The 72,089-nt window shown below is 37.1% G+C and overlaps 2 protein-coding genes and 1 non-coding gene across 6 annotated transcripts; 2 read left to right on the forward strand and 1 right to left on the reverse strand.

Annotated features, from left to right (window-relative positions):
* The first annotated feature begins 11,866 nt into the window (after positions 1 to 11,866).
* On the forward strand, positions 11,867 to 39,670 carry LOC104585718 (G-type lectin S-receptor-like serine/threonine-protein kinase RKS1). 4 transcript variants are annotated; one of them, XM_088894462.1, is made up of 7 exons: positions 11,885 to 13,325; positions 18,561 to 18,689; positions 37,210 to 37,421; positions 38,037 to 38,247; positions 38,329 to 38,566; positions 38,879 to 39,029; positions 39,121 to 39,670. In XM_088894462.1, the coding sequence occupies exons 1-7, from the start codon at positions 12,059 to 12,061 to the stop codon at positions 39,424 to 39,426; spliced, it is 2,514 nt and encodes an 837-aa protein (XP_088750588.1). In that variant the 5' UTR covers positions 11,885 to 12,058; the 3' UTR covers positions 39,427 to 39,670. The 4 variants fall into 4 exon arrangements, with proteins under 4 accessions (XP_088750589.1, XP_019056104.2, XP_088750590.1 ...); XM_019200559.2 differs by lacking the exon at positions 18,561 to 18,689 and having other exon boundaries at positions 11,883 to 13,325; XM_088894464.1 differs by lacking the exon at positions 38,879 to 39,029 and having other exon boundaries at positions 11,883 to 13,325; positions 39,121 to 39,260.
* Positions 39,671 to 55,782: 16,112 nt separating this feature from the next.
* Positions 55,783 to 56,607, forward strand: LOC104585719 (calcium-binding protein KRP1). Its single transcript, XM_010242688.3, has one exon. It carries the CDS (start codon positions 55,869 to 55,871, stop codon positions 56,394 to 56,396), a length of 528 nt encoding a protein of 175 aa, XP_010240990.1. The 5' UTR covers positions 55,783 to 55,868; the 3' UTR covers positions 56,397 to 56,607.
* A 697-nt stretch (positions 56,608 to 57,304) lies between these two features.
* TRNAL-UAG (transfer RNA leucine (anticodon UAG)) lies at positions 57,305 to 57,384 on the reverse strand. Its single transcript has one exon. It is a non-coding gene; the product is annotated as a tRNA-Leu (tRNA).
* Positions 57,385 to 72,089: the final 14,705 nt, after the last annotated feature.

The following is a 72,089-nucleotide window of genomic DNA, read 5'->3' on the forward strand; positions in this document are numbered from 1 at the left end:
AAAATGATGATGTGCAATCTAGTTGCTCCCTCGTGTATTGTGACTAGGCTCGAACAAGAGTCCAATCTGGGAAGGCCAAGCTGCACTGCCGAGCTATTGTCTAAGTGTCTGAGCTAAAGGCAAGCTACAAGGAAGAGAAGGGTGAGAGTGCCGAGGTAGGTTTTACTTAGGAGAACACTGCGATGCTTAAGTCAGAAAGGGGGTTGTAGGAATTCTCTTGAGAGTGTGAGAAAGCTATGTATATCAGAGCACATACATTCTGGGGTGGATTTGGAGTCTTTTTATAGTTATCTGGGGTTTAGGTGCCTTGGGCAACGTCTCTGAGTCTTTGGCGGAGCTGTTTCCCCAATATAAGGTTTGTTAGTATGTCAGTTTCTAGATTTGCGCAACTGTTACAGGTTGTTTGCGGGTCTTGTGGTCGCGATAGTGGTGCCTTCAAGGGCATGCGTGAAACGGTTTGGGCGAGCTCGCATTGTCGGTGGCTCAAGCTCGCCCCAGCTTAGCCACCTACCAAATGTTGGATGACACGTGTTGACTCGTCGAGCTGGCCTACTGACTTGGCATTGAGCTGTCGATAGCATCCATGTGTCATTGTTTGTGTGGAAGGACCAAAATGCCACTCATCAAAAAATAATATTTGAAACTTATTAATTAATAAAATAGTATTAATAATTGATGAGGGGTAACTTGGTTCTCCAAATCACTTCGCGACACATGGCCTTCAAGTGACACCTCGACATTGACTAGACGAACCAGTTTGGCAAGTTAGCCTCAAGCACCTCGTCCATGCCGACCTCCACCTCGGTTGGGCTGAACTAATAGGTTTCCTAACTCGTAGAACCTACCCCACAAACTGGCTGAGTTGTAGGAATCTATGGCGACCTGCGAGCGAGGTCATTGACTTGCCTCGAAGAGATGTTACCAGCCCGAGATCTTTGAGTAATTAATGCTTCGACTGTTGGACCGGCCTACCGCACCGCATGCCCCATAGTTACTCGGACAGATCGTAACCCCGCATAGAACACGTAACCGACACAATAACTCACCGAACCAAGTGGAAATGGCTCTGCAAGAAGAGGAGACCCATTGTAAGGAGACTCAGACCACTAACGCCTATATAAGGCACTCATTTCTACTTGTGAGGGTATGTGTGATTACACATTCTCAAGCTCTTTTTATTCTCTAAAGCTCTCAAAACAATCTCTGACTTAAGCATTAGAGTGCCCACCTTGGGTAAAGAAAACCTGGGCACTCTAACTCTTCCTTTTAAAGAACAAAACTAGCTCAGCCATCTCAAACTCAGCTTGACAAGGTACTATCCACATCAAGGTCTGAGTCATCTAACACGCAAGAGGAGCCAAATCGCGTGACATTAATTGATGTTGTCTGTGGGAAACTTGAGACAAAAAGCTAAGTACTCTTTTTTTTTTCGAAACTAAACACTAATGGCTTCACCAAGCAACCAGCCCACAAACAACAATAAGTACCTACTATAACCATCAAACAAATAGATGTCCCTCTAAACCCGACCATCGCGCCAGATAACGTGAACGTGCCTCCTCCTACGATTGAACTCATAGCTACTCCCGCTGGAGTTGATGCATGCCAGTTCTACAACCTCGTGCAGTGTATACGAGGTATGAGTCACCAACTCAGATTCTAGGAAAGCAAGTTTGCCTCCATGGTGGGGGGCCAACAACAACAACAGTAGCAACACCATCAGCCTCGACACCAGTAGAACCAACAGGTACAACCATCTTGGCAGGTACCATGACAGAACGCCGGACTGAATCAAAATAGCAACCAAAACCCATCCCCAATGTTGTGTGATTTATGCACAGTTAATTCAAGCAAGTGTATTTTAGTCAAATGTGCGTATAATGATGAGAAAAGTGTTGATCCCACAGAGACTAGATCACAATACCAAATCAATTTTAAACTAACCTAAGTTGAACTCGTGAATCAATTGAATGAATAGAAACTAAAAGAATTAATGCAAATCCAAGAACTTAATAAAAATTGAGTTGATGGACGAATGCAGCTAGGGTTTAGATTTCATTGAATCAAGGTTACATAACTACCTATTTAATCCAACACAAGACCGAAATTACCCTAAAGTATATTAAAGTTACTTGCATGTGATGGTGGATTTTCCTAAATTAATTACTAAGCTTTTTCGAGTCATATTAATCCTTTATTAATACAATTCTACCATCAAATTTCTAAATGGTTGTCAAAAGGAAAAATAAGCATTAATTTCTTTCGAAACCTCTAATCGTAGAAGGGGATTTGACTCACTAAGCTTCCTTGATTCCCACACATGAAATAATCATCTTTTGATATCATAGTCTATCATGCGATTTTTATTGCCTAAGGATCTAATTCATAACAATCCTTTGGTCAGTCATGCATGAATCATCAAATCATTAAAAGATTGGCCAATTCTTTTAAATCATTAAGCATAGCAATAAAAATTCCTCGTGCAAATAATAAAGGTCTTGAATTGAATTAAACAAATAACTATATAATCTTAAGATCAAAATCTATCTAAATCCTAGCTAAGAGAATTTAGCTAGATATCATTAAATTCAACATATTCAAGAAAATTAAAGGGAAAACACAGCAAGAACACATCAAAGAATGAATAGAATAACAAGAAAATTTTAGCCTTTGGAGGTCGAAGACAAGTGCAGCAACTAAGCCTTCCTCCCTCTCCTTCTCTGGTGTTCTGAAATTGCTTCCTTTTTACTTTTGATGTGTTGGGACTGCTTCCTCTTCTCTTCTCCACTGAATTCTCTCTAAGGATGTACCATTTTGCCTTGAGTTTATGGTCCTTTTTATAGTGCATCCTCCCCTCAATTGCTTCTCAATGCAGACTCCTAATTCAAAACAAATTAGGTCTCTTAGTCTTTATCTCAGTTGAATTCCTATCTCTTCTGCATTGCCAACTGCTAGACCCGAAACTTGAAGCTTGAATTGCATTTGCTTGGTGGTGGAATTAGGTTGAGTGATAAACAAAAGAGTTGTAACCCTATATCTTAGCTTTAATTATCCATTTGAATCACCTCAACCCAAGTTGTAGGCAGAAGTTATGCCCAAAATATGGGAACTATATCAAAATAGGAAATATCCCAATTTTTGTGTATACATATCAAATCCGATTTCAATGGATTCTCTCCTTCATGGCCACACCATGGAGAATCATTGTTGCATACTCCTTCCTCTATGATTATCTTGATCAATTAAATCGAACTCCTCCTTAAAATTGTACAATTAAGCTCCAAATCATCTTGCAAGACAATTTCATCATAATTAGTGCAATACCATGCTAATTTCAAAAACATTATTACCCAAAATCATCAAGTTAGAGGCGTGAAAATATACACAAATATAGGCTTATCAAATACCCCCAAACTTAGCTTTTGATCGTCCTCGATCAAAATATGAATAAAATCATACTTAAGCTCAAAGATTGTAAAAGGTATATAACTTAGCTTATCTTGATCATCGTCGATCAAAATAATGTTTTCCTAGATTTGATCGGAAATAAAGTTGAATGTTACGTGGACGATATGGTTGTTACGACTCAATTTTCAAATGATTTGAATGTTGACCTGGACCTCGTTTTTAATGTTTTGAGAAGATACAACCTAAAACTTAACCCGAGCAAGTGTGTATTTGGTGTGACATTGAATAAATTCCACAGATACATTGTTAGTCGACGTGGCATCAAAGCAAACCCAGAAAAAATCCAAGCAATAATAGATATGTGACCCCCTAGCTCAATTAAAGAAGTCCAAAAGTTAATTGACTGAATAGTCGCCCTGAACCGATTTATGTCTAAGTCAGCTAGGAAGTGTTTACCTTTTTTCAAAGCAATAAAAAATAACCAAGGATTTGATTGGACCAAAGAGTGTCAGCTCATCTTTGATGAGCTAAAAAGATACCTAAGTTCACCTCCCTTGTTGACCAGACCTGAGACCAGGGACGAGCTTAAGCTTTATCTCTTCGCGAGTGATGAGGAAGTTAGCTCAGTCCTAGTTAGAGAAGTAGGGAAAGTACAACATCCAGTTTATTGTGTGAGTAAAGTCCTGCATGCTACCGAGATGAGGTACCCGGACATAGAAAAATTGGCTTTGCCCTAGTGTTAGCAGCCTGAAAGCTAAGACCCTACTTCCAGGCTCACACTATCGTAGTCCTGACCTACCGACCTTTGAGGCAAATCCTTCAAAAGCCCGAGGTTTCGGGGAGACTTACGAAGTGGACAATTAAGCTTAGTGAATATGATATTCATTACGAGCCACATCTAGTAATCAAGGCACAAGTCCTATTCGACTTCATCACTGAGTGTACCTTCAACTCGTTGACCCCTGAAGAGGCCAAGTTGGCAACCACATTGGAGGCCTCAACTAGCACAGCACCTGCCCCAGCCCGGAGAGCCCGGCCTGGGATGAGGAGCCCTGGATACTCCATGTGGACGGCTTATCCAACTAGATTGGAAGTGGAGCTGGGTTAATATTTTATGGGCCTAGCAAGGTAAAACTAGAATACATGCTCCAGTCTTATTCCGAGCTTCAAACAATGAGGCCGAGTATGGGGCACTTATAGCCGGTTGTCACTAGCAAAGGAAGTCGGGGCCAAACATCTCATGGCTTGCAGTGACTCACAACTTGTAGTAAACCAAGTTAATGGACAGTATGAGGCATGAGTACCCGCCATGTCGGCCTACCTGGCCAAGTTTAGGGAACTCCTGCCCACCTTCCACTCTAGGTACCTCCAACAAATTCGGAGATCGAAAAATACCGAGGTCGATGCTCTCTCGAGGTTGGTCAGTGCAATCGACTCAACGAAGAGGACAGTCTTCATAAAGACTTACACCATCCATCCATAGAAAGGGTAGTGGAAGTGGTCATCCAAGTGATGAAAGTAGAGTCGAGCTAGATAGACCCGTTCGTAAACTACTTACACCAAGGTGTATTGCCAAAAGAGCACAATGCAGCTCAGAGAACAGAGTAATAGGCAGCTCGCTACATGATCATGGACGAGCAGATATATAGAAGATCTTTTACAGAACCCTACCTGCACTGCCTGCACCGAGCTAAAGGTGCCCGGATACTACGTAAAATTCATGAAGGACTTTGCAGAGGACACTTAGGGGGCAGAACCCTTGCTCAAAAGGCTTTATGACTAGGGTATTATTGGCCCACAATGAAGGCAAGCGCAACCGATCTGGTAAAGAAGTGTGATAAGTGCTAGTGACATGCAAACATCCTGCACCAACCAGCGGCCAACCTAAAATACTTAACCAGCCTGTGGCCGTTTTCATAGTGGGGGTTCGACATACTAGGCCCCTTTCCACCAGCAACCAGACAAAGGAGATTTTTAGTGGTGGTAGTCAACTACTTCACGAAATGGGTAGAGGCTGAGCCATTAGTGACAATCACAGCTCAGAACGTGCAAAATTTCTTTTGGAAGAGCATCATGTGTAGACTTGGGCTTCCTAAGGTCCTGATCTCAAACAACAACAAACAGTTCGAAGACATTAAGTTTTAGAACTGGTGCATAGAAATGGATATAAGGCAGAACTTCACCTTGGTCGCTCATCCCCAAGCTAATGGTTAGCCCGAGGTAACTGATAGGGCAATCCTCCATGGCCTTAAAGCTCGGCTCTCCCATACTATAAGTTTATGGGTGGATGAGCTGCCCAGTGTGTTATAGGCCTACCGGACAACCATTAAATTGGAAATAGGAAAAACGCCCTTCAATTTGACATACGGGACTGAGGTTGCAATACCGATAGAAATTGAAGTGCCGACTTTACGGTATGAGACATTTGACGAAAAAGCTAACGAGGAAGACCTGTGGACCAACCTTGACTTATTAGAAGAAGTTAGAGACCTGGCCTATATTCGGACCACAGCATACCAACGAGTGGCAAAGTACTATGACATCCAAGTCAAGAAACACTAATTCAGAGTTGGCAACTTAGTACTTAGAAAAGTTATGGTACCTGAGCCCAGTGTGGGAAAGCTAGGCCCAAACTGGGAAGGCCCTTACAGAGTCTCCGATCGAAAAATGCTGGAGGGGAAGGTAGTACTCTGTGCATGGAACATAGACAACCTGAGAAGGTACTACTTTTGAGAAGAAGTGTTCTGAGCTACATCCGCGAACTTGTAGAATTTTACCAAGGCATCTGAGCTGACCCCCCAACAACTTAGCCAAAAGAAGATAGAAGATAAGTTCTGAGCAACAACTACGAATCTACAAAAATTTGCTAAGGCATTCCAAAAGAAAGTTTTCGCACTAAGTCATCTGACCAACTTAGCGACAATTTGACCAAGCTAAAAAATAGATAAACAGAAAACGAGTCCCACCCAAAAGAAAAGCACCAGATGTAAAAAACTAAGTTTCATTGAACAAAAAAATGCCAATGGCCAAAGTTCATGTATATGTAAAAAAAAAAACTCTCTCAACGATTGACAAGTTCAAATATTCACGGCACGTAGGCCAAAGGGATCAACCAACAGGAGCATGCAGGCTCCCAAAAACACCAGAAAAAGAGAAACCTCCAGACAGGTCGAGATACTCCCCGTTGTCGCACTGCAGTTCATTGCCGTCCTCCTCGCCCCCTCCTTCACCATCTGCCTCTTCACCCTCCTCGGTAGTCAAGGGCTCCCTATCGACTTGCACGGCGAGTTCATCAGGCACGTCGTTCATAGAGAGGGTGCCAAAGTCGAAGTTGGGGTGCGACATCTTTAAATAGCAGCGGCAGAGCTTAAAGCCCTTCTTCATCGAAGGGATAGAATTATACACCTTTTCCTTTCCATACTTAGGAGACTCTCGGCAATGAGTGACAGCTACCACCTCAACTCGGCAGATATCTTCGGTATATTTCGCCCATCTTTCCTCCAGTTGGCTCTCTTGGGGTAGCAATGGTGTCTCGAGCCTCGGCCAGCTCACGTTGCATTCTCTCACTCAACCCGATGAAACACTGGAGATCCTCCTCTGCACTGAGCCAGATATCACACATCGAAGACTATAACGCGTCAATATTTGACCTGCAGCTCGCCTCTCTCCCTCTGGCTCGCATGAACCTGATCCAATAAGACTTGCCTGATGGTGTTCGCCTACCAAGAAGAAGAAAGGCATGATTAGAGTAGAAATCACAAAGCTAAAAGGACAAAAACTTTGGAAGGAGACAAACCTGAACAATACAGTGAGTCACCGAGCTCCAGCGTCAACAGGGTTCAAGTTGTGAAAATACCGCACATCCTTGGGGAGCAACATACCCCTCGCCATTCGAAGAGCTACGTAAGGATCGGTGACATGATCGAGCATAGAAACGTCAACATGAGGAACGAAGCGGGGAATATTCGAGGTGTATGGGCCGGCCTCATGTTTCCTCTTGGATGACCTAAGGTTGAGAGATGGCAGGACCCGTAGAGTACTAATCGGTATTCATTGGGTCATGACCTCCCTTAAGGTTGACGATAGGAAGAGCATGTGATTGTGACCTTACCTCGGCATTGGTTGAGGTGCCCTCTATGGATGAGTGGCGATCAGCCCTCCGCTTCTTCCTCGAAGTCTTCTTCTTGGAAGCCGCCAACATCAATTCCATGCTCGCCGTATCTAAAAAAGGAGAAAGAAAGGTTAGCCGAGTTAAAAATCAGTAGAACCAAAAGAAAAAAACTCGGAGACCGATCTACCTATGTGACTCAAGCCGGCCTATATAAGCATGGGCTTAGCCAAAACGGTTTTTACTTTGACTTTCTGGCGGACAAAATCTTGCACTGCTGCATGCAGCTCTTCACTAAACCCTTCATTGAAAGTCCAACAATCACTATGCGAAATAGTGCTCATGCCCCAGCCACCACTCTTAGAGAGGAAGAAATACTTGCTCTTCTAGTCTTTTAATTTATTGGGAAACTCATCTAACACCTTATAGCCGCCACGAAAGGGGAGATAGAAACAAAAAGGGACATTGTGGACTTTCTTCATGGTACACAAACCAGAGAAGATATCCAAATTTAAAGGGAAATTATGGTGGTAACATAAACAGATCAGCCCTACCAAGGTCTGAACTGCATTAGGGTGAAGCTAACCTAAAGAGACACCGTAATACCTCAACACCAAGAGAATGAATGGATGTAGGGGAAACCAAGGGCCGACGACCAACGCCTCCTCAAAAAATACAAACAACATCCTGGCCGAGGTCCCAGGGATAGTTATTAGGGCCGGGGTGAAAACAATCATACTCGGCAGGGATCTGGTAAATGCTATATAGTTCCACAATGCGCTCCCCAAAAAGCGTAGTTGGGCAAAAAACAGACGTTGCTCACCTCTCGTCCCTATCAGAGATCCGGAGTAGAACTCCCCTCGAGATTCCTCCCCTGAGGAACTCGCCTCTTCGTCTGACCTATGGTCGAGCAACCTACTCCCTGAAGGATTAAAAGACATCGGCAAAGGCAAACCACTCATCGGAAAAAGAACAAAGAAGACCAGCACCGATGACTAACAGTACCTCAACAGGCAAACTGGGAACAACACTTCGATTACAACCTCCTCAGATTGGACACCACCCCAGAAAATTCCAAAAACAATGTAAGTGGGGACCTCAGTGGGAACCCCATATTTATAATCCACTAAACAAAAGAATAAGTGGTAGAGGTGCATTGGCAGCAAATTGATGGTTGGAACAAAAGGGCGCCACACGTAGGCAATTTCGAATTCAAAATTTTGCGTGCCTGCTATGGGCAGCTCTTTTTGAAGTTTGAAACTGGAGTGCCTACCTTGAGCACCTCTTTTTCGAGTTTGAAATTTGAAAACTGCCATGGTCCCGCCCAATCTCAGGTCAGATCAAGAAAGCAAGTTGGGCGACCTACGAACCAGTCAAACCAATTACTTTACTAAGAGATCAAGAAAGGTGCTTGAGGGGTAACTTGGTCATCTGAATAACTTCACAACATGTGGCCTTCAAGTGACACTCGGCACTGACTAAACGAACCAGTTCAACAAGTTAGCCTCAAGCATCTCATCCAAGACAAACTCCACCTCGGCCGGGCTGAACTGATAGGTTTCCTAACTCGTAGTGACCTACCCCCGAGATCTTCAGGACATTAATGCATTGACTGTTGGACTGGCTTATCACACCACACGCCCCAGAGTTACTCGAACAGATCGTAACCTCCGCATAGAACACGTAACTGACATAGTAACTCACTGAACCAAGCAGAAACTGCTCCGCGAGAAGAGGAGACCCGTTGTAAGGGGACTCAGACCACTGACGCCTATATAAGGCACTCATTTCTACTTGTGAGGGTACGCGCGATTACAAGCTCTCAAGCTCCTTTTATTCTCTAAAGCTCTCAAAACAATCTCTAACATAAGCATCGGAGTGCCCACCCCAGGTAAAGACAACTCGAGCACTCTAACTCTTCCTTTTGCAGAACAAATCCAACTCGGCCCAGCACAACTCAACTTGACATGGTACTATCAACATCAGGGTCCGAGTCATCTGACACACAAGAGGAGCCAAATTGTGCGACATCAATAATAATTAATATTATTAATTATTGATAACATTAATTCATAAAAATAATTATTTATATTAATAAAAATAATATTCAAAAGAAAAAACTCTAATTCCCTGATCGTTATTGTTTGTTACCACCTAGTAGAGGTGTCAATTGGATGGATTTAGTCGAACCCAATCCAGTCCAATGTGAGTCCACTTATAAATGGACTGGACCCAATCCAGTCCAAATCCAATTCAATTAATTAAAATGTAAATGGATTAGATTGGATCCAATCCAAACCGATTGAAATATCAAAAATTATATAAAAGCACTTTTAGCATTGAAAAAGCACTTTTGTAAATGCACTTTGATAAAAATATTTTCATAAAAGTGTTTTTACAAAAGCACTTTATTGGAAGTACTTCAGAAAAGTGCTTTTGTAGAAGTACTTCCATAGACTTTTATAAAAAGTACTTTTGTAGAAGTGCTTTTGTAAAAGTATTTTTATAAAAGTACTTTTGAAAAATTTTACAAAAGTACTTTTGTAAAAGTGCTTTCGTAGAAGTACTTTCGTAGAAGTGTTTTTATAAAAGTGCTTTCATAAAAGTACTTTTATAAAAGTGCTTTCATAAAAAAGTTCTTTCATAAAAGTGATTTTCAAAAAGTGCTTTCGTAAAAGTGTTTTCGTGTAAAAGTACTTTTATGAAAGAGCTTTCATAAATGTACCTTTGTAAAAGTGCTTCCGTAAAAATATTTTTATAATTGTAATTATAGGCAACTAATTACAATTAGAATTAGGTGTCCCCCAACCAATTTAAGTCTTCTTTCTCTAATAGAATTAGATGTCCTTTTTTACATCAAATTTCAGTCTTCTTTCTCCAATCTACCAATTTATTACCATAGTTGAACTTAGAGCCGAAACCGACCCAAACCAATCCAACCCAATTCAAACCGACTAGGTCGGTTTTGCTTAATACAGGGTGAGTTTCAGTTTCAATTTTAAGTAACCCAATCAGGTCGAATCAGTTGAAAAAATCTCAGTAAACCGACCCAATCCGACCCGTAAAGAGCCCTAGTTAAAGTAGGCACAATATTATAAATAAGGTAAATGAGCATTTAAAAACTTTTTTGACACTTGTCACTTTGCCAAAATGTTTTATCAAGTGCTCGTTTAATTCGGTTGGCATATAACTGTTCCAATTAATACGATGTGATCCATACATTAACATAATGACAATAACGTATGTGATCCATATATTAACAAGTATTCATCATCAGATAATTAGTTTTCGGCATAGTTCCGTTGACACACCACGGTTCCCGAGAAATGTGTACTCCGTCCCCTGTTGTTCTTCCTTCTCTTCCAAATGTGCACTTCCGTTGACACCATAAATGGGAATCAGCCCATCACAGACGGCCAAGTCCTGGTCTCTGCCGGAGGGCACTTCGCGTTAGGATTCTTCAGCCCCGAAAATTCTACCAACGGCAACAGGTACGTGGGGATATGGTACAACAAAGTTAAACAACAGACTGTGGTATGGGTAGCCAACAGAGAAAACCCAATGAAGGATTCTACTGGAGTAGTCTTCACCATCAACCAAGACGGAAATCTTGTCGTCTTCACCATCAACCAACACTTTTATGAAATCTTTTTATAAAAGTGTTTTTACAAAAGCACTTTATTGGAAGTACTTCAGAAAAGTGCTTTTGTAGAAGTACTTCCATAGACTTTTATAAAAGTACTTTTGTAGAAGTGTTTTTGTAAAAGTATTTTTATAAAAGTACTTTTGTAAAAGTGCTTTCGTAGAAGTACTTTCGTAGAAGTGTTTTTATAAAAGTGCTTTCATAAAAGTACTTTTATAAAAGTGCTTTCATAAAAGTGATTTTCAAAAAGTGCTTTCGTAAAAGTGTTTTCGTGTAAAAGTACTTTTATGAAAGAGCTTTCATAAATGTACCTTTGTAAAAGTGCTTCCGTAAAAATATTTTTATAATTGTAATTATACGCAACTAATTACAATTAGAATTAGGTGTCCCCCAACCAATTTAAGTCTTCTTTCTCTAATAGAATTGGATGTCATTTTTTTACATCAAATTTCAGTCTTCTTTCTCCAATCTACCAATTTATTACCATAGTTGAACTTAGAGCCGAAATCAACCCAAACCAATCCAACCCAATTCAAACCGACCAAGTCGGTTTTGCTTAATACAAGGTGAGTTTCAGTTTCAATTTTAAGTAACCCAATCAGATCGAATCGGTTCAAAAAATCTCAGTAAACCGACCCAATCAGACCCGTGAAGAGCCCTAGTTAAAGTAGGCACAATATTATAAATAAGGTAAATGAACATTTAAAAACTTTTTTGACACTTGTCACTTTGCCAAAATATTTTATCAAGTGCTCATTTAAATCGGTTGGCATATAACTGTTCCAATTAATACGATGTGATCCATACATTAACATAATGACAATAACGTATGTGATCCATATATTAACAAGTATTCATCATCAGATAATTAGTTTTCGGCATAGTTCCGTTGACACACCATGGTTCCCGAGAAATGTGTACTCCGTCCCCTGTTGTTCTTCCTTCTCTTCCAAATGTGCACTTCCGTTGACACCATAAATGGGAATCAGCCCATCACGGACGGCCAAGTCCTGGTCTCTGCCGGAGGGCACTTCGCGTTAGGATTCTTCAGCCCCGAAAATTCTACCAACGGCAACAGGTACGTGGGGATATGGTACAACAAAGTTAAACAACAGACTGTGGTATGGGTAGCCAACAGAGAAAACCCAATGAAGGATTCTACTGGAGTAGTCTTCACCATCAACCGAGACGGAAATCTTGTCGTCTTCGACAAACATAGGAAGGAAGCTCTCTGGTCCACAAACATTACGACGGTGGCCACCAATGGGTTGGAAGCTAAGCTCTTAGATTCAGGAAATCTTGTTCTCAGTCGTCAAGGGATTATTGTATGGCAGAGCTTCGACTACCCTACACATACCCACCTTCCTGGTATGCGTATCGGCTTGAACAGAAAAACCGGTCTAAATTGGTCACTAACGTCTTGGAAGTCTCGAGACGACCCAGCACGTGGGGATTACTCATTCCGGATTGACCCACAGGGCTCGCCACAGTCCTTCTTGTACAAGGGTTCGGTTCGAGTCTGGAGAAGTGGTCCGTGGAATGGTGTGAGCTGGAGCGGAGTACCGGAGATGTCCCAAACGTACCTCTTCAGTTACCAATTCGTAAACACAAGCGACGAGGTTTACCTGACCTACAACATCTATAATACCTCTATTTACTCGAGATTCGTGTTGGACGAATCCGGATTGGTGCAGCGGCAGACATGGATCGACAGAGACCAGCGATGGAACATGTTCTGGTCAGCGCCAAAGGACGGGTGCGACGAATACGGACGATGCGGACCGTACGGCATCTGTATCACAAGCAATAATTTTGAGTGTACGTGCGCGTCGGGGTTCCAACCTAAGTCGCCGGCGGACTGGTACTTGCGAGATGGATCGGAAGGGTGCGTGAGGAAGAGGAAGTGGGAGTGCGGAAAGGGAGAAGGGTTCTTGAAATTGGAACGCGTGAAGCTGCCGGATACAACTCTGGCTTCTAGGGTGGACACGAGATTGAAGCCGGAAGAGTGCAGGAACGAATGCTTGAGGAACTGCTCTTGCACGGCCTACACCAGCGCAAATATTAGTGGAAGTGGGTGCATCGCTTGGTACGGGGACTTAATGGATATCAGAGAGTATGCGGAAGGGGGACAAGATCTATACCTACGTATGGATGCAATTGAGTTAGGTATTCTCAAAATTATACCAATCACTCACCTTCTTGGTTTTTATTAAGGCTATGTTTGGTTTTAAGGAAAAAATAGGGAAAGAAAAATAAAGTAGGGAAACCTTTACAGATCTTTTATGGGTTTCTTTATCTTTCTCTTCTTTTTCCCATCTTTTCCTTCAAACCAAACATAACCTAAATCGATCTCACCCTGACGTAATATATGAGGTTGGACCAATCTCCATTTGGGCCCGCCCATTTAAACACCCAGCCTTGATATGAGGGGCTCTAATCTGTTACATGGCCATGAATTTTATCATATCAAAACACTGTTGCCTCACCCATACGTGACTGTGACCCAATAACTGCCCATGGGTAAATCCCATATGTCGGCAGCATAAGTCATGTTTAACTTTTCTGTTAGTAATTCAACGCCATCACATCACTGCCATCACTTTCTCAGATTCCCTATGACTGTATTTGGTTTGATAGAAAATTAGGGAGGAAAAGAAAGCTGCGGGAAAGCATGGGTGAAGACGTGAATTTGAGTATTCTTTTATCATGATAGTTCTGAGATGTTATTAATTAGATAGGATGGGAAAAAGGTGGGATTATAGTTCTCAGTTGTTAGAATGTGGAATTCCACCATTTTGGTTTCAAACAAGTGGGAAAGAATGGAAAACAGGCCGGTCTTCTTGCTCATCAATCCGGTGCGGATCAACATCGGGAAGGATGTGTAATGCATTACGTCAACCTCCCCAATCTTTCTTATGACCGCCCTCTCTTCCTCTAAAAGTTGGGACAGCTTGGGTTGCTTCACCTTCGTCCTCGACTTCTGTAGGTCGGCCGGCAAAGGCGAGCCCCTGGGACAGTGCACAAAGACAAAATTTTCCTTCCAGTGCTTTATCGAAAATGGGGCTTCAACCAGCACCTTAATGCACTGTCAAGCTGAAAAGTAATAGTAGCCCTATTGGTGGTGCTTCAGTTGAAAGAAGTAGGTGACCATCCCCAAGGTAATCTCAAGGCCGTGGACGAAGCAATAGGACAAAAGGCCGATCAAAAACCTAAAGGAGTTCGACATCAGCTGAACATGCAATACCCGGTACCACCTGAACACTTTGACAAGGCCCTCGTGCAAAGGGAACCTCAGCCCAGCCATCAGGCTCTTCTCATACACAGATTTCGCCCGACCGAGCATCTATAGGCTTCTCACCAGTTCTCGGGCACCTAAGTTCAAACTCTTCAGGGATGTAGTACAAGGCTCAGATCCGGGCTATATCCCCAAGTGTTAGACAGCACGACGTGGTCCCGAATCGATGACCAGCGCGTGGAGGAAGGTCGACCTCCTTGGTTGATGGGCCCGCCTCAACCTACTCATCCTCAGCAACCCTCTAAAGATTGACCTCCTCAAAGTCCTCGACCTTGGCCTCCTGGGAATCAACCTCACGAACATCGAGTGCGGTAGCCTCGGTGAGCGACTCCAGCTCAAACCCAGAATAAGAAGAGGAAGCAGAAGAAGAGGAAGAAGAGTGGGAAGACGAGGAAGACATCTTTCCAAGTTTCGAAGGTTTAAGACCGCAGAACTGAAGCAAACATCGAGCAACCGAAGACTACTTCTCGTCGAGCTTTGCAAGATATTCCTTGACAAATGGCAAAGGGGAAATGCTCTTCCCCCCTTTTATAGGACTCCCAACGATCTAGATCAAGGCAAGATCAACGGCATAGATCAAACGCCGCCCTTTGACAACTCGGAAAGACGAAACAATGCCACTAACCTTCGCACGCATGTAACCTCGAAAAGGCGAAACATCGCTTCCATCACCACGACACGAGCGTCGAACTAGTCGGTTCGCCCAAAAACCAGTTCAATCCAAAGGTCCTCCACTCAAATGGCACGCTCAAACACCTTCAGACTTGAATTCCTCAACTGATAACCAAAGAACTCTTCCACGTCACACCGAAGCCGAGCAATACACTTCTCAACTTCAGAACTGTGGGAGTGGTGTTCGGGTTATGGTTGAGCTGGCCCCGGGCACCATGTGTCACCTCCGTGGTCATCCTATCTCTTCGACCACATCACCTCTGTGGCGTTGCTCATCTCTTTAGCCACGTCGGCACCACGTCATACGGATAAGTGCGACCAAGATAGGAGATCATCCTACGAATGAAGACAACTCTGCTAGGGATCAGGACTTATCCCGTAGACCTCAATGGGCAACCTCATCCCGACAACCCCATAAGTGTCATGCGACCAGGACAAGAATCTTCGGGTATAAAAAGGTACCTCCCACTCAAGGTAAGGAATCCACTTTTCGACTTCCGTACTGTTACTCTGCTCGGACCAGCACCGTTCTCTAACTACTCAGCCCGACCGCCCCTTATTCTTGACTAACTTGAGCATCGGAATACCTATCCGGAGATAACTCATTGGGCCTCTAACCACTTTCTTGGTTTCGGATCTTAGAGCACGTACGACTTCGTACTTCCACTTCGGCTCCGCCCAATTGATAGGATTATCCGACTATGAAGTCAGTTCAAAAGCAGCATCAGATATCACAAATCATAACTTTGGAAAATAATTATCATCCAGGAAACCGAATTTTTGTCACCTATGAACAATAATTCAATAATTGAAGTTCCTGACACTTGCGTCAACTAGGTGACAAGTTCCATCAGGCTATGCCGTAACCTTCTAATGAAAGAAAATTCGTCGCTCCTTGAAGTTATATTTTCTTGATTTGAGCCAGATTGGCCTAAAAGATCACGGCCTTTGATGATACATACAAGACGATGTTTTTACAGGTTCCATTGACACCAATGGTTCCCGACCCCGAGAAATGTGTACTCTGTGCACTGTTGCTCTTCATTATCTTACAAATGAGCATTTCCATTCATACTATAACTAGGAATTTTATCACGGACGGCCAAATTTTGGTCTCTGCGGGAGAGCACTTTGCGTTAGGATTCTTCAGCCCCAGAAATTCTACCAACGGCAACAGGTACGTGGGGATATGGTACAACAAGGTTATAGAAAAGACTGTGGTCTGTGTGGCCAACAGAGAAACCCCAATTAAGGGTTCCACTGGAGTCTTCACCATCAATCCAGACGGAAATCTCGTCGTCTACGACCAACATCGAAAACAAGCTTCTTCCCCTCTCTGGTCGACAAATGTTACGACGACGGTGGCCATCAATAGGTTGGACGCGAAGCTCTTAGATTCAGGAAATCTTGTTCCCAGTCATCAAAGGATTATTGTATGGCAGAGCTTCGACTACCCTACACATACCCAGCTTCCTGGTATGCGTCTCGGCTTGAACCGAAAAACCGGTCTAAACTGGTCATTAACGTCTTGGAAGTCCCAAGACGACCCAGCACGTGGGAATTACTTATTACGGATCGACCCACAAGGCTCGGTGCAGATGCTGATATGGATCAATAATGACCAGCGGTGGAATGCGTTCTGGAAGGCGCCAAGGGACCGATGCGACGAATACGGACGGTGCGGACCATATAGTAACTGTATCACAAGATATAATTTTGAGTGTACGTGCGTGGCAGGGTTCCAACCTAATTCCCCTGCCGACTGGTACTTGAGAGACGGATCGAGGGGGTGCGAGAGAAAGAGGAGGTTGGCGTGCGGGCAGGGAGAGGGGTTCCTGAAGTTGGAACGCGTGAAGCTGCCGGATACTTTGGCTTTACGGGTGGAGACGAGTTTGACGCTGGAAGACTGCGAGAAGGAATGCTTGAGGGACTGCTCCTGCACGGCCTACGCCAGCGCAAATATTAGTGGAGGACGAGGACGGGAGAGTGGGTGCATTGCTTACCCTCTCTCTCTCTCTCTCTTCCTCTTCCTCTCTCTTGATAAATCTTTCTCTAATATGCCAAAACCCCAAAACATAGCCATGTTCTAAATAGCAGGGGTTCAAGTAAGGTACCTGATCGGGATTTCCTGTTCACTTTTCCTATTACCCGCCGTGAATTGGAACCATACAATTCTATAATGAATTGAGAGATGTATGGCTGCAATTCACGGGGCGGGTAGAAAATCTGGGGTGGATTTTAAATCTACACTGAATCGAGATTGGGCTTTTGACTCGGGCTCATTAAAATTTTGACAAAACCCCATTTTTCAGGAATCAATTCATCATCATTTAAGTGATGTCCAAACTATATGAAATTGGTTACATGAATCCCTTTTAACCCCATTTTTTAATCTTGCTTGACTACTCGGTCCTATTTAATACCATATCCATTGTACAATTTAAACCATAAATTCAGCCATATAAAAAATTGCTGACTCACCAATGTGTGACCCAATAACTGCCCATAACTGAACCTCAGCCCAGATCTTGGCCAGTTCAAATCATTCCCCCAGAAGGGGGAGCCCCACAACGTGCCACAGCACATCTTTGCCGTCTATTATCATCATTTTTTATACTATCATCGAGAGATGTTCTCAATAGATGATAGGGATATGTTGTGGGACGTTGTGGGGTGCCGGGCTGATTTGAATTTTATCTTGGCGCCCTAAGCCGGTCATATCTAAGTTTTTCTTTTATTAATATTCGAAGTCCTCATTCCAGTGCCATAACTTTTGTTACATTAAGGATATATTTCGTTTGACAGAATATAAAAGGAGAAATAGAAAGTTGAGGAAAAAGTTGATTTCCTACCCGATTTGATGAATTATACGCATCGGGCCTGATTTTTTGGGGAGGCCCATTCAAATTTTAACAAATCACATCCTGAATCCACCTAAGGGAAAGTTCAAGTTGAACTACATCTAGCCTGGGAGACTGGGAATTCAAGTTGTATCCCCAAGGGAAAGCTCCTAAGAACTTCTACAAACACAGCTTAAATAACTTAAAGAATCTTCCACATAAAAAGTAATTCAAAAGTTCGAATGGTACCTTCCACATGTTAAGTTTTTGAACCCATGGACTCTTTCCAATTTCTTTGCGAGCACATTTCATATTTAAAAGGACTAAAACTTCGAATAACTATCATTAATGGGACAAATTACAAATACAAGGTGGGTAGACTATGGAGTTGATATACTCTGAGGTTGAATATGTGACCCACTAGACAGCCTCTACCTCGTAGTTGGTTAGGATTGGCCATATCATCCCTCCAAGCAGTGGCAAGTGGCAGTACCAGATGGAGCTGTCTAGAGAATAGACCTCACACCCATCAATATGTACATATGGATCAAAATGAGATAAATGAAGACATTAATTGAAATTTTTTCCTTGTAGCTGCACAGACAAGAAGAAATTATAAAGGATTTGGCAAGGCCCGGATGTTGGTGATTGTTATACTTGTTACTGTACTGCTCTTCCTAGCTCTATGTGGATCTTATTTTCTGTGGAAGAGAAAAAGGAAAGGTAAATCTCTCTCTCTCTCTCCACATTCTTTTTACATGCTATAGTTGCTTGATCACCATATTCAAAAAGCCATCAATGTCTTCCATGTAGATTCAGTAAGTACCCACTTATATTTTTATTTATTTTTATACAATAGTAAGGAAACAAAAGAAACTTACACATGAAAATCAAACAAGCTTTACAAGGAAGCATGACGCTCAGTAAAATGACCCCAAGCATTAAAAAAACAAATGTAACAAAGGAGATGATCTTCAAGCTTCCCTTAGCGCATGAGAAGAGGAGATGTTAAGGTCTAGAGTCCCCTTCTATGATATATTTATACTAAGGGAATTTGGTTACAGTGAGATGAGCTTCGAGAGCCGCCCATGCTTCATCCTCATTTGTCAAACACACTCCAATATTCCTACAAGTCACCCATAAGGTCTGCCCCCTTTCATTCCTTAATATGGCTCCAACAATCGAGATGCCATCTGGAATTTTGGAAGCATCGAAATTAATCTTGACTAGACCATTACCCAGTCAGGTCCATCTGATTAGTTCATCTTGTTCCTCTATCAGGCATATGAGGATATTGGGTGACATGCACTTAAGTATTCTTCGAAATCTCTTTTTACTTTTTTAAGTCTTCTTCGTTTTCACAACACGGACAGTCTACATTATCAACAAGGCCTAGTTTTTTTAGCCTCAACTTTGTTAACAATTTGTTCTATGGAACTAAGAATATGAAATAGTGAACTTTGGGGGCAATTTTTAGTCTCCATATTTTGTTTAATCTCTTCTCTCACACCATCATCTAAAGTGCCTTCTAGGAGGGTGTAAGTCAATTTGATGGAATACCCACTATTTGGATTAGATTTCTAGATTATCCTATTCACCATAACTCTTGAAGGAATTGGGATTGCATGGATTTGGTCCCAATGCCAGAGGGCTTACCTTGCTTAAAATTTTTTCCTTATCCCAAGTTTTTGAATTAGTGATAAACTCATTAATTGTATTCTGATGGTTAGTTTAAGAGTACGATTCCTCATTCACTAGTGCTCTTTTGCCAAACCACTTGTTGACAAAAAATTTATGGATGTTCCATTTCCTAACTTCCACCAGATCCCTTTCTTTAGAATGTCTCGAAATTGGAGGATGCTCTTCCAAGCCCAGGAAATTCACTTCTTTGCTTTAATTTGCCAGAAATCTTTATTTTTAATGTATTTATTTTTTTAGTATTTGGACCCATAGATTTTCAGGTTGTGTAAGTATTTTCAAGCCCAATTTAGCAATACTAGCTTCATTTATCCATATGAGGTTTTTCAAACCCCATCCCCCATTTCTTTTCGAATGGCATACTGTAAGCATAGGAAAACGGCTCACTCGGGCTGAATTTGGAGTCACCACCAATCAGTTACAGAAATGGAGGTGATGGGACCTCCGATAATTATTTTCAAAACCGTTTTGTTTTAATAGTGACTCCAATAACCCAAACCACTGACTAAACCAATCTGGATAAGACTCAGATGGGAGAGGAAAGGGATTAAGTACCCCTCTACTAAGTCTAATAAGTGGGGCCCACATGGGATTCTATAACAAGCACAAATAGCAATTTTCGTTTTTCTATATTTTTTTACTTTTTATTATTTTTTCATTTTTTATTGGAATACTATTTGATATCGCATTTTTCCTTTTTTTTCTTTTTTCTTTTTCTAATTCCCCTTTGTACTTTCAACCCGAATCAGAGACCCATACCACCATCAACTCAAAAAGATGTTCTCTTCCGTACTCGCAGACCAATCCCCTTTTGGATGCAAGGGCCTGAGCAAAAGGGTGGAAGGGTGCTCCCTCACCCCATTTCTATTAGAGACCCAAGTTCGGACTCGCTGGAATGATCTGAAGAGAGGAAATTCAAATCATTGGACCGTTGGAGAATGCTCAGGCTGGTATTCTCTGTTTTTTTCTTTCTTTTTATGATTTTTTTTTTTGTTTCCCCCTATTTTCTTGTATTTGGGCTATTGCAACCAACTTTACACGACAGTCTCCATTCAGCAATAGCTGGATTCCTCTTTCAAAGTTCAAAGGGCATAAATCCAATAGGCTTCTTCAGTAAAGATGCATCTAATCAAACAATAATGATAAAAACACAAAAAGAACTAATCTGCTCCCCAGCTTAAGGACGTAGTAAAGATTTGCATTCGAATCAATTGTAAACACAACAGATATTACAAGTTATTACAAGGAAATGATTAAGAAAAACTAAACTTAATTGAACCAGAAACTCATGGGCTTCCTCATTCAAACAGGATTTAACATTCATAGAGAAAGAAATAAAAGCAAAATGAAATCGATAAACCTCTTATCAACAATATCATATAAGGAAAACAATGTTGGGGAAGTTACATTATAGTAGCAAAAATGAGTGTAAAACCAATTCCAGGACAGCAAAAACTTTTCCCCTAAGTTTGTGTGTGAAAATGGGTATGTCAATAACAATGATAACAAGTAAACAATTCAGCCAAGTAATAGAAAAATAGATAACAATCACCACACAATAGCACACTAGAATTTTTACGTGGAAAACCCCAAAATCGGGGAAAAACTATGGGACCTATGGTCCATAAAATTCTTCCACTAATTCAGAAATTAATGGATACAATAGTCTTCTCTAGTTGAAATTAGAGGCTTACAAACATCAAGGAAATAACCCTTGACTCACAAGAACAACATTAACATCACCAAATGCAAGGTGGATACAACACAAACTGAGGTTTAGATCTCACCAAGTTGTTGTAAATCGGAACTGAGAAGAAGAAGAATCAAGAATCAAGAAATTTGAATTGGAGATGGATTCTTAACTCCAACACTTAACTTCATCAAAAACAGGCTTGAAAGACACCTTCCAACTTGGTATTGAATGGAATAAGAACCAGCTTTTCTTCTCTTTTTCACAAAACTCAAAACAACCAGAAAACCCTCGGATATTCTCTATTTTCTTCTCTTTCGCGTCTTACAACCGATGGTTACAAATAGATGATGACCAAATCAAAAAAGAGGTGGAAGCCTTTTTTTGGCTTCCACTATGCGGCTCCTTTTGGGAGCAAATAAAAGTGGGTGGGCCCCTCATATGGGCTAGACCCACACCCAACAATCCTCCCCCTCCAGTTCATATGGGGGGTTTCACCAAGCCCGCAGCTTCTTTGCATAATTCAAATTTGTCTCTAGGCAAGGACTTTGTTAACCTATCTGCACCATTCTCATCAGTATGAATCTTCTCAATGTTCAACAACTTCATAAACAATACATCCCGAATCCAATGGTACATTACATCAATGTGTTTGGATCTTGAGTGGAAAGTTGGATTTTTAGAGAGATGGATAGCACTCTGACTGTCACAATGGAGAGCATATCATTCTTGCTTCATTCCCAATTCTTGTAAGAACTTCTTCAACCATATGATCTCCTTAGAAGCTTTTGTAGCTGCAATGTATTCAGCCTCTGTAGTGGACAATGCAACACACTTCTAAAGTTTGGATTGCCATGAAATTGCTCCCCTGCAAAAGTCATTAAGTATCCCAAAGTGGACTTTCGGGAATCAACATCACCAGCCATGTTTGCATCAGTGTACCCATCCAACATGACTTTACCATTCCCAAAGCATAAGCATATTTGAGAAGTACCTCTGAGATACCTGAATATCCATTTTACTGTTATCCAATGTTCTTTGTCGGGGTTAGAGAGAAACCGACTAACTATACCAACAACATGAGCAATGTCAGGCCTCGTGCACACCATAGCATATAGTAAACTACCAACTGCTGAAGTATAAGGCACTTTCTTCATTTCTTCTTTGCCTTTCTCACTTGTAGGACATTGTTTAGTGTTGACCTTGAAATAACCTACAAGTGGAGTAGTCACTGGTTTTGCATTGCTCATGTTGAACCTCTCAAGAACCTCCTCAATATATTTTTCTTGAGATAACCATAACTTCCCATTCTGTCTATCTCGAGAGATCTTCATACCAAGAATCTGTCTAGCTGGTCCCAAGTCCTTCATTGCAAAGGACTTGCTACGCTCCTTTTTCAACCTGTCAATCTTGGTAGAAGCATGGCCAACTATCAACATATATAAAACAAGAGAATAATGAAATTGCCATTAGAAAATTTCTTTATAAATACATAATGATCTGAAATGGTCCTAGTGTACCCATGATCAACCATGAAGGAGTCAAATTTGTTGTACCACTGTCTTGGTGCTTGTTTCAATCGATACAAGCTTTTCTTTAATCTACACACCAAATGTTCTTTTCCTTTTTCTTTGAATTCTTCTAGTTGCTCCATATAGATTTCTTCTTCCAAATCACCATGAAGGAATGTAGTTTTCAGATCAAACTGTTCAACTTCCAAATTTAGACTTGCAGCTAGTCCAAGCACAACTCGAATAAAGACATTTTCACCACAGGAGAGAATATTTCTTCAAACTTGATACCCTTTTTCTGACTGAAACCCTTCACAATCAGCATTGCCTTGTATTTTAGTTGTGAGCCACTCTTATCAGATTTCAATTTATAAACCCATTTGTTTCTTAGTGCCATTTTTCCCTTTGGTAATTTCACCAAATCATAGGTGTGATTCTCATGCAAGGATTTTAATTCCTCTTGCATTGCTTTCAGCCACTCATCTTTCTTGTCATGTGACATAGCCTCTTGATAAGTCTTTGAATCTCCCCCATCTATCAGCATTACATACTCTTGTGGAGGATACCTAGTGGAAGGTCTTCTCTCTCTAGTTGATCTTCTAAGCTGAACTTGTGGTGAAGGAACTGGAGGTACCTATTCATTCTATACTTCCTCTATATTTTCATTTATAGGAGTTTCATCACTAACTATATCATCATCTTCATTTGGTACAACTCTCCCATGATCACCATCAACTGTAGGTGGAAAAACCGGATCCAAGTTAATTGGAACATCAACAGAGAATTATGGCTTCTCAATTTTCTCTATATCTTCAATTGTTTGATCATCAAGAAATACAACATCTCTGCTTCTTATCACTTTCTTGTCCACTAGATCCCATAACCTGTACCCAAATTCTTCGTGCCCATAGCTTAAGAAGATGCACTGTTTAGCCTCGTCATCAAGCTTGGATCTTTCATCTCTAGGAATATGAACAAATGTTCTACAGCCAAACACTTTCAAATGACTGTATGATATGGCTTTCCCTGTCAAAACTCTTTTATGAGTATCTCCATTCAAAGGAACTGAAGGATAAGAGTTGATGAGGTCAATTGTAGTTCTCATAGCCTCACCCCAAAAGGATTTAGGTAATTTAGCATGAGAGAGCATACATCTGATTCTATCAGTAATTGTTCTGTTCATTCTCTCTACTACTCCATTGTATTGAGGAGTCTTAGGAACACTTTTCTCAAGTCTGATACCATGGATCCTACAATATTCTTCAAAATAACCCCTATATTCACCACTATTATCAGCTCGGATGTACTTCAACTTATTCCATATTTCTCTCTCAACCTTGGCATGAAAATACTTGAAAACATTCAACAGCTGATCTTTAGATTTCAAGGCAAATGTCCACACTTTTTTGGAATGGTTATCAATAAATGTCACAAAATATAATGCACCACCAAGAGATCTATCTTTCATGTAACAAACATCAATGTGAACTAAATCTAAAATATGAGGCTTTCTAAATGAAGGAAATTTATGAAATGCAACTCTACTCTGTTTGCTAGATAAGCAATGTAAACATGTTTCAAGAGGCATACATTTCATATTAGGAAGAAGATTTTCTCTGGAACGTATTTGAAGCCCTTTTTCACTCAAATGTACAAGCCTCTAGTGCCAGAGCTCAATGGATGAATCATAAACTGCATTCACCTCTCATTTGCTCAACCTTGCTTGCATCACATAAAAGGTATTGTGCTTCTTTCCCTTTGCCACAATGAGTGAACCTCGATTGAACTTCCATTTTTCATCACTGAAGGTGTTTGCATAACCTTCATCATCTAACCTGCCAGTGGAAATCAGATTTAGGCGGATATCAGGAACATGTCTAACATTCTTCAAAATTAATTTGCAACCAGTATTGCTATCTAGACAAATGTCTCCCATGCCAATAATCTTAGATGCACCAGCATTCCCTATACAAACATGTCCAAAATCACCTGTAGTGTAAGTTGTGAAAAATTCACCATGGGGAGTAACATGAAAAGAAGCGCCCGCAACTATGACCCAATCACTGTCTGGGCATGCAAAGTTGACATAATTATCATCACAAACAATAACAGCATCACCCTCGGCTGTAACAGTTGTAGTATATTTTTCTTCTTTCTTGTCTTCACATTTCCCTTTGGCTTATTCTCTTTTCCAAATCCTGCATTCATTTTTGTAATGTCCCGGTTTATTACAGTGATGACAAATGATATTTTTCTTGGACCTGGACCTTCCTCTGGATTTATCATATTTGTTACAGGGACCTCTGCTCTTATTTCTTCCCTGTCTTTCTTTCTTTTCTGTCATAAGAGCTTGAGATTCTAAGTACGTCCCTTGTTCTTTCCTCCTGGACTCTTCATTCAACAAAGCATCTTTGATCGTGTTAATGGTTACTATACCATTAGGGGCTGAATTACTGACTGAAACCACCAAGGTTTCCCAACTGTCAAGCAAGGAACTAAATAACAATAAGGCCTACACTTCATCATCCAGATTCAATTTCATAGTAGTCAATTGATTTATCAAAGCTTGAAAATCACTCAAATGTTCAAACATATTAATCCCATCTTTATATCTCAAGTGTGCAAGTTTTCTAATTAAGGCAACCTTGTTTAAACCTGTTTTCCTTTCATACATAGACTCTAATTTTTTCCATAAAACATCAGCCCTACTTTCTTGTGCAACATGGTGAAAAATACTGTGGTCGATCCACTGTCGGATTTGGCCTACAGTTTTCTTATGCATGATTCCCCATTCATCACTTGACTTGTCACTTGGCTTTGCTTCATCACCTCTTATGGGTAGGTACAAATCTTTGCAATAAAGAATGTCCTCCATTCTGGTTTCCAAATGGCATAATTTGATAAAGTCAATTTTATCATAACACCCGAGGATTCCTCCATTTGTATCAACACAAACAATTAATTTCAGCCAACCTGACTCCGATACCACTGTTGGAGAAGTTACACTATAGTAGTAGAAATTAGTGTAAAACCAATTCCAGGATAGAAAGAACTTTTCCCCTAAGTTTGTGTGTGAAAATGGGTATGCCAACAACAATGATAACCAGTAAACAATTCAGCCAAGTAACAGGAAAATAGATAATAATCATCACACAATAGTACACTCGAATTTTTACATGGAAAACCCCAAAATCGGGGATAAACCACGGGACCTATGGTCCATAAAATTCTTCCACTAATTCAGAAATTAATGGATACAATAGTCTTCTCTAGTTGCAACTAAAGACTTACAAACATCAAGGAAATAACCCTTGACTCACAAGAACAACATTAACACCACCAAATGCAAAGTGGATACAACACAAACTGAGGTTTAGATCTCACCAAGTTACTATAAATCTGAACTGAGAAAGAGAAGAATCAAAAATCAAGAAATTTGAATTAGAAAAGGATTCTTAACTCCAACACTTAACATCATCAAGAACAAGCTTGAAAGACACCTCCCAACTTGATTTTGAATAGAATAAGAACCAGATTTTCTTCTCTTTTTCACTAAACTCAAAAAAACCAGAAAACCCTCGGATATCCTCTGTTTCGCGTCTTGCAAACGATGGTTACAAATAGATGATGCCCAAATCAAAAAAGAGGTGGAAGTGGGTGGGCCCCTAATATGGGCTAGACCCACACCCAACAAATAATAAGTAGAGATGTAGAAGCGATCGATTACCTCTTGAAAAGCAAGACTATAGACATTCTTTATATTATAAAGGAGAACAAAATGAGAAAAAAAAAGGGCAACCGTAGACTATGGCAGACCTGGGCTGGATTGGCGTCAAAATGTTCTCAGAAGCTGGCTCGGCGATATCCTCACCACCAGCTCTAACGATCTCTGGGTTGGGATTTCAGCCCCAAAGTAGCTGTCGAGTCGAACAGGGGGGTTCACGATCTTCGCTTTGGAGCTTTCTCTTTAGAACGACGACAGTCAGGGAGTGCGTCCCAGAATATTGCTACAGCTCCGTGGGTGACAATAGCTGGATTAGCTCCTTGGAACGGTAGGAAATCGCCAAGGAAAGAGAGTGAGAGAGAGGGGAAGTTGCCACCGGGCTCAGATCCGCAGCTGCAGTAACGAAATGGGCAGGTTGTTGCTGGAGGTTGGACGCTTGCAACTAGTTGCAGCAGATGGATTGATCGAGAAGGGGTCGGAACGACGCAGAGAGAGAGGAGATCCACCACCGCTGCTGGAAGCTGTAGCGGCGGCGGTGATCTCGACCAATCAAAAAACAGAGGAGGGGTGGAGGAAAAAAGGAAAGAAAAAGAAGAAGGGGAAGAAGGAGAGGGGAGAGGAGGAAGAGAAAGAGACGGATGAAAGAGAGAATGAGAGGGAGAGACGGAGAAGGATTTCGATCTGCCGCTACAACGCGGCAAAGAATGAACAGAGAGGAAGTACGAAAGAAGAAGAAGAAATGGGGAGTAAGAAATCGGAGAGGAAGAGATCGATGAGGAGAGGTTGCGCGAGGAAGGGGACGGTGAACAGTCGATCCTCCGTAATTGAAAAGTTAAGTCTGTATAGACCTGGCATTTAGGTTGGGTGGGTCGGGTTCGGGTTGGGTCAAGATACTTCATGTTGATTTCGGGTTGGGTTATCAAATGCTTGATCTTAATTCTAAAAAATAACTGAAATTTAAAAAAAAAAAGAAAAAGTATATGAAAATGTCAAAATTGAAGAAATTAACCTTAAAATTTTAAATATAAAATAAAAAACTTTAACATTTAACTATTTAAAGATTAAATAATAAAAAGTAAAGCCTAAATAGAAAAAATTAAAAGAGTGGAACTTCTAGCAATGCATAAATAGTCCCAGTTAGACTTGACAATCAAGTTAGCGAGTTGACCCATGACTTAACCCAATCCAACTTAGTTTTTCTCGGGTTGGGTCAGGTTAAGTCATTCACATTCAGGTAGCTAAATATGAAACCCTAATCTTGTTTTTTCGGGTTGAGTCGGGTTGGGTTCGTGAATTGGGTCAACTTTTTGCTAGGTTTAATTCTGTATTTATTAAGGTTAATGGCATTTTCGTAATTTTGGGGGTTTCGAAGGGAATTTTTATAATTTTGAAATATTTGGGTCAAACCGGGTCTAGGGGTTAAACCGGGGATTCAGGTTCAATGGTGGGGATTTTTGGGCCAAAAAATGGAGGGTTAAGATGGATTTGACCACAGAGTGGGGTCGTGCATGTGCAGGCCAATGAGATTGACCGAAATATAATCTTTTTAGATAGAAGGGTAAATGAGGGTATTTTTTGCTGAAATTTCACAGGGTGGGGTTTTCGGACATTCTGAGTTGATTGGTAGGGTTGGATTGGCCTAACTGTGTTCAAATTGGGCAGATCTGGAAAGGGATTAATTCTGTCAATCTGGAACTTTGAAATGGAATCTTGTTGTAATGGAGGGGTAAACAAAGGTTTTGAGTGAAATTTCATAGGGTAGGGTTTTTGGACAACCAAAGGTGATTGACAAGGTAATATTGGGCCAACTAAACCTGGATCAGGTAGATTAGGAATACAGTCAATCCGGAGCCTTGAAATTGGGCAGATCTGAGTTGATTGGTAGGGTTGGATTGGCCTAACTGGGTTCAAATTGGGCAGATCTAGAAAGGGATTAATTCTGTCAATCTGGAGCTTTGAAATGGAATCTTGTTGTAATGGAGGGGTAAACAAAGGTTTTGAGTGAAATTTCATAGGGTAGGGTTTTTGGACAGCAAAAGGTGATTGACAAGGTAATATTGGGCCAACTAAACCCGGATCGGGTAGATTAGGAATACAGTCAATCCGGAGCCTTGAAATGGAATCTTGGTATGATTGAGGATAAATGGAGGTGTTTTGGGCTGAAATTTCACATGTAGGAGTTTTCTAGAATTTTGGGGTGATTGGCAAGGTTTGATTGGTTTAAATGAGTATCGATCAAGTGCATATGGGTTATGGGTGCGAAAGGTATCGAAATGAAATAATTGTTTGATGAGAGGGTAAATAGGGGATTTTTGGGTTAAATTTTTATGAGCACGTGTTATGGTGCGTCCATAGTCTAATGGTGGTGTTCGGTCGGTTCAGGGGGTCATGATTGAAAAATTTTGGGTCAATGGGATGTCGTAGAACGAAATCTTAGTTTAATAGAAGGGCAAATGGGAGAATCTGGGGTTAAGACTTTATGGGCAGATGTTTTGATGTATCTAGAGTTTAATGGTGTGGTTTGATTGGTTTAGATGTGTCAAGATCAAGGGAATCTGTATTCCAAGTGTTTAAACTAACGAGAGGCGTAGAAATGGAATCTTTGCTTGATGAAGGGGACAAACGGAGGAATCTTAAGCTGAAATTTTATGATGAGGTATTTTAATTAGGATGTTTGGGGTCTGAGGGTAATGCCCCATTTGAGGGTCAAACCATAGACTGGGGCTGATCAGGGCCATCAGTTTGGTATTAGGTAGATTTAACAGTTGATATATTTGAGGACTTTTAGGGCAAAATTTGGGTTTTTTGGGTATTTGAGTGTTGCGGAGAGATTAAAAGGGTCTGATCAAGCATTTGGGGTGAGTTGGGGGTTTAGGCGACGGACCAAGCAAAAATCAGGTGCTAACACATACTAAATCCCATTTAACAAGACTAAGACCTCTACAATCTCCTTTGTTCCATAAAAAGTTCTTTTGTTTCCTTTCAATATTTTATATTACATTCTTGGGGAATTTAAATACTCTCATTAAATATGGAAGCATCATATTAATAGAAGATAAGCAAGGTAACTCTTCCTGCAATTGACAAAGTACTTCTCTTCCATCCTGCTAATTCTTTTCTCTTTTCCATCGAGATTTTCAATATCCTTGAGATCACCCTTCTAAATCTATTATGGGTAATAGAACAGAAAAATAGGGTAGATTTTGAAAAGTTTGGGCATTGTCCAAATGCCTTCGCATATAATTCTATAATTTCCTTTATTCTAGCAGTATTGTTTAGATCCACCTTAGCAAATATAATGTAGTCATCTGCGAATTGTAGGATAGGAATATTAGGTCCATTTCTGGAAGCCTTAAAGCCCAATTGAGATTCTCTTTCCAAATTTATATTGCATAACGCTTCACTGCATATGACAAAGATATACGGAGAGAAAGGGTCTCCCTGTCTAATACCCCTTCTCCGTTTGAAGGATTTTGTTGGGATACATTAACGAGGATTTGATATGAAACAGTATGTGTATGCCAAGTATTCCAAATCTCCTTTCCTTTGTTGTTTGGTCATGGACATAATTTTTTGTTGTTGCCTCTGACTTACAACCTCATGTATGAAGTTCCCTTGTGTCTTTCTGTAATCCATCAACACAATTGACAGTTTGACACATTTGATCTTACTTGGCAAATGTTTTATTTTGTCAATAGCACCCCAATCTGCTTTCCAAAGAAATAACTGAAATTTATGTGTAATTTTTAGAGCCGAGATTTTACTCCATTTCATTTTTATTCAAACACTGAAAGCCTAGCAAAACAAAATACCTTGTCGGAAAATTTAACTGTATATTTCAATGAGTTTGACAGTTCCAGTGGATGTTAGTCACTTCCAATCTGCCTAGAAATATTTGTTTGTATATTGTTAATGGAAGACTCACTTTCAAATAAATTGTACACTCCTATTCTCATTTTTCAACCTTTGGATGCCTTACAGAGTGTATGAACCCAGGGATCCCTTACCACCATATGACGGGGTTTACATTCCTATGTGGAGAAAACATGGAGGAGTTACCCAGATACCTCTCTTAGTGACTTTTATAAAGACTCTTGATCATTTCTTTTGGTAACTAAATTGTTCTCACTGTGTATACTGGAATTGTCTGTGCATAGGTTGATCATCAGGCCAACTGAGAATTTGGGTCCAAGGCATTTAATAATGACAATTTAGGATGTTAACGTATTCTATCCACATTAGTATCCTAGAATTAAAGAGAGATAGTCCTATCGAAATTAGTATCCTATCATTATCTCCTTAATTTTAGGAGAGATAGTCCTATTGAAATTAGCAATACATATCCTTTTTGTATTCTAATTTAGGTAGCCGACCTTGTATCCCTAGCTCTATTATAAATAGGGTTGTAACCTGTTGAATTATATATTAAGAATTATTATTTTCTCCATCTGTCTTCTTTGTTTTTCGTATCATGGTATCAGAGCTGGATCGATCTTAGATCTGTTAAAGCTCTTTCTCTTGGGTGTTGTCTACTTCGAATGAAGTGCATTAGAAGACGTATCTTCTCTGTAATCTCTGAGATTGATTTGGTGATTCTCTAAGGATTGTTTCGATCAGTCTTCTTTCGGGTTGTTTTCTAGTAAAGGACGAGTACCAGGCTGGTGTTTGCTTCATAGGAAAGAGCAAAGTTCCAGCGGCTTGCATCTGGTGAAGCTTCTTGACATCGGTGGTTGTCCCTTCAGAGACCCCGATCAACCTGGTTTACATCTTGTAGTCTGCGAATTGCCAAAGAAGATTACGTTCGATGGCATCTGCGTATACCAGAACTGAAGTTGCCCCGACGAAGAAGACATAGGGATTCTACGAAGTTTTTTTTTCTTTTTAAGGTCAATATTAAGATTTTCCCGTGATTTGTGTTGCTCCAAAGATTTGTGTTTCTCCTCATGGATTCATCTGAAGCTGTTCAACATATCTCTCATCCCATCACTGTTACCTTCGATGGCTCAAATTATGATTTATGGTCCCAAGAGATGTGCAGTTTTCTCAAGGGCCGCCTTCTATGGCGATATGTGACTGGTGAGATTCCCAAACCTACTAAAATTGCTGATGAAACAAAAGAAAAATTTGCTAAACGAATAGAAAAATGGGACGGGAAAAATCATCAAATATTGACCTGGTTTCGCAATACTTGTATTGCAAACATCAAGTTCGAATTTCGCAGATATGACTCCCCTAAAGAGGTATGAGATTTCTTACAAGCTCGTTATTCTATTTCTGATGATGTACATCAGTTTCAGCTATATAGGCGTCTTCACCGTATGAAGCAGCAACCAGAACAGACCATTCACAGTTATGTCTCTGAATTACAAATTCTTTGGGATCAGTTATCACAGTGTGAACCTAAATGGGATAGTACCTCTGCAACTACTACTTATTCTAAGCTTCGCGATCGCCAACGTGTTTGGCATCTTCTGATGACTCTCAGGTATGAGTATGAACCTATTAGTGGTACTCTACTTCATTGTAGCCCATTGCCTTCCCTTGAAGTTGTAATCAAAGATTTGCTCTCTAAGAAACTCGACTAAAAACACTTTTTCATGAGCGATCCTTATTATCTACTGATGTTGATATTGCTACTTCGAGTACGTCTGCTACTTCTTCAACTTCCTCTAAATCTTCAAAACGGACTTTCTGCAATTACTGCAAAAAGACTGGTCATACTATTTTTGAGTGCCACCGCTTGCAAGCCAAAAAGGCGTTTGGACAAAAGTCCTCATCCATGGGTTCTCAGGATTCGAGTTCTACTGCAACTGCTGCCATAGAGGATTCTTCTGATAACACCTCTCCAAAATTTTCTCTTAGAGAACTCCAAGCTCTTCTTCACCAGCTCCAACCTGATTCTTGTATGCATTCTAATTTAGTCTTGTCCATTACTCCAAGTACTACATCATCATGGTATTTTGATTCTGCCTTTTACAATCATATGACATCCAATTCATCCCTATTTACTTCCAAGTCACATCCTTCTATTGCACTAATTGTTCATACTACCGATAATTCCACCTTAACTGTCAAAAGTGTAGGAATTATTTCAACATCTCGTTTGTTACTTCCTAACACTTTTTTGGTACCTCAATTATCTCTAAATCTTATATTTGTTGGACAACTATGTGAACTTGGTTTTGAAATACATTTCTCAAGTCGTGATTGTACTGTGCAGGATCCACAGATAGGGAAGATCATTGGGACAGGCCGTAAGATTGAGAGACTGTTTGAGCTATCATCTCTTCAATTACCATCTCTTGTTGTTGTTGTCACCTCTAGTGTCTGGCATTCTCGCCTACGTCACATTTCTACCTCTAGATTATGATCTTTAATTTCTAATGGATGTTTTGGTCCTGTTAAAACAACACACTTTGATTGTGTTTCATGTCCTCTTTCAAAACATCATGCTTTGCCTTTTAATATAAGTGATTTTGTTTCTTCTGCACCTTTTAATCTTATTCATTCTGATATTTGGGGACCTTCGCCTCATAATACCATGGGTGGTTCGCGTTATTTTGTGATCTTCATTGATGATTTCTCTCGACATACATGAATTTATCTCATGTGTAATAAATCTGAATTACCTGCAATTTATATTCAATTTGCCACCATGATCAAAACTCATTTTTCCTCTATCATCAAAATTTTTCACACTGATAATGCCATGGAATATAGAGATTTTATCCTTACCCAATTTCTTTCACAAAATGGAACTATCATTCATAGATCTTGTCCCAGTACCTCTCAACAAAATGGGCGTGCAGAACAAAAACATAGGCATATTCTTGATATTGTTCAAGCTCTTTTAATCTCTTCCTCTTGTCCTGAATGTTTTTGGGGGGAAGCAGCCCTCACTGTTGTTTATACCATCAATCACATTCCTTCTCTTGTTATTGGTAACATTTCTCCTTATGAACGATTGTATGGCCATTGCCCTGATTACCAGTCTCTTCGTGTATTTGGTTGTGCTTGTTTTGTTCTATTACAACCTCATGAACATACCAAATTGGAACCAAAAGCACGTCTATGTTGTTTTCTCGGATATGGTATTAAACATAAAGGATATCGGTGTTGGGATCCTCTTTCCCAATGACTTCGCATATCTCGTCATGTTACCTTTTGGGAATACAAAATGTTCTCAAGTCTCTCCCCATTTCGAGTTACCACGACATCTTCACATTTTTTTACTGATCCTACTATTTCACTTTTTCCTGATGATTTACCTGCAGGTCCGACTACTTCTTCCTCTGATAGTTCTAACAGTACTGCACAACCTGTAACATCTCCGAATGCATCTACCTTGGCCATGGATCCTCCAGCTCTGCCTTCTTCTGAGCCATTGATTGCTACTTATGAGTTCAACCCTGACCATTTTGATACTCCACTCCGTCGTTCTGGTAGGGTCACTAAACCTTTCGTCCTTCTTCGTGATTTTCATTGTTATTCTACCATTGTATCTTTATACGAACCTTGCACCTATCGCGAGGCTAGTACTGACCCTCTATGGCAGAAAGCAATGGTAGAAGAAATTCAAACTCTTACAAGCACTCACACTTGGGATTTAGTTGACCTGCTTCCAGATAAATCCGTGATTGGTTGTAAATGGGTCTACAAAATCAAGACCCGGGCAGATGGTTCAGTTGAAAGGTATAAAGTTAGATTGGTAGCAAAAGGGTTCACACAGGAGTATGGCATTGATTATGAGGAGACTTTTGCCCTAGTTGCCCGTCTCACCTCTGTTCGCAGTCTTATTGCAATTGTTGTAGCTAAGCACTGGCAGCTATTTCAGATGGATGTTAAGAATGCTTTTCTCAATGACGATCTTTCTGAAGAGATTTATATGCAGCCCCTCCTGGTTATGATCATCTCCCTAATCAGGTTTGTTGTCTCCGTAAGGCTCTATATGGACTTAGGCAAGCACCTCAAGCATGGTTCTCCAAGTTCAACTCTACTGTTTGTCAGTTTGGTTTTAAATCTAGCACTTATGATCATGCCTTGTTCATCCGTAAGACCTCTCAGGGTTGTGTCCTCCTCCTTTATGTGGATGACATGATCATTACTGGCGATGATTTGCAAGGCATTTCCGCTCTTAAGACTTTTCTTAGCAAACAGTTTGAAATGAAAGATCTTGGTCAACTAAATTATTTCCTAGGCGTTAAGGTCTCCTCCGACCAATCGGGATATTATCTATCTCAGGCCAAGTATGCTACTGATCTTATTTCTCGTGCAGGACTCACTGATACTAAGACTGTTAACACTTCGATTGAGCCTAATGCCCATTTAACAGCCACTGGCAGTACTCCTCTTAGTGACTGCACCTTATATCGGCAACTAGTTGGCAATCTTGTATACCTTACTGTTACTCGTTCTGATATTGCGTATGCTGTTCATATTGTGATTCAGTTCATGTCTGCCCCTCACACTACTCATTATGCTGCTATGCTTCGTATCATCCATTATGTAAAGGGCACTTTGTTTCATGGACTTCACTACTCCAGTTCTTCCTCTCTTCAGTTGATCGCATATTCTGATGTTGATTGGGCCGGTGATCCTACTGATAGACGCTCCACTACTGGTTATTACTTCTTTCTTGGAGATTCTCTTATATCTTGGCGTAGTAAGAAGCAAACGCGTCTCTCGTTCCAGTACTAAAGCTGAATATAGAGCTCTTGCTAACACTACCTCTGAGCTGTTATGGTTACGATGGTTACTCCATGACATGGGACTTACGGATATGTTTGGCATCAATGCTAATAACTTGAAAATCACTATCATGTCGGAGCCACATCACTGCTATAGGAATGGGCGCTGAAATTTCTGTTTGGTTGGCCAATTTTGGTGATTTTCAAAAAATCTACAATTTCCTGATTTTCAGTTGATTCTGGTTTTTTGAGGATAATATGGCATCCAACATGGCATTGAATAATTACTCTAATGCAAAATTAATCAACCCTTGAGAGTTAGTACCAAATTGACTCAAAGCTGATTTTTTCAGACATCGGTTTATGTGGAAGAAATGATACCAAATAACAATATTTACTGATTTTTTAAAAATCACTAATTTTTGAAAAATCTGTGAGGACCCCAATTTTCATGTTCACTACATTTCCAGCCGTGACTAGATTGGTTACAAAATTCTTATCATGGGCCACATTCATTTTAGAATAAAAAATCAGCTCATAGCACAAAAATTGAGGTAGGGTACAACATGAAAAATAATCATGCCCCATCTTGCTCATTTTCAATCTTTGAGGAAACTTTGTCTACAAAACATTGACTTCCGGTAGGGGTGTTAATGGACCAGCTTTGGATTGGATCCAATCCGATCCAAACCTTATCAAATCAGATTTGGACAGTCTGTTATAATTATTGGATTTGGCCAATACAAAATAAATTGGTCCATGTTCTTACCAGTCTTAATCGGACCTAAACCAAATTCCTAGTAATCCGATCATGATGCCAAACCCTTATCCAAATTAAAACCAATTAAAACTAAAGCCCGACATAAAAACACTTTTATGAAAACACTTTTGCAAAAACACTTTTACAAAATCACTTTTATAAAAGTAATTTTATGAAAAGTACTTTTGCAAAAGTAAAGTACTTTTGCACAAAAGTACTTTTATAAAAATAATTTTATGAAAAGTACTTTTACAAAAGCACTTTTACAAAAGTATTTTTTTATGAAATCACTTTTACGAAAGTACTTTTATGAAAGAACTTTTATGGAACTACTTTTGTAAAATCACTTTTATGGAAGTATTTCTATAAAAGTACTTTTATAAAAGCATTTTTTCAAAAGTACTTTTATAAGAGCAATTTTATAAAAGTACCCTTATCAAAGCACTTTTATGAAATCACTTTTACAAAAGTACTTTTATTCATTCACTTTGGATTGGATTGGACCCAATCCAATTAGTTTGGATTTTAATTGGACTGGATTGGATTGCAGCAGGTGTTGTAGTTTTTTATATATTTTTTTAGATTTCTCATGTTATTTTGGTGTTTGATTCAATTTGGATTGGATTGGACCCAATGCATTCCATTCGCATTTTATTTGGACAGGATTGGACTTGGTTTGTATGGAATTGGTCCAGTCCATTTGTGAATGGATCAATATTGGATTGGACCAAATTGGACCAAATCTACCCCAATTGATAGCCCTAACTGCCGGCCATCCACCGGTAAACATCTATGCCAACAATTTTGGATACCTAGGTTGGCAGTTTATGAATACCAACATAGTTTTTTTTTTTTTTTAAAGAATGAAAATGAGCAACATAGGACACTTGTCAATCTGAAAAGAATTCATTTTTAGGAAAAAAAGTGTTTGGTTCATAGCAATATTTTCTCATTCTGAAAAGAATGAGAAAATGAGCAATATAGGACACTTGTTAGTCTAAAAAGAAATCATTTTTAGGAAAAAAAGCATTTGGTTCATAGCAATATTTGCTCATTCCACCTATTTTTACCATTCTTGTCTATTTTAAAATTTCATTTTGGGTAAGAATAAGAAAGAATGAAAATTGAACCAAACATGGCCTAAGATTACTATTATGCCACAATACTGTACAGATACAATTATGAAGCGAGGATATCCCGAGCTGATTTTGAATTTCAATACTAATTCACCGGGACTTGAAGGTTCTTCTAATTCTCAAGAGCTTGAGGGAACGAGAATAAAATCAGATTTGCCATTCTTTGATTTAAGTGTGATAGTGGCCGCTACAGACAATTTCTCCTCCAGTAACAAGCTTGGACAAGGGGGTTTTGGGCCAGTTTATAAGGTAATTTTTCTCTTCATTAATCGAAGTATAGTGCTGCTTTTAATTATATATCAGTACATTTTGTTTGTGTATATTATATGAGGGTATCAATGGACCGATTTTGGATCAGACCCCGTCCAGTCCAAAATCAATTTAGATGGATTGGATCAATCCAGTTCAAAATATTTATTAGATTAGATTGGACGTGGTCCATCGGTAACAAATTTATATTGGATTAAGCTAATATCCAGTCCATTGATATAAGATAAGAATATATGTGTTAATGGACCCGGTTTGGGTTAAAACCAATCTAAATTAAAATGAATTTGAATAAATTGGACGGTCTAAACATTAAATTGGACTGATCCAAATTATTCATTAGATTGAATTGGACCTGGTTCATTTGTAATGGACTCACATTGGACTGGATCGGATCGGATTGGACCAAATCCAGTCCAATCGACACCTATGTCTATATATATATATGCATCTCACATGATTGAACAAAGTCGACTACAAGGGCTTATCCTAGTAGCTGGACTCATGCAGTAGCTAGTTTCAATCGTAGGAAAACGCTTATTAACTGACGATAACTGATTGGATGATTCAACGGTGCAATTATGTATGCACTTCCAGGGTCGTCTATTCAACGGAAAGGACATAGCAGTGAAAAGGCTGTCAAAAAATTCAAGTCAAGGGATAGAAGAATTTAAAAATGAAGTTATGCTGATTGCCAAACTTCAGCATAGAAATCTAGTTAGGCTTTTGGGATGCTGCATTCAGGAAGAAGAGAAGATGTTAATGTATGAATACATGCCCAATAAAAGCTTAGACTCTTTTCTTTTTGGTACGCCTCCACTTCAACCATGCATTAATTATTTTGCCTTGCTTAAGCTATGTGCTTACAATCTGATACAAACTTGGACAGAACAAAACAAGAATGCATTCCTTGATTGGAAAAAACGCTTTGAAATCATAGTTGGGATTGCTCGAGGAATCCTTTATCTTCATCAAGATTCCATAATGAGAATTATTCATAGGGATCTAAAAGCCAGCAATGTTCTACTAGATGCAGATATGAACCCAAAAATTTCAGATTTTGGCATGGCCAGAATATTTGGAGGGAACCAAATTCAAGGAAATACAAACAGAGTGGTTGGGACATAGTAAGTTACTCTCTACTTACCTAACCCAAGTTATCATCTCAATGGGTTCCACAATTTATCTACTTTGCTTACTTTGTCTTTAATTTACATGGTAAGTAGGATCCATCATCCATTCTACATGTCAAGAAATGGATCAACGTGTACAATTAAGTGTGTACTGGATTTTTCTTTTGGCATAGAAGACTTTTTCATTGAATTCATTAACTGGTGACAATACTATTCACTGCTTTAACTTTGAAGTTTGAAGCAAGCTAGTTCCTTTAATTTTCTTGTTTCTAATTAATTTATCATTTTTCGTGAAATGGGATGCAGTGGTTACATGTCACCAGAGTATGCAATGAATGGATTATTCTCCGTAAAATCTGATGTATTTAGTTTTGGGGTGTTAGTATTAGAGATCATCAGTGGGAAGAGGAACAACGGTTGTAACAGTAAGGACCCATATTTGAATTTGATTGGACATGTAAGTGAAACAAATATAAATTTCCATATCTTGGCACAAAAAGGCTTTATTTAACACTGTCAATAAATAATGCACTGTGGAACATTTTCAGGTGTGGGAACTATGGAAAGCAGGTAGAGTACTGGACGTAGTTGACTCAGCTATGGGTGATTCATATCCTAGTCATCAAGTTTTGAGAGGCGTCCATGTGGGTCTCTTATGTGTACAAGAAAGTGCATCAGATAGGCCTACCATGTCCGATGTTGTTGTGATGTTAGGCAGTGAAACAGCTCTGCATCCTCCCAAACAACCTGCTTTTATAATGAAAGAAGCTCCCAGTACTCCAGATTCATCTACTGCCGGAACAGGATTATACTCAGTAGACGAGGAGACCATTACTGTCCTTGAAGCTCGATAGGGTTTTCTGCAGGCTCCAAACTTGCATGTGCTATTCGATCTGTTGTATCTCAAGTCTTGCCCTTGTAATTGATTAGTTAAATATGTTTAATTAAAGGGTAAGATACTTAAACCATCTGACTAACTCAACTGTATCCCTACTATTTGCAACAAAGTACTGTCTATTTAATCCTTTATTGTTATTATATGTCCTATTAAATAAAACAAAGTGATTATAAAAGAAAAAGAATATAAATATTATTGAACTTCGTAATCTATAAGAAGAGAAGAGATAGTAGGGGACCTCCCATTCTAAACAAAACCAGTAAACCCACGAAATTGATGAGGTTTGCACACCTATCTGCAAACACTTAGGCAATCAAAAGAAAATTTGAATAGCAATTTAAACAAAATAAACAAATAAATAATGAAAGATTAGGTTACAAACTGAAGATACACAGAACACAAATTAAAGGCAGCAGGAATATGTATTGCGGCCAGCCCTATCTATCTACGGTCTTGGTGTGAATGGAAATAATGATAATCTTCCACCCCGTTCGAAACTTCCATCATTATTGCGGTAGTTTTTAGAACTTGTGTGCACCACCAAATTTTTATTTTTTTATAAAAGAAATGAAACAAAAGTATGACATTACTTGCCTGATATGCAAAAGTATACATAAAAGGCCCTAGAGATGAGTTAATTAGTTGATTCTTATTCCTGGGTACATGTATAAAGATTAATACTTATACACAGGTGTGAGTTCAGCGAAGTTTATGGCTGGCTCAAAGAGATGGAATCGCCACCCATTTTTTAGAGAAAATGGGACATTGTTTTTAGATTTAAAAATTTGATGTAAGTCTTTGATAGTGACTCCGTACTCCATGGAAAAGACACATGATCAAGAGATTTCAAGTCCCAAGAATTGGGGGAGAAAAGGTATTAGGCACCCCTCTCTCCAAGGTGCTCTAGCAGCCCAATATGAGAGTTATTCAAACTCAACTTCTTTTGGTGAACAACAGCAATGGTTGCAAGAATTTCTTAAATTTGGAGGAACATGATTTCAACTTTTCCTAAGACCAATTTTGAGGTGATGTTATCAGGTCTTAGGTACCAATTTCCCTAAGACCCTCGCCTCTCTGCCTCTATTCCCAGACAAGAAGAAATGGAAAACGATGATTCTCCAACATTTCAGAGCCTCAAGCAACCTAGAAAAACTAAAAAAGACTTACCTTTTGTATGTGCTTTGTCAAACGTTTTCTAGTAGCTAGGATGAGATAGAATTAAGTTCACATGGGTTATTGAGCTAGGGAATGTTTCTGGTTGCAACAACTTTCACTTGAAAATGGAGGAGGCAAGTCCAGAATCTAATGTTCATAGTATCTTTGAATTTTGGGTGGATAGGAAGCAGTATATGGGTTGGGAGAAAGCTCTATTTCTCTCTTTAAGGGCCTCCCTTAGGTTTTTTCTCTTCAATCCCCCTTTAGAGCTCAAATTATATTAGTATTTATAGAGAAAATGAGGGTAATCAGGTATACATTCGTTCAGCTACAATGCCTGAGATTTAATAGAAGTTTTTCACACAAATAGACAAAGATTCTTCAAATAAATAGATGTCTAGTCAAGCTTTCTTGTTTGGTGAAACATTTTCTTCGATTTTAGGGTGGTTTTCATGTGTTTTGTATGCCCAATGGGAGCTTAGAGCGTGCCTGTCATGGCAGTTTCGCATTTGGGAATATCAATGGAAGAAAATGTAAATTTGATGAACTTTTGAATGTGGTTTTGTATTTTCTTAACTATAAATGGGGATCTATTTGGTATTTTAAGCTTTTTAAGCCTATTAGGCTCTATTTCATTGGTCCAAGTGTTCTAATAGGTCAAGAATGGGTTAGACATCAGCCATCACACTTTTGAGGCTTCAAGTTAGGACATGATGACGTGGTAATTTAATCTGGTGCATCGAAATGGTCTCTTTCTAGTTTAGCGGTCAAACGGACGAATTAAGATGTGAAATTTGATGTTCTTGGGTTTTTTGGGTCTTTGAACACAATGGTGATTTCTGATTGGTTAAATAGGGTCACGATGATTGAGATCTATGGCTGATAAGCTCAGATTAACAAGACTTATTGAAATAGAATCTTTGTTTGATGAAGGGGTAAACGAGGGAATTTTGGGATGAAATTTGGTGGGTTGACACTTTTGAACGTCCTGAATCTAATGGAAGTTATAGATCTTTGATCAGATGTGTAGATTGATTTTTTTAGTTCAGCTTATGGTTTTCTAATCAACGATAGAGACTGAAATGGAATCTTACTTTTTTAATGGACAAATGGAGGTACTTGGTCGTAAAATTTAACATGGTGGAGTTTTCTGGGCTACTAAACACAATGGTGAGGTCTGATTGGTCATACAAAGTTGGGATGATGGATGGTAAGCTCTAGTTAATGAGATTTACTAAAAATATGATCTAGGCTTGATGGGGGGTCAAACGAGGGAATTTTAAGCTACAATTTGGTAGGTAAGCATGGATTAGGGTGAAGGATCAAGTGGATTGTTCTAATCTGAGAAAGATATGGTCTATCTTGGTAGTCATTCAGGGTCATCAGAATAGGAACTTGATGTTTTTGCAATTGGTTATCATAAATCTATGTTGGGATTCACTAGTTGATTGTTTCCTAATGATCTTGAGGTGATGGATATGTTGGATTTGATTTTGGGGAGTTGGAGTTTGAATATCGCATGGATCGGGGCCGTTAGAAAGGAAATTGGCGTGATGAACAGTGAATCTTTACAGTTTAGTCATGAAAAGTGATGTGTAACTAAGTTGTAGTTTTCCAAGTCTAGGGATGATGTCTAATCAAGGTTCTTATTTATCTTGTGGATTGCATGAAAAAGGGGGTATTCCGGGTTTTAAAGAGTGTCAAGTCAACCTGGTTGTGTTTCTAAGTTTTTGGAGTCTAAAAGGGGGGTACAAAAAGGTAAGATGAAAGGATTGAGCAAAAATTGGGTGCTAACAACAGGGGTTAGCCATATACACCACAAATTGATTGCTTGTATAACATGTGCAAGAAAAAGATAATGCAGCATGGGCACTGGCCTATTAGTCTGATGAAGTTCTCCGAACCCAAGGGTTGAACTACTATTTAAAGGGCCAATGGAGAGGAGGTCGAGACAGTGGTAACAAACAACCAGTTGATCATCTTAACCAAAACTTTTCGAGCAGGATGGATGGGAGAGCCTCCAGGAGATTCGAGATAGGTGAGTCCAGTAAGGCAAGAAGGTCCCTTTGCTTTGAAAAGGAGAGGGCGGCTTCTACCCTGGGTAGGAGTTCAATGGTGGCTCGTGCCATTAATATCAACGAGTTGAAGAGGAAGAGCTGTTATGAGGAAAAATGGTCGCTATGCATGTATGCAAAAATTTTAGGGGACCCGGAGCCTCTTAGAGCAGTTATCGACAAAACCAAAGAGTGGAACATTCAAAGCAAAGTAGATATCCAGTTGATAGCCAATGATTTCTTCTTAATCACTTTCACTTCAGCTAGTGATTATTCTAGAGTTATCAAGGAGGGTCCTTGGATGGTGAACGGGAAGTATCTAGTGCTTGTCCCTTGGAAGTCGAGCTTCAACCCCATCAGAGCTAAGCTCGAAGAGGTGGATGTTTGGGTCCACTTGCTAGGATTACCAATTGAGTTCTGGTCAAGAGACGACCTGGAGATCATTCTTAGAGATGTCAGTAAGGTCCTCAAACAAATTATCCCGCACTGTTTATCCTCAAGTTTGTATAAAAGTTAATTTATCTAAGCCATTTATTCTTGAAATACCATTAACCTCTAATGAGGCTAATGATGGCGATGGAAATAAAGTGAAGGTCTTCTAGGAGAATTGCACAAAGAGCTACTAGAATGAAAGAAAAGATGAGTGGACTGTTGTTAAATAAAGAAGGTTTCAAAATGGTCACAAAGCTACCAGCAATGGGGTTCATTCCCAGAATGTCAAGCAATCAAATAGAATAAAAGATAGGTATGGGTTGAACAAGAGCAACTCCTAGACAGCTAGGAGATCAAGAGACCTGATCTCTAGCAGATTTAAGCTACGTAGAACCCGATTCATCAATGCAATCCATGCCACTATTGAACCAACTGAACCTAACCCCCCTAATAAACAATGGGTTCCTAAGAAACTAAGGGAAGAGAGCAAGATTAATTTTAGCACCTCTCAAAAGATTTTCCAAAAACATCTCAAGGGCAAGTACAACAATGATGATTCCGAAGAAAAAGAGGAGGATAGAGGGTAGGGTATGGAGACTAAATGGAATGACCAGTAATGTGGTAATACCGAAATCAACTCCATGAACTTTGGATTTGATTCGCTTAGCCATGAAAGTAAGGATACGACAAGATATTGATGTTGACAGGGAAATCACCCTTCTAGAAATGGGCAGTATAGGTCTGAATATCAATACTTTTGTCAATGAGGGTAATTAGTTAGAATGTGAGAGGGGTAGGGAGACAATCTCTGTAGAGACAAGTTAGGAATCTCAGTAGAATCCATAAGCCTAGTGTGTGCTTTTCAATGATCAAAATATCGGTATCAGGTATCATCTCAGACAACTTGGATACGGATACGGATACCGATGCACTTAGGAAATGCATGCATACGGACGAAAAATATAGAAACGTTTGGATACGCTTGGGAAATGCACAGAAATTCCATAAATATATTAAAAATATTAAGTTTAATGTCAAAATAATTATAAATAATATATAAATACATAGGAGCTTTATATTTTAATGGTATATATGAAGAAATATATTGCAACCGATATAGCGAGATGCATAGATATTATGCAATTTTAGTGATAGTGCATCGGTCAAGAATCTAAGACTTATTATATAAATTCTTTATTAATTAATACATGCACAAAGCCATTATTATTTTATTTTTTATTAAATTCCAAGGCAAAAAACATATGCAACTATTCTATTTGAATTACTATATCAATATTTCTATTTTACTATTTTTATTTTTTAACATTAACAAAAAAAATCAATTCACAAATAAATATATTATTACAAAAATTTAATAAGGTATTTTCATTTTTAAAAAATAAATATGTTATTATAAAATGTAAAATAAAGTATTAATTAATAATTTATAAAAAAAATATATAATCTTAACTTAAAATATATCAAATCTATTAAAATTTTGAAGATATATATCATATAAAATTCATAAATTTTAATTACTAAAATAATTATTCCATTATTAATATTTTTATTTTATAAAATTTCTAAAATACAAAATTATTTTATTTTTATATAAATTGGATTAGTGAAATTGACCAATTCAATATATGTTATATTCTCAAATATTTTGTAAATAATACTTTTATTTTTTAAATAGTAAAGACATTATTATTTAATGAAAATTAAAGTATTATTTAATAATTTATAGAAAATAGAATATACATATAATTTGAAAATTTATAAATTTTAAGTATTAAAATCAAGCAATTTTTTGGGTGTTAAAATCAAGAAAGGTATCTCGTGGGCTTGGAGAGGGATCCTCTGGGCTAAAGAGCGTCTTATGAAGGGTATGGGCTAGGAAATAGGTAATGGTAAAGCAGTGAATTTTTGGAGAGATAGATGGATTGGAGATAAAGCTATTGCTGATTTGGTTCTTCAACGAAACATTGTTAATGAGGGACTCTTAGTTAGTGATGTGATTGATCAAGATAGGAAAGTCTGGAATAGAGAGAAAATATGTAGTATTATTCCATATGATATTTGGCTGAAGATCAAAACTATTTTCATCCCATCAGAGTCAAAAGAGGATGAGTTGGTGTGGTGGTTTTTAATGCTAATGGAAAATTTTCTTCAAATTCTACCTATAGATTGAAATGTGGTATTGTTTCAAATCCAATAAATAGTTTTAATTGGAGTAAGAACATTTTGAAGTTAAAGTGCCTGCCAAAACTTCAAGTGTTTATGCTCATAGCTGAGCAATCGACTTCCCTTTAAGTCTCTTCTTAGACGTAAGGGGTTCAATATCGATGGTGGATGTGATATTTGTGGAGAAGATGAGGATGTGGATCATATTTTTAGAAAATGTTCTGTTGTAAGGAATTGTTGGGGGATTATTCTCCTAACTATTCAAGGGCTTGAAGATCAAGACAGGTCCATAAAAGATTGGAGGTTGGACCTTTCAAAGAGTTTGTTGCTCGAGGAGGAATGGAAAAAGGAAAAATGTGTATTCCTGTTATGGTATCTTTGGAAGAGTAGAAATTTGAAGGTTTTTAAGAATCTTTCAATTCTTCAATATAAGGTCATTGATAATGTTCTTGGCTCGCTAATGGAATTTCAAGAATGTACAAATAAGTCTAAGGGTGAAAGTTTAACCAAAGATTGTAGCTATATAAGGTGGAATCCCCTTGATTTGGGTGTGATTAGAATTAACTTTGATGCTTCTCATATGAAGGATGGTATGTGCACCATTACGGGTCTTGCTAGGAATCACTTGGGTGCAGTTTTGGATATTAAAGCTTATAAGTTCGGGTTTACCTCCATTAATAGGGTGGAAGCTTGGGCTGCTTGGGAAGCCCATAATTTGGCCTTGAATTTCAAAAATTTTCCTCTCATAATTGAGGGTGACTCAAAGATAGTGACATCTTGTTTTAACAAGTCAAGTCTGTGCACGTGGAACTTGAGGAGCATCATCCAAGACTAATGGGAGCTCAAGGAGAGGTGCGGGAAGGGGATCATCTACAAGCATGTATTTCACAAAACAAATCAAGCCATGGATTTGGCTGGCCCACCATGCTCATGAAGCCCAGGTGCCGAGTGATAGTTGTGTTTCTCTAAACCTTTGTAAGCTACCTTGGCCTTTTGCATTTATTTGTAGTAGTGATTTGTGGGGACGTGCTACCCCCCCCATCTTGTGTAGCCCCTAACGTTTATTATAATAAAAAAAAAAGATAGTGCATAGATCCAGACTCTTTCATCTCCTTTAATTAATACTACATTTTTTTCTAAAAAGCCTATATAAAATTGAGCCATTAATTTCTTTAATTACTACTACATTAAATCTAGAGTAGTGCAGTGGATACACATCAAAAGCCTATGTAAAACTAATTCATCCAAAATAATTTAAGGTGGGGCCACATCGATCCATGGAGGGTGTAATCGTCTCTACCTATAGATTATTGGCTAGATTAATGATTGCAAAAGAACTATACTAAAAAGTGGTGTTTAACGAATTTGCTACATCCATATCCGGGTACCAGTTCTTGTTAGTCGTTTTGTTTGTGTTCTTCCTGAGATGGCACTTGTTCTTCAAGCAGAAATTGAAGAACCAAGTCATACCAGAATGGCCTTTACTAGGCTCCCTCCCGACGGTCACCCAAAACATGCAGAGGATCCCTGACTGGTTCACTGAAGTTTTCATCTCCCTAACTGGTTCGCTGAATTTTTCATCTCTATCGGCCACAAAACTTCGAGTACATGCTCAAAGTAAACATTGCCAACTACCCAAAAGGATAGGATTTCAGGCAGATATTCGACATTCTCGGCCAAGGTATATTTAACACAAATTTCGAGTCATGGGAAACGTAGAGGAAGGATTCACGCTCAGCTTTCAGATTGATCGAGTTTCGGAGCTTTGTCGAGCCCAGATTTCCTACTCACTTTTCCTACCCACTCTACCGGTTGTGAATTGCAGCCACACTTCTCTACCCGTCGTAAAAGTGAGCTTCGTCAGCCATGGTCCATAAGCTAATTGACGAAAAGCTTTTACCTTTGTTAGCTAATGTGGCTAGAGAAGTTTTTGTAATAGATTTTCAAGATTTGATTTTGAAGTTCACCTTTGATGGTATTGCCATTACACATGGGGAAAGGATCTTCTTTCTCAAGAACTTCCTACTATGGTTGCTTAGACGAAATGGGTAAAATGGAGATTGGCTTCTATCAAGGCAAATCTGTGCCCACACCATTCTAACAGCCTTTTGCAACATTGCATTGGGAATATCTCCCCATGAAATAAAGCAAACAAGTACAAAGATATTCTCAATGCAAGGCAGTAAAAGTTGCCCGAATGGGCTTTGCCCTGACTGAAGCCGAACTCGGTAAAATGGTCAAAAAAATATCATAAAGTGTAATTTTGCCATTATGAAATTATTTAATGCCCATCTGATGTCATGTGATGGTGTTGATTAATGGTCAACTAATGATAGGGACCTATTAGACACAATTTGAAAGTTTAAGAAACTACAAAGACACGTTTTAAAGTTCGGGAGCTGACTTTACACAACCCCCAAAGTTCAGGGTATTGTTCACAAATTTTTCCCATTATTTAAAATCTATCATTAGTTAATTATTTATCTTAATTAATTATTATTTTACATTTTATTAGCTTATAAGTTATTATTCACATTATATTTTATTAATACCCATGACTTAATTAATAATTTTATTAAACTATATTTTATTGATAAATTATTTTTTTAATTTATTTTAATTAAATTATTAATTACAATATAATTATTTAATTATTAAGTATTTATTGTTACTTCTTAATTAATTAAGAGTATTTTTATGATCTAATATTTTATTATATTTATTAATTTGATATTAATTAGTTAATTAATTATTAACATTAATTAAAATTTTAATTTTTATTAGTTTATATATTATCATTAATAATAAAATATATTATTCTTAAAAAATAATTGATCATTAAATTATTTCTTGATTAATATTTTTGTTAATTACTTATTTAAATTTATTTATTATTTGTTTTAATTAAATCATTTTATTAATATGTTATTAAATAATTAATAATTTATTAGTGAGTTGTGGCTCTCGTATTAACTCTTAGAAATACTACAAGGAAAGCATGTTTTTGTTAAATAAGTTTTACCCAGCATTCCCACTTGTTTCCCACCAAAATGGTGAGACTCCACATTCCAAGTAGGGGTGAGCAAAAAAACCAAAAAACTAGACTGACCAAAACTGAACCGAAAATTCAGTTAACCAAACCGGTTGGTTCGGTTTCAATTCAGTATATTAAAAAAAACCGGTTCAGTTTCGGTTAACCAAAATAGAAAACCGATGGTTAACCGAACAGACTAGTATACATATATTTATAAATTAATAAATATGCATTATATATAAATATATAATATATTATTTATTATTTAAAATATAGTATTATATTATATTTTTAGTATTTTATTATATATTTATATATTTTTCTACAATAAATATTATAAATAATAAAAAACCAATGAACCGAAACAACGATTAACCAAACCGATCAACCGATTAACCAATAGGCATCGTTCAATTTTGGTTTCTAATTTTCCAAAAACCGATAACGCCAATTCGATTTAAAAAATTAGCCCTTAATTCAATTAACCAAAACCTAAACGCCCCTAATCCTAAAATTTAAAACGTATAACCCCACCTTTTTCCTATCCCATCTCATATCATCCCACAAACAAAACATGAAAGAGGAGGCATATTTCATAATATTTCTTATCCCACAAACAAAACGGAGCCTAATTAAATTCGTTTGTGTAAACTGTTGTTTGTCCGCAAGCCTCAATAATCGAAGGATGATTCAAGTAATTGTGACAGGGTGGAGGTACGATTATATGCATGCACAGTTAAATATTTGTCAATTTGAGCTTCGCACGAGCACGAGGGAGATGCATGCATACAAATGGGTCAATAGCCGTACGTTGTGCACTTTATCACCAAACCGCAACCGGGCCCAAAATTCAAGGTTAAATTATAAGGATCAACTGATACATTACGATTCATGGCATGCCTACATACAACTGTTTCAATGTATTCTTGCTTCTAAACAAATTATATTTTGATTTTGGAGTTCCTTAGTTAATGTTAATTAGGCCCAACTTCATTAAGGCTGTGTTTAGTTTGAAGGAAAAAAATAGGAAAAGATAGAGAAATGTAAGAAAACTTTTATAAATTTTATATAGATTTCTTTATATTTTCCTTCTTTTTCTTATCTTTTCCTTCAAACCAAACATAACATGAGGACTGTCAATGAAACCGGCAGAATTGAACCAAACTGAAGCGATAAGCGATGGGCGGCATTTGAATTATTCTTCATCTGGTGAGTGAGCAAACAAAGATATCAGAGTCAGAGAGTGAGAGAGACGGAGAGGTATTGGAGACCGGAAATGCAGGCAAAGTAGGCGTATGTCCAGCACAGCGCAGGTGATGCCCAAACGGCCCATGTCATCGAGAATGGCAGCTAACTAGATGCAAGTTATGGACCAATCTCTGCTTTACTGTCTCTAACCTATTTTAGTTCTTGATCGTTTTCTCTGATCCATCTTTATGATTTATTTTGTTAATTCTCCAAAACTCTGCACACTGAATTGTTCATTCAAATATGTAATTTATCTTTTTTTAATCTTTTCGAGATATTGATTCATTTGCTATTTTGTTTCTTTATCTTTCTAAGCTATTGCTAACTTACTAGTATTTGTTCATTTAAATGAGGTTGATGAACGGTGGCAAAGAACAATACTACCTATTTAATTTTTCAGTTATTTTGTTTTTTAATCATTTTAATTTGTTAAATATAATCGGTTCTTATTGGGTGAGATCCAATTATCCTTACAATTGAAATATGTGTCACACAATTATTACATGTTCACTGATTGTATTTACCTAACGTGCCTACTACATCCGGGCCCCTCCATGTCTCGGGAGAGGTTAACAATGCATAATGAGGATTTGCCGTGAGGCGTGCTCTGCGGGGAGTTCATCCGAATATCCTTCATTCCTTGTGAGGTATGACGGGCCGGGTCATGGTGCCACTTGGCAGGTTGAGCACCATTAATAATTTAAAAAGAAACCCTCATTATATTAAATGGGTCCTTCGTCCAAAATCTGTTTTTCCAAATAACTGTATTTTTTTTTTATTTTTTGTAAAAAAGTATCTGATTACTTAGAAAATTATTAACTTTTAGTTTTTGGAAGAATAGCAGATAAAGGCAACTTTTTGTTTTTAATATCAATAAAAAATAATATTTTTATATATTAACTAAAATGAAATATCTTTTTTATAAAAATATCAAAAAAGGCAGTGGTGTTCGTCTTCTTCCTCTGCCTTTGTATTCATCCGAATGAATCATAAGATTCCGGCAAATAATAACAGGAAATGCTCTTCGTGTCCCAGAAATTAAATCGGCGGCCGTGTCCAAGTGTCCATCTCCAAGGACTTATAGAACCTCCGGAGGTTCTGTGACATAAGATTCCGGCCATTCCTTATGAATCCATTGTCCTTTCATTCCTCTTTCTTCTCTTGTCCGCCCATCTCGGTGTACAAAATGGGACAGGAGCGGAGGGCTCATCCCCACCCGATGCCGTCATGACGTTCTGCCCAAGCCTCACCGGGTTTTTCTCATGTGCACAGCCCAAGCCTTGTCGGTGTTCCGTCACGGCATTGTCACGAGCAGAGGGCTCATCTCCACCCGACGCCGTCACGGCGTTCCGCCCAAGCCTCGCCGGGTTTTTCTCATGTGCACAGCCCAAGCCTCATCGGCGTTCCGTCACGGCATTCTCACGAGCGGAGGGCTCAAACTGCTTCCAATACTGAACCTGGAAGACCCTTGATTGTCTTGCTCTGTGCAAACGAAGAGTCCGACACCTCCTCCATGTCACGTGGAGACACAAAAATGGTATATTAGCGAGATAATAATAATAATAATAATAATAATAATAATAATAATAATAATAATAATTATATTATTATTATTATTATTATTATTATTATTATTAAATCTCATCAACGATTCAAAAAATGTTATCCAAGTGTATTTATCCGGATAAGTGTATTTAGCAGGATAAAAAATAATAATAATAAATTCTTTAGGTCCAACGATCCAAAGAACAGAGAATGTTAAACTAATTAAACTCTCTGTTATTGACTCTAAGAATGTTAAACTAATTAAGCTATCGTATTGGACCAGGTCGAGCCATGAAGCTGACCATGGATGCACCCAGTGATAGCCTTTGCAATGCCAGGTTGTGTGATTCACGATTAAACAACTACCCAGATCTTCCAACACCAGCATAATCAAGTTCAAATTCAAACTAAACAAAAAAAAAAAAATTTAAGTACAAACCCATTTGGGGGAGATCAATTCCCACCCAGCTTGTGATAAAAATAATATGTATATAATTTATATTATATTAAATTATCAAGTACGTAAAATAATATAATATACTAAGCAATATAGGCCCAAAGTCCAGGCTGACCCAATCTGGGCCCACCGGCCCAGGCAAGCCCGGCCCATGGTAACCCGTAACCCAAGACCCAAGAAAGACGATGAGAATATCAAAGCAACTTCCACGACTACAAAAGTAATAAAATAATGAAGGTTTTTAAAATCGATTCGCACAATGAATCGTTCAGGGGTCTGATTTTTGGGTCAGATGGTTTGATTGTTTGAACCAAATAGATGGTCTGTTTTAACAAAAAAATTAATAAATTAATAAAAAAATATAAAATGGCTAAAAACCATTAGACAATTCAAACGGTTTAAACAATTTGATCACTCGATCAACAGTTTATTGATCAAGTCAACAATTTTTTACCAAAAGACGGTTATAAGGCAAAACAAAACCAATCAAGTAACCGATTCCCGGTTTTCCGATCTGGTTTTGACCACCTTTTGTCACATGCTACACGACGCACGCACACACCCAATATCAACAAACAAGAAATTTCATTGATAAACAAAAAACAAAAATAGATTGTTGGAAGCAGGTAGAGATGTGGATAAAGCCGGGGATCCACTCGTGACTTCTCCGCCTTCCTTTAAGAATTAAGACTGGGCAAGTGGGCATAGCCAAGCCCCACAAACAAATTCAATGTTTGGAATTCAGAAACACCACCAACATAATAATAAGTTATATACTGTTGTACGCAACTATTAGCGGTAGGCGGTAGCGGTGGACGGTGGTTGTGGTTCATAGTTCATACTTGGCCTGGGCGTTGTTTTGTTGGACTTCAATGTACAAAGATCAAACCCATTCATCATTAACACGCATCCCTCTTTTGCCTCTCTATACGATGATACGACCCCTTCTGGATTCTGATAAAGACTTTAATTACCAATACCAGGTACCAGCCCCCTCCCCACCTCCACCTGTCCATTGCATTTCCCTCGTCTTCACTCTGACAAAGTCTTGTTTTTTCAAATTTACCATTTTATCCTTTTTGGGTAGACCTGTTCATGGGTTAGGTAGCCCGATGGGTTGGCCTAGCCCCCGAATGGGCTTGAACACATATTTGAGCCTATGGGCTTGACCTCGGGCCTAAAAGCCTGAGCCTGACTATGTTGCGAGTCGGGCTCGGGATTTGTCAAAAAAATCCGACCTAGCCCAACCTATAGGTTAAACCAAAAACCTAGCCCTAAATATCCTAACCCCTCTCTTCTCGGTCATCTCTTTCTCTTAGTCTTAATCGTTGAACCTCAGTTCTCTCTTCTCAGTTTTCACATTCACAACCTCACACTCTCCTGTCACGGGGGTAGATCTACAGCGGAAGAAACCCGTGTGGCGTCCACGCCAAGCAGGCTAAGACAAGCCTTTTGTATGCTTAGGGCTAGGAGTTGCCCAATGAGATGGCTCCATCAAGGTCAATAGCATTGGATCATGACCTCAAGTCGCATGGTCAGGGCGCTCTACTGGATCTGGCCGGTCCATGGGAGGCACTACTTATGTGCTAAAGGGGGAAGGCCATGAGGCGACTTGGCGCCGATGTGAAAGGCTCCTTTATGCCGATAATGTAGGCACCTGTGTGCCAATGATGACAGGCAACCACTGGGCCGGAACACTCCCATGCGCTATGGGCAACGGGATAACTCTTTCAACTTGGGCAAGGGGCTGCCGTGGTGAAGGGTCATGCTTAGGCTAGGCCCGCATGCCAAGCCTCCCTTGAGTGTCGGTAGCACAGTGTCGGTCCATGCACTGTCCCCATGAGCATCTGTGCACCCATGAGGAACCCTAGTAGCCATGCTAGCCATTAACCAGGGACACCCCGCAAGGGATGTTGGTCTAGGACTGCTAAGGTTAGGCACCCAAGGAGGTCGACCACCCCTCCTCAAAGTGTACGTTAAGCTTTTAGAGGTCTGCCTAAAGATGACATCAATTCTCCCAAAAATCTTACAGGAAAAAATGATGATGGTGTCCCTTAACGTAAGCCTGCCAAGCGTAGGCAAGGCTAAGCCTATGTCAGACCGTGACAGGCTCCCCCACTCAATCCATTGTTGTCCTCGACAATGGCTCTTCTTGTGAATCAGCGTATGTGTCTTGCGCCATCCACTCGCCTGGCCAACCTGGGTCTCGCCTATTTTGGTGTCCATTTATGGGGACGGAACCATTTCACCATGCCGATCTGCCTAGACTTCATCCCCTATGTTGAGGTTACTCAAACCATGCAATGGCTATGCCGTTGAAAGTGTGCGAGAAGGGCCCTCGAAGAAATTTGGATGTTTGTGCTTCGCGGAGGTCCGCCCCATGTATTATCTTTACTCAAGGCTCGAGCGTCTCCATGGTAGCTTTTCGATGGTGCTACCGAACACGATGTGATAGGTTTACTCCTGTTGTTGGCGGTGTGTGCTAGGTACCCTTTCACCATGTTGGCATGCGGACTTCACCTCGCCGTGTGTAGGTTACTCAAACCTAGTCATGGCTTATGCTCTGTTAGCCCTCGAAACTACACTTCACCTCGCCGGTTCGGGTTACCTCTTCACTCCGAGAGGGCCCCAATGTGTGATGCCTCAAGGAGATTTGACTACAATCTGCGCGAGTGTGGCAACTTTTTCCCATGATGTTGTCAAACATGCCCTCACCTTGTGATGTGTGTTGATGTTGCGAATGTTCCGCCTTGTGATGAGCTGAGCACGTCCTCCGATGCATTGCCGGTGTAGAGCCGCCATGCTCCAATGGCCAGTGTACCCACATTCCTATCATTCCGATATTGTGGCTTCCACCGAGGATCCATGATGCAAAACCACCACCTTAATGATATTCCTTGGCTAACCGTCGAAACCAACCAATTTTGGACTACTGTCCCCACCTTAGTAGTGCCTTACACAAAGCTACGGAACAATGGCTCATCCATCATGAAACCAAGATGTAGGCGCACTGCCCATAAATCACTAAAATGAATAGCAACTGATGTCTATGAGGAAGCATGGCACTCCCCCACTCAAACCACCACAATATGTACTCCATGAAAAGGCCCATGCATTTGCCCCCGTATGAGCACAATGACCAATGCGTCTGCCCCCGCAAGGACGTTGTTTTGGGGTCATTGGAATGGGGGCACGATGAATGGCCTCTTGTCAGGCCTGATGTGTATGCTTTCTTGCTTGTACCCGAGTGGAAGTGCCTAGGGACCGCACCCCACGATGTGTTGCTTGTCGTGATGACCGCTTCAACAGGATCTGTGCTGATATGCTCTGATACCAACTGTCATGGGGTAGATCTGCAACGGAAGAAATCCGTGCAACGTTCAGGCCAAGGCAGGCCAGGACAAGCCTTTTGTATGCTTAAGGCTAGGAGTTGCCCGATGAGATGGCTCCACCAAGGTCAGTAGCACTGGATCATGACCTCTCTATTCATGTCTTCTCAAGTGTTATCTTCTCTAACAAATGGACCAGCAGTTCTCACTTCTCATTCTTAGTTCCTTGTTCCCTCTCAATCGTTTTTCTTCTTTGGCAATCTCCAACGAACGTAGGCTAGGAGTTGCAGCCCTTCTTTTTCTTGTTATTTTCTCTGATGAATTTAGGCTAACACCTCAATGCAAACTCAACACCGACGAACAGTCACGCAAACTCAACACCGGCGACCATCTTTCTGTTAGGTCAGGCTTCGGGCTCGAACCCGAGCTTCGAGCTTTTTATTAGGGCCGGACTTGGGCCCCAATTGTATACCCATTGGTCGGGCCAAGCTCGGGTCTAACAAAATCCTATTTATGAAGAGTAAAAGCCCGACCCGACCCCTGCCCAGCCCGGCCCATAAACAGCTCTGTTCCTGGGCTTGGGCTGTAGTTTCAATCCAATTTCTTGGACAGAAGAATGAACTGTTGGATTCATGTGGTGTTGACAGCTTCAATATGTCAAATACAAAAAAGCGTTATTGGTTATTTCGCCTTGGTCTTCAGGAAACTCGGAAGGTGTTGTTTCCGTAAATTCATCCGAAAATGAAGGACGTTTTCGCAACGGGAAAGTGTCTATACACTAAACAAGCAAAAGAAATAGAAACAATAGAACAAAATTCCTTCCTTTTTATCTTTTTAGGTGACGACTCTGCCCCTAAGGACTTTCTTCGAAGGAGGAAAGCAACTGCAGAATCGACCGACTTCGATTTTCTCAATAATCGTACCTGGACTGCTTGGTTGGCTGGCATCCATCCATCGTCCATGACCAACATCGACTCTCCTTCCACGAACGACGAACCCCTTGAGCTTCAAGTGAAACCTCCTTCTCTATTTAAATCCCTCGCATTCATTCCTTTTCCTCTCGTACCAAAATCTCAATTCTCTTTCCTTTCTTTCTTACCCTTCTCCAAGCAAGCAATAACCAGAAAGGAGTATCAAATGGAACAACGAAAGGCGGTCGATTTCGAAGATTTCTTGCCTATAATGGCCGACAAGTTGGGTGGGGAGGGATTGATCGGGGAGCTGTGTAATGGGTTTCAGTTGCTCATGGACCCTGATAAGGGACTCATCACTTTCGACAGCTTGAAGAGAAACTCTGCCCTTTTGGGGTTGCAAGGATTCACAGACGACGAGCTACGGAGCATGTTGAAGGAAGGGGATGTCGACGGCGATGGGGCTCTTAATCAGATGGAGTTCTGTGTCCTCATGTTCAGATTGAGTCCTGATCTAATGGAATCGTCTGAGATGTGGCTGGAACAAGTTCTCCAACAAGATTTTATGGATGTATAATTTTTTTTCGGTTCTCTCATTTTCCTCTTCTTTGCATTGCTCTGTTTTTCCTTTTCTTCATTTCTTCTTTTACGGGCACTGAGAAGAGTAGAAAATAGAAAAGAGAAAAACATTGTTTATACTTTATTTGATTGACAGATTACCAATTTACATGGGATGATGTTCATACCATTTTAGTGATTGAAATGGGATTTTTTTTTTTTTTTTTGTCTTCGTCTTTTCTTAGTTTTTACTTTTCCATTCTTCTTTCTTCTTCGTTCTCCATGTATCTAAGAAATTCCATTATTTTTTGTCAACTTATTCTTCTCGGTGTGGGACTGCTGGGGTAAGAAAGAAATAGAAAATTTTTCTTTTTCTAAGGGATTTCATTAAGACGATTCGAGAAAAGGGGCGCACGAGTTAAATGTTAGGATATGACAAAACTAGAGTAATATGGTGGGTCTTCGTGGGTCATACTATTTATTTATTTTTGAATGGCATTTATTTATTTATTTACCTTCTACAGGAATCATACCGTTTATTTCAATTTTATGAGATTGACCTGGCCGAATAAATACACCAAAAAGATAATCCCATATGAATAAATCGATCCAAATCTGATCCATTTATATTCTGATCGAATATGGATCTGATATAATATGTTTATCAATAGCCTAATTTATTAGTCGTGTTCAATATCTAGAGTCGACTCTAAACTAAATAAATCGAAATCGAATTTATTAGTCGTATTCAAGGTTTTCTTCAGATTTAAAAATTAACAAATCAAATTTGGGTAGAATTATCCTATTTCATCCGATCCATCATCCATGATCACGTGCAATACTAAAAAATATTCATTTATTTAATTGTTTAAATGGGTAGAGAAAATAAAAAACTGTAGGCAGAAGATAAAGCAACAGGGTAGAATGTGACAGCTGTGGGATTTGAACCCACGCCCTTTCGGACCAGAGCCTAAATCTGGCGCCTTAGACCACTCGGCCAAACTGTCAGTATTATTGTTGCAAGTGTTTCATAATTTATTTTATGGCATATTATAAATTTATAATTCATAAGTTTCTACGACTTATAATAAAGAAAATTTTGTATATCAGGAATGAAGGATGAGAGCAAGTTATGTAATCGACAACCCTATGAAATTATCCTTTCCTTTTTTTTAATATTTTTAATGAAAATTTCTCTTATTTATCATAGGCCAAATTGTATTGCTAAGTCAAACTAATCAAACTAAACCGGTGTAGTTCAGTATAAATTGGTAACTAAAACTAGTGGGTCGTACAATTTTTAGGTACTAAAATAACCCGACCCTTGAAGCAATTTTCAGGCCCTGGTTCATTTTATTCTCTGGCTTTTTTTATTCTCATAGGAAATTAGCAAAGTTGGGGAAAAACCTAATCCAAAACTTGAAGTTCACTTAAGACAAAGGAGATGTTTTTAGAAATTAGTTCACATAATTTACAAAAAATAGTGAATTTTTAATAAATTTTTGAAAAATAACTAAAAAATATTTTTGAAGAAATTACTATTTTAAAAAAACGAAAGCATGTTAATTAATAATGAAATTAATATTTTTTCTAATATTTATTTTAAATAAATATTTATAAAAATTTATATAGTAGATTTGGCAAACGAAATCAGATCAATCAAGATCTATTCAAATTCATAACTACAAATTTATATTTTCTTGACCCATTTTCTTGCTATATTGTTCAGAAAATTTCAGCATCAATAAAAATAGTGATGTATGGGGTCCAAAGCGACCCATGGAGAGAGAGATTTTATAATGATAATTTTAAATATTAGTTATAATTATAATAAGATTTTTAATTAATTATTAAATTTTATTAATTTACTTTTCTTATTTGTCTTATTATATCATCTATGTTTTTCTCTTATTATTATTCTAGATACTTTTTTACTCATCTTATTTCAAGATTTAAATTTTAAACATTAATATTTTAATACATAGATGAAAAATTAAATGCATATACTTGGAAGGTGGAGAGAGATAGAGAAAAATATGTTATGTTTGTATCTTGAATTCTTTGTGAAGACCCACTTCTTGAATCCGCTCCGAATTATTTTGAAAAAACCTGAAGGCAAAATTTCAAAGTGGTTTGTGGTGGATGCATAGGGCTTGGGCCGTGGCGGTATGGACTCGATCCATATTCATCTTTTAGGTCTAAACCAAATACGAAGAGTTATATATTTTCGGGGGTTTTCTTTCTTGTATATAGAGTCTTAGTCTTACTAGTAAAAGTGTACGTGCGTTGCATGTGGCAATACCATGATGATGATGATAATAGTAAGCAACCAAATGACCTTACTCATTGAACCATTAACCTATTTAACCAGGAAAATGAACTATAACTAAGACATTAATTCATTTTTTTCTTTGTATTTTAGTCATTTCTATCTTACTAACAATAATCCTTATTTTTCAAACATATTTTGTTTAATATGAAGAATATATAATATTAATGCATGTTCAAAATTTTCTATAAAATTTATAAAAAATTCTATATTTTTATTTTTTTATTTTTAATTTATAAGATAATAAAAATTACATATTTACCAAGAGGAAATGCAATTCCAATATACTGTTTGAATATTGGTTTTTAATATTGTGGTCAAGTCAATATATATATATATATATGTTATTTATTATTTATAAATATGTTATTTATATTGTATTTTTGTAAACTTTAATGAAAATAGTTGAAAAAATACTTATATTTTTTGTTTTTCTTTATTTTAACTATTATATTTTCTTTTCCTTTTAATAATTTATTATTATTTTTTAAATTAAATCGGGTCATGTCAGATTCAGATATCCAACATATTGATCAGATTCAGATTTAGATCAATATTTATGAGATCCAATCAGATCTTCGGATCGAATCAAATTCAAATATACAATGATTCAAATCCGATCCTATCTATTTGCATCCCTACCAAACCACTTGCCTACAATGACCTAGCTAATTAAATCATTGAACCATTTGACATGGTTAGTGGGGTCACGTGTTAGACATTAATGCTTTTTATTTTTTATCCTAATTTTTATCCCATTTCTATCATTAATGAAAATAATTCTCATTAATCACACATTTTTATATGATGAATATATAATATTATAGAATGTATCCAAAATTATCTACAAATTTCTATATTTTCTAGAATTTTATGTATTTTACTATTTAATAATATCATGTGTTGATCCATTTGACAAGGATGGTTGAACCACTAACCTACCACTTGGATGGAAAACCCATTTTTTCTTTTTTGATTGATTTTAAATCATGTTTTACATTTTCATCATCAATAAAAGTAATTCTTATTTTCACATTTATTTTTGCACATGGCAGTACCAAATAATGATGATGATAATAATCAGTAACCAAAGGACCTTACTAGTTGAATCATTAACCTATTTAAATATGAAAATGTACTATGATTAAGACATTAATTCATTTTTTTACTTTGTATTTTAGCTTTTTCTATCTTTACTAACAATATAATTCTCATTTTCTCAAACGTATTTTTGTTTAATATGAAGAACATATAATATTAATATATGTTCAATTTTTTTTTATAAAATTTATAAAAAAATTCTATATTTTATTTTTTTATTATTTAATTTATGAGACAATAAAAATTACTTATTTACCAAGAGGAAATTCAATTCCAATATATTGTTTGAACATTGGTTTTAATATTGTGCTCAAATCAATTATTTATATTATTTATATATAATATATATTCTATTTATTATTTATTTATAAATATATTATTTATATTGCATTTTTGTAAACTTTTTATATGATGACAATAGTTGAAAAAATACTTATATTTTTTGTTTTTTATTTCAATTTTTATATTTTTCTTTTTCTTTTAATAATTTATTACTTTTTAAAAAAAATTAAATAGGATCGTATCAGATTCGAATGTCTGACATCTTGACCGGATTCAGATTCGAATCAATATTTATGAGATCCAATCGAATCTTTGGATCAGATCAGATTTGAATATACCCTAATTCAAATTTGATATGATCTATTTGCATCCCTACCAAACCACTTACCTACGATGACCTAGCTAATTAAATTATTGAACCATTTGACATGGTTAATCGGGTCATGTGTTAGACATTAATGCTCTTTATTTTTTATCATAATTTTTATCCCATTTCTATCATTAATGAAAATAATTCTCATTAATCACACTTTTTTATATGATGAATATATAATATTACAGAATGTACCCAAAATTATCAACATATTTTTACATTTTTAAGAATTTTATGTATTTTATTATTTAATAATAGGATCCATTTGGCATGGATAGTTTAACCACTAACCCATCTCTTGGATGGAGAAACCATTTTGCTTTTTCGGTTGATTTTAAATCATGTATTCCATTTTCATCATCGATAAAAGTAATTCTTATTTTCACATTTATTTTTGTTTAATATAGTGAATATATAACAATAGAATTGTATCAAAATGCTTTATACAAAGCTTATATTTTTCTTTGAGTTTGTATGTATGTATGTATGTATGTATTTAATATTTGTTACCTAGTTATGCCATCATAGATTGACCCATTTGACCCAGAATGTTAGATCATTGACCTACCTATCATCTAGATATGAAAATGGTTTCATTTTCAAGCTGGTTTTAAAATTTGCATTTAATTTATATCATTGATAAAATAATTACTATTTATCATACTTATTTTTGTTTATATTATTAGTATATAATATTATATATGTGCCCAAAATTGTTTCATATTTTTTGTATTGTTCTATTTTAAAAACAATTATTTTTAATTATACATCACGGGTTAACCTATTTGATCTGAAAGGCTGAACCACTAACCCACCCCGTAGATAGGAAGATGGTTTAATTTCTCGTCGGTTTTAAGTTGTATATTTGATGTCCATTATTAATACGATTATGTCTATTTTATCATAGTTATTTTTTAATATGATAAATATATAATAATAGAAATGTGTCCATTTTTTTCAAAATTTCTTTTTTTTTTCTATATTTTTTGTATTTCTTATATTTCTAAATTTGTATTATTTATTTATGATATAATGAAATTATCCATTTGACCCAAATGGTTGAAGTACTTACCCATGGCCTAGATGGAAAATATGATTTCATTTCTAGGTTTACTTTAAAAATATAAAATTTTATTCTATTAATAATTATTGTGTATGGATTAGTGGAATTTAATGATGATAAATAAAAGTATTTTTATATCTTTATATTTGTATTATTTATTTATGATATCATGAAATTATCCATTTGACCCAAATGGTTGAACTACTTATCCATCACCTAGATGGAAAATATGATTTCATTTTTATGTTTATTTTAAAAATATAAAATTTTATTCTACTGATAATTATTGTGTATGAATTTATTAGTGGAATTTGATGATGATAAACAAAAGTATAAATGTTGAATTCAATGAGAGAGGATGTGATTTATTTAATGACTTAAATGTGAGACTTAATGAGAGGTAATTGAATGTACTTAATGGTATCCTTTTAATTACACTTTCTACCCTTTCAATGGAGATGAACTAAATTCAAAAGGAGGGGTATTTCAATAAAGAAAAACTCTAGAAGCAAATACCTCCTCATTCACACTTTTATAAGTAGTATAGATGAGAGACGAGTGAGACATTGGGTGTATTTGGAGCTTAGGGTTTTTTCTGTGAGGGCACAACTTTGTATTTCTTCTCCATTCCAAATTTATAGTGGATTTTTGTTTATCCTTCTCCCGTGGACATAGGCTATAAGTTGAACCACGTAAATTTGTGTGTGTTCTTTGTGTTTGTTTCTCTTCATTTATGCTTTACTTCCATTTCAAATCTGTTTTCTTGCATTTTTCCACAACAAAATATAGAAAGAAAGAGATAGGGCAAGTAAAGATATATTAAAACTAGATAGTTTACTAGTTAGAACTCATGCGATGCATGGCACTTTTTAACTGAATTGCAAATTAGAGTTAGTGGAATTTTAAAGAGCCCTAGATACTTATAAACACCTTACCACAAAATTTCATCACAAATATTCCCCATTTAACCCTTCATCACACTAAGAGTTTAATTTGGGCTTTCTCATTGGCCAAGATATTCATTTCTTAAATGCCCTTAATCATACCATTTATGGACAAATCAAACCAGACCAAATGATCCAAGAGACCAATATCTCTAGAAACCCCATTGTTAGCACCTCATTTTTGCTCAATTCGCCATCAAAACCCCAATTTATCCCAAACACCCGATCAGACCGTTCCGATCCTTCCGAAGTACCTAAAAAAATCCCCAAACACCGACATCAGACCTAGGACCTTCTATAATATTTACCCCTAAAATTTCAACCCAAGATTACCCCTAAAATCCCCAAACACCGACATCAGACCTAGGACCTTCTATAATATACATCAGACCTAGGACCTTCTATAAACACCGACATCAAACCAAGACTCCCTTTCAAGCCTTCTCGTTAGCCTGGAGCACCCACAACCCAAATCTCCTTGATCCTAACACCTTTGAATTAATTAGACCATACAATTGAACCCTAGATATACCAAAAGCATCTACCCATAAATTTTCAACCTAAAATTCTCAAATTTGCCCCATCATCAAAAAAATATTATATTTTGGATGCTCTTGTTGACCAAAATATCCATGATTTTGTCCCTCCAAAATTAATCAAATGTTTCCATAATATCCTAGACACCCTAAAAACCCTACCCACAAAAATTCAGCCCAAAATACCTTTCTTTGCCCCTTCATTACACCAAGATTCCGTTTCATAGCTTCATATTGACTTGATCAAGTCATTTCCAAATCTTCCCAATTTGGGCATAAGTGGGCCAATCCTACCCAACCAATCAACCCATAATGCTCAAAAACACCACCTTACAAAATTTCAACAAAACATTCCCTCATTTCCCCTCAATCACACCAAGATTATATTTTAAAGTTAATAAATTAACCGAATCACTACCCCCTCTATATTTGCCTAATCCAAGCCTATTTAGGTCAATCTGACCCCACCAATCAATTCAAAATGCCTAAAACCCCACCCCATAAAATTTTAGTAAAAAATACCCTTATTTGCCCTCTATATCAAAAGATTCCATTTTGGCCAATTCCATTAGCCTGTACATGTAAAGCCACTATATATACCCAAATCCATCTCCACCGTTCATTTTCTTTAACCCAAAATACCCACCATTAGATTAGAATTTTATTTTGGCCTCCTTAGACCTAAATTGATTAAAATACCCTTGAGCTTACCAAAATTACCAAAATACCTAAAATAAATAAATAAATACCATAACTAATTATGGTATTTTTTAACATATTTTTTATTAATTATGGTATCTATTTTATTATTTAATTTATTTATTTAATCAATAATATTTATGAAACTACTATTAATTAACGGTATTTTGATATAATTAATTAGTAATTCATTAATTAACAATATTTTTAATAATTATGGTATTTATTTAATTATTTAACAATATTAAATGTAATCTTTTGTAAAAATATTTTTTATTAATTATGGCATTTAATTAAATAAATACTGTAATTAATACTAATAAATTAAATAATTCATTATGAGAAATGGAGAAGGGAGTGATGAGGTGGCTTCATGGGGGAGCAAGAAAGGCTAAAATGAAGAGTGTTTGAGAATTTTTGATTGGGGCAAGGGAGAAAGCTCAGGCTATGATGTGGCATGTTTCTACTTTAGTGTGTGTGTGTGTGTGTGTATGTATGTGTGGATAGATAGATAGATAGATAGATAGATAGATACATAGATAAATAAATAAATAGAAAATTTTCTATTAAATAACAAAACAAATAAATATTAAAAATATATTTATCACAAAAATACAATCAATATAAATTTTAATCTATATAAATATAGATTAAGATTTTAAAATTATTATTAATAAATATCAATTTTTTGAAAGTTAAATAATGTTTTTATTATTATTACATTAATAATTGCAATTATTGTTCTATTTTTAATATCTATTAAAAACCTTTTTTGAAAGTTATTACCTATTTTTGTTATTTGAAAGCTTTAACACCTCTAAATTATTTAAAATTATACAACACAATGCACAAACTTATTGACCTAAAATCTCTAACCTTAGAATTGAAGGATTATTATGCTTAGGTATCAAGGTAAGAAAGGTATGATTAATTCTGTCAAGAAACTTTTTGTTTGTAAAGAAATAGACAAACTCATAGAAATCATCACCCATCAGATCCCAAAATTGATGATAAACAAGAACAGGCATCCCATCTGGCCTAGGAGCTTTAAAAGCCCCAGTGACATAACTATTTCCCCTGACTTTTTGTTTAGAAGGCAAAGCCGCCAAAGCTTCATTTTCACTTCAAGTTATAATAGAATCAAACAATTATGAAAATCCTTCAAATTCCTCCATCTTTGAGATTGAAACAAGGACTTGAAGTACTACACAAAATTCCTTGAAATTTTCTCATGATCAGAAATCCATTCTCCTTAATCATCCCTAATCCAAGAGATTGTGTCTCTATACCTCCTATTTAAGGTTGCTTGAAAATACTTAGTATTTGAATCACCACACTTTAACCATAATTGACTTGATTTTGGCATCCATAAAGATCCTTGTTGATTCATCCATTTAATCCTCAACTTTTCTAATTGTTCCATCATGGTAAATTTGTCCATTAAATCTTGCTAATTAGTCCTCACACCCACTTGACAGCCCACACATGAAATGTGGATTCCTCTTTTAATGTTTATCAACTCTTTCTCCCTAGTTTTCCCTTTTATAAAAGGAAAAAGATATATTAAAAAAAAAGAGAAGACAAGTTTCAAACTTATAAAGATAAAGGTGTCACGTGGTTTCTTCTCCATTAGTTTTTTATGGTGCAACCGTGCAAATAATTGTTAGATAAAACTAGGCCCTTTCTTCTCCATCAGTTTTTTTATTTTTTAATGGTGTAAAGAACCATGTTTTATCATAACTAAAACTGCTAATATATATATATATATATATATAAAGAGAGAGAGAGAGAGCAAATTGGTCCACATGTCACCTTTCTCCCCTTTAAAATTTTCTCCAAAATTCTCTTACCTATTTTTACAAATTTTTGACTTTTTGATTTTTTTTTATTCTGCATAACTGGGCCCTTTAAACCATTCACGTTTCAAGACTTTCCCACCCACAACAAATAACCTTAGGCTTCGTTTGGTTCGAGGGAAGATTTTGGTAGGATGGGATGTGATGGGATGAGAAAGGAAAAAATGGGTGGAAAATCAACCCAATAACAATAATTAATTAATTAGGTAATTAATAATATTTTATATTATGTTAAACTCTATTATTAATTAAATATTAATTATTCATATTTTTATTAAATAGCTAGTTAATTAATTAATATTGATAATTTGCCAATAATTAATAATTAGTTAATATTTATTATGAATTAATTAATAATATCTATTTTGCATTATTAATTATTTTTCATTAATTGACATTTTTATTATTTATTTATTAAGTAAATTAATATTAATTAAATAATTTAATTAATTAATTAATAATATCTTTTATTATTAAGCATTTAATTATTCATTAATAATCGGTTCTTAATTATTAATTTATTAATATTAATAATTAGTTAATCAATTAATATTTCAATTTTTATTAATTGATTAGATAATTAGTAGTGATGCTATTATTATTTTTGTTTTAGTTATTTATATTTTTATCTATTAATTTTATAAAAAAATCGTTAATTAGTGAATATTTATAATTATCTAATTAATTAATTATTAGTAATTAGTTAACATTTATTGTGAATTAATAAAAAATATTATTATTATTTATTATTAATATCTTATTTTACTAAATTTTCTTTACTAATTAATTGTAATTAAATTATTTTATTATTGTCTTGTTAAATAATTAATAATTTATTAATGGATCATATGGGTCTAACATTAACTCTTAAAAACACTACAAGGAAGGTATTTTTTTTCTGTTAAATAAGTTTCTCTCTCCTTTCCCACTTGTTTCCTTCCAAAACGGTGGGACTCCACATCCCAAAAAGTGAGATATGTAATCCCACCTTTTTCCATCCCATCTCATGACATCCTACAAACTAAACATGGGATGGAAAGGATATTCAAGAATATTCCATATTTTCCCTTGCCATACCACAAACCAAACGGAGCCTCAAAGTCCACTTAGAACCAACTATTCTCAGACTTTCATTCTCCTACCTTTCCTATTCGAAATTAAGAAAACATTTCTTCCACTACGTCTCAAGCTCCAAGATTGGATTTTGTTTTTGGTGGCAAAACATAGGCCCTGTGCCTCCGCCCCATTCTCCCTCTCATTGCAGAGTCTTTTCTTACTAACATTTAGTTGTTTTCTTTTGTTCCTAATTATCATGCTTTTTCGTTCTGATATATAGGTGTTTCATTGTTGTTGTGTTTTTCATAAGAGTTAGTTGTTGTTTTCTTCTTCTTTGACTTTCTGTTGTGGTTGCAGATGGATTTATTTCTTTCTCTTGACTTCAATTCTTCCACTTAATTTTTATTTGGTGTTGTAGAGAAGGTTGTGGTTGAGGGTGGCCAAATTGATAGAGCTTTATCTCTGTTTCAGTTTGTGTTTTTCTTCTATCTGTTTTGTAGGATTTGTTCTTGCTAGGGATCTTTGGAATATGGTTCGTTTGCACTTTTATTGCGTTTCACCACATCTTTGGCGACATTTGAAATAAATGTGACAAAAAGTCGTTTTTTTTGTGAGGTCACTGTCAAAAGTTGTGCAAAAAGGTATCTTTTTAGCGGCGGTTATATATACCTGTTGCAAAATGCTGATATTTCACGGCATTTTACTAATTATTCTTGATTTTAGTGACGTTTGCCTCAAAGTCATTAAATATTCCCTCCCGCCACTCCATTGAAAGCAAAATGTGGGACTAAGCACTGGTTTACCAGAGCAGAGATAGGCCTTCTACCAAAGAAAGAACACTTGTCCTGTTTGCACCATGTGAAATTCAGTTACCACGTCCCACAAATGAGAGCCAAATAGTATATATCCCTACCACCTGATGTTGATCTCCCTGAAGAGCCAACCAGAAGGACTAGAATTGAGTATTGAGAGAGACACGACTAGGGAATTATCGTGTAAGTTCCATGACTACTTGCCTTTGAGCAATTAGGTATGATAATCTTCTCCTAAACTTTTTGTTGGTGTAATTAAATATGTGAATTATGAATTCGAGACAAGTCTTATTTAACATGGCTCTCATTTATTGATTTGATTGATGGAACAAAAGCTTAAGTTTGGTTCACCATTCTGTCTTCTTGACGTTTTTGGCCTTTGGATATTAACCCCTGAATTCAAAGTTTGTTGGTAAAAATTTTTTGCAAAGATTAGAAGATTGAGATAACATTAAATACTACTATAAATTTATAATATAAAAATTATTAGTTATGGATTTAATTATTATTAATTTAAAATCCCATAAATTCCATTTATAAATAAAAAAATTAATAACAATTAACAAGATTAAATATAAACTTAATAAAAACTAAAACAATTTAATAAAACTAAAAATGAATTGTCATTTTATAAGCCATTATTGGGCAAATAAATTAATTTGAAATTGCTAAACTAATTCAGTAACATAATTAATCTAAGTAATTAATTCATTCCATTTTCATTATCAGTAAAAGTACTTCTTATATTTTCATACTTATTTTTGTTTAGTGTAAAAAATATACAATATTTGATATATGTCCATTTTTTTTATTTTTTATATTATATATTATATTTATTTTAATTTTTTATTATTTAATTATGACATTATTTACTAACCCATTTCACCCCAAATGGTTGAATTGCTTACCTACCACCGAGAGGGGAGAAAATGGTTTTGTTTTCATATTACTTTTAAAAATATTTATTTTTACACTATTAAAATTAATATTGTTGATTTAATTAATAGAATTTAATGATGAAAAAAATATATCTTAAATATAGGATTTAATGTGAGAATATACCCTAAATATGAGATTTAATGAGAAAGAATATGAAAATAGTTTTCATTTCCAATTGGTTTTAAATTTTACATTTCATTTCCATCATTAATAAAAACACTTCTGATTTATCATAGGTATTATTGTTTAATATGTTGAATATATGATGTTAAAAATGTTCCCATTTTTTTTTTAATTTTTATATTTTTTTGCATTATATCTATTTTTAAATTTTATTATTTATTTGTGACAACATGGGTTGGCCCATTTGACCTAAAATGGTTTAGTATGTTACCACCATCTAGATGTAAACACTATTTTTTCCAGGTAGATTTTAAAAGTATAAGTTTATATGTTATTGGAATTATTAATTTATTATGTATGGATTTAACTAATAGAATTTAATGATGAGAAGAAACAAAAATGCCTTAAATATCCAATAAAGGTGAATGCAATTTAATACCTTAAATGCTGAATTTAATGAGAAGTAATTGAATGCATTGAATATCTTAAAATTACCTATTTCAACTCATTTAATATCAATAATTGATTACCCTATTTGCTCTCATTTTTTATCAATAAATTTAAATTTGGAGGGGTAAATTTTGCCCTCAAAAAATTCCAAAAATATTTTTGAGACTATTCATGTTTTTTAAAGTAGTATAGATTTTTTGTAAAGTTTGTTACTTTTGTAAACTTTGCCTCAATTTTGTTTGACAATGTCCAATGCATCACATGGGGCCATACTAGTGGTTAAGATAAGCTAGAGAGATTAGGAGAGAGTCATATGCTAAGGGAGTAGTACGTTCTCAATAGCTTTAGCTAGTACTCTCTTCATTAATATGGGCTCAATCAATATATAGATTCTTTTATGACTGTTGGGTTTGCTCGGATGGATAGAAACTGTACACAAATATCTCTAATTAGTTGGATTATTAGCATCCATTGGGATGAGACATTTGTCCCTATAGTTGAGACTCTTTCTCAATCGATAACTGCTCTCGTGAACCAAGTTTGTAAAAAAAGAGATGGTCAAAATAGATACACTTTTTTCCTTCCATTATTTTTTTTATTGTATTATTATTTATTTGGTTCTTATGGCTACACAAGGAACAACCTACCTCTTAAATCCAAAACCTCCCAACCCTGGTGGTTGCGGGGGGATTTGATCCTGTAACCAATTAAAAACCCCACCATCTAGGCTACTCTCAATTAGAGTACTATGCAACAAATGTATTATTTCATCTTTTTTCATAGTTCAATAAAACCATAAGAGTAGCTATGCCAAATTATATTTTACATATCAGTGCCAAGAGGTTCTAAATATGCGAAATATGGTCTTAAATCGAGTTTTTTTGGCTTGAAAATAATTAGGTAAATTACAAGTAACTTCCCTTATTTTGCAAGATCTGACACTCAGTCCCCTTTATTATGTTTTATTGCATATACTCCCCTATATTTTATATAGTATTGAATTCCCATGATGATATTGTTAATGAGAAGTGAAAAATTACTTTACCAATTAACTCATTTTTATGCATTTCAAGCAAAAATGTAGACAAGGTGATGTTTGATTTTGGTCAATGGTTAGGAATGAAACAAAAGAAACTAACACATCAAAAACAAACAAACTTTAGAAGGAAGCATGTTGCTTAGTAAAATAACCCCAAGCATAAAAAAAACAAATGTAACTAAGAGATGAACTTCAACCTTGGATTAGAGAAAGATAAGGAATGGCCTAAGCTAGTCAGGCGATCCACTACAAAGTTTGCTCCCCTTAACGCATGAGAATAGGAGATGTTGAGTTTAGAACTGGTTTCAAGATGCCGACATTCATTGATGAAGTTGCATATGTTCCATGGAGGCACCAGACAATCACGAAGGCAGTCAATGATAATGCTAGACTCCCCTTCTATGGTATATTTATACTGAGGGAATTTGGTTGCAATTAGATGAACTTCGAGAGCTGCCCATGCTTCAGCTTCATTTATCGAACACTCTCTAATATTCCTACAAGTCACCCATAAGGTCTAACCCTATTCATCACTTAATATGGCTCCAACAGCTGAGATGCCATCCATCTGGGTTTCTGGAAGCATCAAAACTAATCTTGACTAGACCATTACCTGGCTAGGTCCATCTAATATTGTTCCCCTTTAAGGCAATTGAGGATATTGGGTGACATGCACTTAAGTATTCTTCGAAATCTCTTTTGACTTTGATAATGATCTGATCAATGGGAAGGCTTTTGTTATTAAAAATCTTGTTGTTTCGCCTTTTTCATATACGCCACATGATTATGCTTGCTGAGCTTGGAATTATACTTTGAGTCAAAACTTATTATACTGTCCCACCAAAGCTCTAAGTTTTTTTTTTTTCTAGATTGGGCTTAGGGATAGAATCACAACATCTTTGCCATATTTGTTTAACTTCTTCACAGTTGTGAAGAAAGTGTTTTAAGTCTTCTTCATTTCCATGGAATGGTCAGTCTACATTATCAACAAGGCCTAGTGTTTTTAGCCTCGATTTTGTTAACAATTTGTTCTTTAGAACTAAGAATATGAAATAGTGAATTTTGGGGGGTGGTTTCTGGTCTCCAAATTTTGCTTAATCTCTTAACTCTCACATTATCATTTAAAGTGCCTTCTAGGAAGGTGTAATCCGATTTGATGGAATCCCCACCATTTGGATTAGATTTCTAGATTATCATATCATCCATATCTCTTGAGGGAATTGAGGTTGCACAAATTTGGTCCCACTGAGGGCGTACCTTGCTTAAAATCTTTTCCTTATCCCAAGTTTTTGAATTAGGATAAACTCACTATCTTTATTCTAATGGTTAGTTTGAGAGTATGAATTCTCATTCACTAACGCTCTTTTGCCAAACCACTTGTCTGCCAAAAAATTTATGGATTTTCCATTTCCTAACTTCCACCTAACCCCTTTCTCTAGAATGTCTCGAAATTGGATGATGCTACTCCAAGCCCAAGAAATTGACTTTTTTTTTGTTTTAATTTGCTAGAAATCTCTATTTTTAATGTATTTAATTTTCATTATTTAAACCCATAGGTTTTCAAATTGCATAAGTATCTTCCAGCCCACTTTAGCAATACTAGCTTCATTTATCCATTTGAGGTTTTTTAAACCCCATCCCCCATTTCTTTTTGAATGACATACTAAATCTACTGAGACCTCTACTCTCTCCTTTGTTCCATAAAAAAAAATCTTTTATTTCATTTCAACATTCTCTATTACATTCTTGGGGAATTTAAATACTCTCATTAAATATTGAGGCATCATACTAATAGAAGATCTAAGTAAGGTAATTCTTCCTGCAATTGACAAAGTACTTCTCTTCCATCCTGCAAATTCCTTATCTATACTTTCCTCTACCCTTTATGATGGGAGCACCCAAGTATTTTTCTTTTTTCCTTTCCATCGGGATTTTCAATATCCTTGGGATCTCCGCTCTAAATCTGTTATGGGTATTGGAGGAGAAGAATATGGTAGATTTTGAAAAGTTTGGGCATTGTCCAGATGCCTCCGCATATAATTCTATAATTTCCTCTGTTCTAGCATTATTGTTTAGATCTGCCTTAGCAAATTTACTACAACCATTTGTT

This window comes from Nelumbo nucifera, chromosome 1 (genome assembly GCF_055504915.1).
Source record: "Nelumbo nucifera cultivar China Antique chromosome 1, China Antique-T2T, whole genome shotgun sequence".
Lineage (NCBI taxonomy): Eukaryota > Viridiplantae > Streptophyta > Magnoliopsida > Proteales > Nelumbonaceae > Nelumbo > Nelumbo nucifera.

Coding starts and splice junctions, on each gene's coding strand:
- LOC104585718 (XM_088894462.1), top strand. CDS start 12,059: ATGGTTCCCGAGAAATGTGTACTCCGTCCCCTGTTGTTCTTCCTTCTC. Junction 38,248..38,328: donor CTTAGACTCTTTTCTTTTTG/GTACGCCTCCAC, acceptor AAACTTGGACAG/AACAAAACAAGAATGCATTC. Junction 38,567..38,878: donor AACAGAGTGGTTGGGACATA/GTAAGTTACTCT, acceptor AATGGGATGCAG/TGGTTACATGTCACCAGAGT.
- LOC104585719 (XM_010242688.3), top strand. CDS start 55,869: ATGACCAACATCGACTCTCCTTCCACGAACGACGAACCCCTTGAGCTT.